At 43.6% G+C, this 72089-nt stretch overlaps 1 long non-coding RNA gene across 1 annotated transcript; it reads left to right on the top strand.

Annotated features, from left to right (window-relative positions):
- The first annotated feature begins 4366 nt into the window (after positions 1 to 4366).
- Positions 4367 to 29806, top strand: LOC128835980 (uncharacterized). Its single transcript, XR_008444720.1, has 3 exons — positions 4367 to 4490; positions 18334 to 18418; positions 29613 to 29806. It is a non-coding gene; the product is annotated as an uncharacterized LOC128835980 (long non-coding RNA).
- The last annotated feature ends 42283 nt before the right edge of the window (positions 29807 to 72089 follow it).

The following is a 72089-nucleotide window of genomic DNA, read 5'->3' on the forward strand; positions in this document are numbered from 1 at the left end:
GCAATTTCTGGGGATTAATGACAATTTAGGAGGAGTTGATGATCCAGATCAGCCTATTAACTCCACTCAGTCATTAGTCCCTAAAACATAGCACTGAAGTCATTATTGCTTGTTATAAGATGAAATGAAGGGGAAGGGAAAGGAAGGCAAAATAGGCATACAGATATGTTTAATGAGATCATTTTAGTTTCAGTGGAATTTAGGGCTCAACTCAGCAAAGAACTTAAACATATCCTTATATTAAGCACGAATAAGTTCATCTCTATTCAGCTAAGCATTTTGGGCCTGAGCCATAGCCCATTGAAGTCATTGGAAAGACTCTAATTCACCTTAATGGGCTTTAGAGCAAGCCCCTTTAAACAGGTGAGTAGTTCCAGTAACATCAATGGGACTTACTCATGTGCTGAATCACAGGGCCTCAGTGATTGAATGTTCTGTGCATTACACTAATTTATCAGATTACTTGACCCTCTCAATGCCTCTCAGCATTCAGCTGAATTTACAGTGGTCCTATACTAGCTTTTACAGTACTCTAGGTAGCCTAGATCTTCATTTCCTTTCCATGTAAAAGTGTCACTCATTTTAGTTCCATGAAGTCAGTATAGCACACTTTCTTGAAATTGTTTTGCATTTCTTGCTGCGGAATGAGAGCCGAGTTTGCCATTCTTGTTCAAAACTACTGTTCAAAATGAGAAAATGATGGGGACTGTCTCACAAGGTTACATGTATTTTAGCAAAACCCTCACTTTTTAAAAACCTTGGTATTTGTATATAAATTAAAACTAACAGGCATTAGCAGGAGTCATACTTCCACAGAGATTAATGGCTTTGAAACAATTTTCCCAGATAAATTGTGCACAAATTTCCCATTAAGATCAGTCATAATTATTTCTTTTCCACGGTGTTTGGACTTGGATGAAGAAAACATGCCTATGATGGTATCACTACCCTAACAATCCCAGTCTCTATAAATATCGACATGTCTCTTTGTTCCCCTTATACAGCATCACATGGGAGTGATTGTGTAAGAGGAACTTGTTTATAGCCCTAATGTCTTGTGTTGGAAAAACTCCCTACAAGACACCAGTGATAAGTAACAGTCAGTAGGATTATTGTTGTACAACATTATTTCTGTGTTTTGGGGAAATTGAGATTTATATTCCTTTTTGTATGGAAAAATTCAGGCCAGCCCTTGAGAAATAAGATGCTACAGGCCTGCTAAGTACCCTGCATTACAGACAACTTCTGAAAATGTGGGCCTCCATTTTCTCATATCCCTTGCACACACTGATACTTGCTCTAGAAGATGAGATAACCATAGCCTTTCTGACTTCAGAAATGACAGCATTCATTGAAGGGCAGGAGTAGGAGTAGTTTCTGGATCATTAATTTAGTCTGAATTCTAACTATTTTTCTGCTTACTCATGGGGGCCAGCCACCTGTTTGTTTCTGACATCACATAATCTGTTCCCCAATAAATAAGAACATAAGAATGGCCCTACTGGGTCAGACCAAAGGTCCATCTAGCCCAGTATCCTGTCTTCCAACAGTGGCCCGTGCCAGGTGCCCCAGAGAGAATGAACAGAACAGGTAGTCATCAAGTGATCCAGCCCCTGTCACTCATTCCCAGCTTCTGGCAAACAGAGGCTAGGGCCACCATTCCTGCCCATCCTGGCTAATAGCCATTGATGGACCTATCCTCCATGAATTTACCTAGTTCTTTTTTGAACCCTGTTATGGTCCTGGCCTTCACAACATCCTCTGGCAAGGAGTTCCACAGCAGCAAAAAGGGAGTCCCCTTATTTAAAATCCATACAATGTGCCATTAGTCTAGCCTAGCCAAAGACTAGAGAGGAGAGGCTTATTTTGAGATTAGTACAGTGCAATCATTGTATCTATCCTAATATGCAGAAGATCCATGGGGAATGGTCCAGTCTTTTAAGTTGGGGGTGCGGTGTGAGTGGAAAGGCAGACAAGAACTGTTGAAATGCAAATAGGCAGCACACTACAGGTAAAATTTTCAAAAGTACCTAAGTCCCATTCCCAAAAGTGACTTGGGCCAAATTTTTCAAAGGTGCCTAAAGATGCAGATAGGTGCTTAATGGGATTTTCAAAAGCACCTAGGTACCTAAATCAGACACCTAAATCAGACATCTAAAGAACGTTGTTTCAAAACCAGAACCCAAATCCTTCGTTCATATCTGACCCTTTCTCTGTATAATGGGATGAACTCTCGGTCTGAACACCCTCAAACTTTGGGTACTTCAAAATCTAAACCCATTTCTAGTTACATAGACTGTTACCATAGAAGAATGGGTTCATGTTCCCACAGCCCACAGATGCAGAGATATTTATTTCCAGAGCTAGAGACCATGAAAAAAATTCTTGTCTTATCAGACATAGTGAGTCGACGGAGTGGAGAGTAGAAGGGAATGGAGCAAAGCAATCCCTCACAAAAATATTCCAATTGTACAGAGATAAGTTGGGGAATCCCATACCTGAGCAGTACGATAAGCAAGTTTTTCTTAGTATATTAGTGACTGTTTGGTGAGCACATTGCCTGCTGTAGCTGGCTCCCAGCATTAGGCTTTCACAGTCCTGAAGTTTTAAAATTCCACCTGGTCTTCAGGAAAGAAATGTTTTGCAGTTTTTTGTTTGTTTTTTGTTCTGTTCTGTTTCCTTTTTAAAAAAAGGAACTCAGTGTTATCCAGAGAAATTCACTCTAAAAGGTGGAATTTTCAGGCTCCCGGAGTATATACATGGGTGTGAGGTTTCTCTCCTACTCTCAAACAACAAACTGATGACTGAAATCTGAGGGAGGAGCAGAGAGAGCAACAGTTAAACCTGAAGCACATTTAAGGAGAGGGCAAAGGGCATTAGCAGATCATAAACTCATCAACACACCAACTGCAACTAAGTAACCGGGTCTTGCACAGAGATCGCTTTCTCAAGGACATTCAGTGCCAGAATGCACACAAATTTAATGTATGAAAGAAATGGCTGAGGTGAGCTTAAAAAAAACAATCTTGTTTTCCAGCTTGTTTTCCTCAGATGCCTTAATTAGCTTTCCTTCTGCCAAATTCTCTCCATCTCTATACTAATTCTTTGTAAAGCTTCCTGACTGTGGTGAGAACATTAGCTCCTAAATGAGACCAACCTTAGGCCATTTGTCTTTTTATCAAGAGCCCCAGCAAGGTGGACAAACATTCCCAGGTACTCACAGGTGGAAAGCAGAACAGAGTTGTGTGGAATGAATTCCCTCCATGATGGCTTTACTACATGCCCTACTCACTCTGCTATAAACCTCTTGTCTTCCACATGACCCTGTCATTAACTGTACTGCATAAAGTAACAGTTAACTGAATCGGGGGTGGAGGGAGGACTTAAACTAAACAGAAACCACACCATCTTCCCCCCACACAATAGTCCTAAATAAATCATCTTGGTGAAGTAATCAGTCTAAGCACATTGTAACAGTATATCTCGATAATATAATGCTTTATATATACTGAAACAATCCCAAAAGGGTTCCTCTTATCTGTGAAAAGGGTTTCTCTATTTCTCATCTGATATAGAAATACAGTCCAAATGGAAAGAAAGACATGGTTATAACAAAAATTACTAAACATGTCCATAAGTTGCAAAGCAAAACAGGTAAAGGAATCATTTTTTAAAAATATCTGACCCACTATAATGAATATAAAATTTATTGTCACCTGATTTTTCCATATGTACAAAAAGCTTTAAAGACCGATCATAACAAATCTTTTTGTTTGCTATAGCAAAACGGTTCATCTTGTCGTCTTTCTCATTACATACTGAGTCATATGCCCCAGAGGAAGTAAAAGGAAGCATACCATCATTAATATATGTTATAAATTATACCTCAGGACATGTTCCACTTCCAGAGATGGAGCTATAAAAAACAGTTTCTCTGAATAAAAGTGCCTGCCCTGCGATCCACTGTCACTTGGTTTTAGAGCCTCAGCATTTTGAAAAACGATACAGTTTGGGATAGTGCTGAAACATAAAGGGCGACATGCATAGTAAAAGGGTATAAAATTCAAAGGGTATAAATTAACTGATCCACCAGTCTGTATCCACCTCCCCACAAAATGTGAACTTGGTATTGGTAGCTGACTTGATATTGGGAGTTAAGTCCAAGGTCTTAAATTCAGGAAGCCTGTGGCAGAATCAAGGATAGAATCCAGAACAGAACCCAGGTCTGCTGGCGCTTTAGCAACAAAGATGTCCTTTCCCTGGTGGAGAAGGCGGGGAGTAATGACTAGGTGTTGAAGTGAGCAAGGTTTGTCTTTTAGCTTTGGCACCAAATTTATATGAAGACAACTATCTTCCACACAGGAGCGGCAATGTAAAGCTCAAGCTGCAGCTTGCACCAGAAGGGATCCTGCCCTCTGTCTGAGGTGCCAGCATCCTGGAAGAGGAATCTGCCACATAGAAGGACCTACCAAAGCTGGTTTGTAAAGGAGGTGTGCTATTTTATTTTTTTACTGCACAAATTTATGGGGCAAACATTAAGCAGGAGTATGGTAGGCCAGATCCAAGGCCACCAAAGTCAGTCAAGAGCCTAACACTGACGTCAGTAGGGTTTAGATAGCAAAGGGGAAAGAAAAGTAATCTATGGCACAGAGCAAATAGCATATGAGTTTCTAATTACAGGTCAAAGTCAAAAGACAACTTCCTATGGTAATCTTGTACAACGTTATCATTATTATTAATTTGTATTACTGTAGCTAGAGACTTCGACTCGGATCAGGACTCCATTGTACTAGGAACTGTACAAATACTCATTGGGAGATCATCCCTTTTTCAAAAAGTTCACAATCTAAATAGAAAAGATAGACAAAGGATGGAAGGGGAAACAGAAGAGCATAGGTTAAGTGATTTGCCCAAGGTCACATGGTAGATCAGTAGCAAAGCAGGTCTCCCGACTTCCAGTCTGATGCCTCCTACCATTGGGCCATACTACCCTAGTTACACAGCCTAATTATGAAATCCTCACTAGATTTCTTATCTTTATTTAAAAAACACAAAGACAGTTTCTGATATCTACCAAAAATCATCTGAATATTCTAATTAACTGCTGGGATTGTTTTTAAATTAATTTTTCCTAAATAAGAAAGATCTGTGGGTTTTTGAACTGTAGGCCCAGACTTTGTTCTGCCGCGTTTTGATTTTCCATGCACGTGTGTCTTCCTTGAGGCCATTGCTGCATTTTTATATAGCATAGCACAAAATAGAATTTGGTTTAATATAGCACTTTACCTATTCAAGGTATCCCAAAGTGCTTTGCAATAGTGAATTACTAATTAGCAGTGCAATACCTTTGCAGGCAAATTTGGCACCTGATACATGCTCAGCAATCGATCACATACAACATTAGAACCTGTTGTATTGTGAGGGAATGTGGGCCAAACACTAGGTTTATCCCCCTGCTCTTTATTTTTAATAACCTGGGATATTTTATATCTGAACAACCACCAGGGTTGGGCTGTAAGGTTTAGTAATGATTTGAAAGACAAATTTTCAAATTATGTAGCAGTCCATTATTGCACTGTGTATGGTATAAACCACAGGCAGCCTGTGTCTCCCCTCATGCAAGGGTTTAGATTATATCCCCCAGCATTTCAATGTGAGATATAAAATGACCCCCCAAAAAGCATGATTATGCATAAGACTTACCTTTACATAGTACATTTCAGCCACAAACATCCCAAAATACTTTATAAAATGCTCAGTGCACTGAATGAGGCAGGAGTTCTGTGGAAAAAGTACTATGTGATCATGTAATTACTGTATCATAATGCATATGAACAAAGGGGCCTAAGGACGGTTGCACAGATAATAGGTCCCTGGTGTCTGGCACAAAGAACGATATGGAGATGGGATCCAGTGCTAGGGGTTTTATCTGTAGGTCATATTTAATATTTGAGTTTACATTTTCGTTGATATAATTGAACATATTGTGACATTCCATTCCATATTCCTTAAGAAAATATGCTTATGATATGAATATAACATAACTGAGATGTACTTTGTGATTTACTGAATATGATTATCCAATTGGTATGCCTGTATCATTTCTGTATCTGAAGTTAGGAATATTAACTATGGCCTTGGCTACACTTGCGGATTCACAGCGCTGCCTCTCCGAGGGGAATAGCTTGCAGCGCTGCAGGCGCTGATTACACTGGCGCTTTACAGCGCTGCACTCGCTGCGCTCAGGGGGGATGTTTTTTCACACCCCTGAGCGCAGCAAGTGCAGCGCTGTGAATTGCCAGTGTAGCCAAGGCCTAAATATCTGTATTAGGAATGTGTTACTTTGGGTGTCAACCCCAACCAGCCCTTCAGGTACAACAATGGAAAAGCCAGACAGGGCTAATGGGCCATTAGCAGAAACAATGGATTGTGAAAGAGCTTAGTCTTCTTGTGGACGCTGGAGACAGCCTATGAGCAACAGCTGCCACAGCCATGCAGAGACATGAGTCCGAGTCACCTGGTGCTGGATACTCCTCCTCCCCTTTCGGAATGCCAGTGGTTTTCCGCTAGAAGACAAAGGGTTCCCACCTTACACAAAAGCTATATAAGGCAGGGGAGTGACATCATCATGGTTCTCCTCTGCCTCCCCACCCACAGAGACACTAAAAAGACCTGGAAGCAAAAACTGAACTGAGGGAAGAAGGGTTGAACCCAAGCTGGAAGGGTGTCTAGCTTGTGAGTAATAATACCTGAGGTCTCATGAGGAAGACCAGTGCAGCAGCCTTTCAAGACTTTCTGTCATCTGCCTGCAACAATATCTAGGCTGAGAAATACTATTTGTAACCAATTTCTTTAGTGAAACTAGCTTAGTTTGTATGTTAGGTTTCATTTGCTTAGTAATCAGCTTTGTTCTGTTTGCTACCCCTTTTACCACTTAAAATCTGCCTTTTGTAGTTAATAAAATTTGTTTTGTTTATAATATAACCCAGTTTCTGTAATTTCTAACTGGGGGCGGGTGGGGTGGTGGAGGGGAGAAGTTGTGCATACCTTCCTCCACGTTAAGGGTGGAGGCAGATTTCATAATATACCTCTGGGCCTTCACTCCAAGGGAGGTGGACACTTGAGTGCTGGAGCAAGTCCCTTAAACTGAGTCTTCCCAAAGCTGATCTGCAGCTGGGTGTGGCCTTGCTTGTGTGTGTGTTAGAAGAAGCTGTAATATCCTGGCTCAGCAAGACAGGTTAAAGGGGGCCCATGCTGGCAGAACAGGTAGACTCAGTGGTATCTCAGCACATCAAGTGGCTTCCTAAGGGGCGTAACCCATCACACATATTTAATTGGAAAACATGGTTCTATTTTCTGAATAAGTTTCCTTGAAAAGATTATTTGTTTTAAACTGGCATTGAAGTCAGGATTTGTTGTAAATCACAGTGGAGAATGTGTATCATTCATGATTCATCATGCACAATTGAATTCTAAATTATTCCTTCCTTTATAATTTCACTTGCATGTTTCTATGGAAGCAAGAATCAATACACTCAGAAATAAAGGCATAGTACATTACTTTTATTGCATTTCTTTGGAAGATGTCATATATAACGACAGCTTTAGCTCCCAGCAGCATATAAAACTGCCCCAAATAAAACATGAATCAATCAAACTGGAAAAACAAATACATATTAGACCCATGACATACATCCAGATTCAGGATTGCACATTAGTGCTAGATTTGCTTTGGCTAAATCTTATTAAGGGCTCAGTCGTGCAAGGGGTTGAGTACTCTGGCCTCCTCCAGCAAAGCACTTAAACACATGCTTAACTTTAAGTTTGATAGTAGTCGCATTCATTTCCCACTTTGGGACATTAAGTAAATGGGGGTACTCACATGCTCAAATTTAAACGTGTGCTGAAGTGTTTTGCTCAGCACCCTGCAGGTTTGCGCTCAGAATAAAGTGATGAAGATTAAAAACATTTGGGGTTGAAGTCATTAAGTGCTACTGCATACCTGCAGTTCGTTTTAACCTAGCTAGCACAGTTCAAACTAGCACTGAATACATGGCTGTGCAGACTTCAGTGTGGGCTAACAATGTACCCTGGTGCTGTACAGCCCATACTGTCGCCTGTGCTGCCATGTCATCACTGCAACTTTGAGCCGTGCTAATCAGATTAAAGCTAGTGTGGTTACGCGAGCTGTAACCACACCTTCCATTGCAGTGTAGACATACCCTGAAAGGCGTCACCTGTCAGGACCAATTTTTCAAAGATATATTAAGGTCCATCATTTTGAAAATCCCACTAGGCACCTATCTTCACTTTTAGGTGCCTAAATACCTGTAAAAATCTGGCCCTCAGAGCATAACTAAGGAGTGAAGTTCTCCATACCAGTGCAGAGGTGTGTGTGTGTGATGGTTCTCTGGGCACTCAGGACTGCGAGTCAATTTATTACTCTGCAATGTGATGTTGACCCCACAATAGCCTGGAAAGCGTTAATGAGGCTGAGATGGGGCCAATTAACTGGATAGAAGGCCTAAGCAACCCCAATTGATGGAGCCCAGCTGAGAAGGAACAGGAGGGGCTGGTATAAAACCAGGAAGTTGGCAACACAAAATGGCTGCATGTTAACTAGAAACATGTTCTTAGAATGTGTTCTGGTGGCTGTGCATAAATCAAGCCAGCCCTAGATAAAGGAATATGGATTCCCCTGTCCGACTGGCAGGTAGAGGACAATTAAAGGACATTTATGTATGAGGTAAACAAAGCCATCAAGCTAATAAGCAGGAGAGGAAACAGCTTAGTAGAATCTGCACCCCCAGGAAGCTTTCCTGGCTCTTTGGGCAGAGACAGTGGACTTTGGGTAACATAAGGGGTGCAAAACATCATGAATTATCCATTACTTAAAAGACAAAGAGGCCAGATCTCTTGGAATGTGTGAAAGGCGGATCCTTCAGCCATTTGGGTTGAAGTATCTGGGTGAGAAATTGCCTGGGACCAGAACTGCAATCTGTTAACCTTTAGACCCTAGAAAACTGTGTATTTTTGTTTTGTTTGTAACCATACCTGTCTCTTTCTCTTGCTTAGTATCACTTAAATCTCTGCTCTTTATTAATAAACATATTCTCTTTTTATTTCAAAACCACCTCTGCGCTATGTATTAATGAGAGGTGTGAATCTTCAGCTCACCTAAGAGGCTGCTGTGTGCACTGTCTCTTTGGAGGCTGCAAATTTAATCATTTCTGAGAGTGTTACAGTGAGAGAGCCTGGGCACCACAGAGAGATGTGTCTGGGGAACTCAGAAACTGGGGTTCACTGATTGTTACCTGCAAGGCAAGGCTTACGCTGGCAGCATCTCAAGGAGTTTGCTGGTGAGGAAGAGCAAGTAATTATGGCAGGGAGCTGACACACAGCCTAACCTCCAGTAAAGCTCACTCTCTCTGAGGCAGAGAGATCACATTGGCTTACAGATCTGGGCTGCCCTGAACAGAATGTCACAGCATTCCCCTGGGCTAACCAACCCCGATACTGACTACTCACAGAAATTTCAGATACTCTGTACCCAAGGGCACAGTGTGCCCTAATTTACCAGCTTTATCGTAAACCACCACTCCTGTAATCCACACAGCACTTGTGAGCACTTATAATAAAATGAAAGGTTTACTTAAAAAATAAAGATTTCTCTAGAAATGGTGGAAACAAGGGGTTATAACGCAACAATCATAACATGCAAATGTGGGTGTAAACTTCTCAATAGTTACCTTTCCTATCTAATAAAGGAGATTCTTTTCCTTCCACCACCACCCCTCCCCACCCCAAAAGAGTTCAGTCTATTGCAAAGCAGGCTGGCTTTTCAAGAACCAGGATCTGAATGTTCATGAAAGACCCTCTCTGTCCCACCAGAGGTTTTCCTGTGTGAATGGCTCCAGAGTACCTTTCCCTATATTGTTATACTGCAGGCAGTCTTTCTGTTCACAGGCAGGGTGAATCCCTGCCTTATTGCAGAGTTTCTTTTCTACCTTTAAGTGGTTTGGATTGTCATTGTCTCTGATGGTTTTCCATTGACTGTGGTGAGGGTAGACCGTACCTTGCATTACCTTGCTGGCTGACTAGGGAGGGGTGATAACTCCCTCTTACTTTGAATGGGTCATCATCAAGCCATCTTACCTACCGTTGACTAATTTCTATTTCAAGTCTATAAAGCAAACTTTCAATATAAATAGATTACTCCTTAAATATTACCCCAACATACATCTCCCAATGACTGCGTCTTGACAAGTGATGAGCCTTCTGTACATAGCTTACATGTTACTCTTTATGGACAAATATCCTGTAAGATGTTTGGAGTAATGAGTTTTTCAGGTCTGAGGTCCGAGTTGATTGCAAAGAACAGGGGATCCTTTCCCCAAGACGTCCCTATCACAGGGCCCTCTTCAGAATCTAAGGTTGGATGAAGTTCGTAAGATGCTGTTATACCTGCTTTTTTCCCCTTGGCTTGCTCCTTCATTGTTCTTGGCCTATGATGTGTGGAGATGATGTAAAGAGATAGCTGTGTGCCATTAACTTGTTCATCTGAGGATTTTTTAGTTTTCTAACTGAGAAAGGAAACTTGTTAACTGACTTCCCAGTGGGAAATTGGCTGAAGTGTCTGTATACTACAGACTAGTGTAAAAGCCAACTACAGAGAAATAATTCAGCACTGAACATATGTTAAAAATTGATTTTTAATTTAGCCATAACTGGGGATTAACTATTATCACTGAAAATGAGTTCTAATGTCTTTAAAGATGGTGCAGGGACTTTAATCAGAGAATTTACTCGTGTAGAGTCTTAGGATTTGTCTACACTTGAAACACCACAGTGGCATTGCTGCAGCTGCGCCGCTGGAGCGCTTCACTGTAGACACTACCTATGCCAACAGAAGGGGCACTTTCCTTGGCATAGGTAATTCACCTCCCGAGAGGCAGTAGCTAGATCAATGGAAGAATCTGTTGGGGGTAGGTCAGTTTAGCTACATCATTTGGAGGAGGGGTGTGTGTGTGTGTATTTTTCACACCCTGAGTGATGTAGCTATGCCACTGTAAGTTCCTAGTGTAGACCAGCCCTTAGTAGCTCATGCAAAACCAACCTCCCCCCACCCCACAAAAAAACCAACAACTCATCTTAAACTCTTGCATATGTCCCTAAGTGCCCCTGGCAGTTGAACGAGGACTTGATTAAAAAAAACTCCTTTCCTTATGATTGTAGCTTCCTCTGTCTTGCAAAATAAGCAATGTAATAATCTCAAACTTCCTCTATTTTTATTTTCCATGGACTCAGTTAAACTTAGTTTCTAATTTTGTTCTTATAAACTGAAAGTACACAATGAAACTAAAATTGCATTGTATTAGATACAGGTGGTCTTAAAATAGAATATTAGTATCTTTCTTGAGTGGATTTATGTACAGTAGCTTATTTCCTGTAGGAACCTCTGCAGGTAGCAGTGCATTGACCTGTTACTGAATTGATTCAATAAACAGCTCAGGACTCCAACACTCAATGAGTCTCTGTTCAGTCCTTCTACAGTAGCACACTTTGACCCTTCACAAAGAGAACTGAGGCTGGCCACACAGTGGAAGGCAACACATTATGGGTGAGATTTTCAAATGAGCCTTCTGGAGTTAGATGTCCAAATCCTGCTGAAGTTCAAGGGGAGCTGGGTGCCTCTGTCTTCTTTAGGCTCCTGTGAAAATCCCAGAAACTATCCAGAATTTTTCTTGTTATGAAATCAAGTAAAAATACACAAATTGCTATCTGTGATTATGTGGCTTAGTCTCACCAGGTCATCTGGGAGGTTTTAGGCCCAGATCCACAAAGATCTTTAGGCACCTAGATCCAAGATTTTGGCTCCACTGTAATCCACAAAACCCCTATTTGGCTGCTGCCTAACCCTGTAGGTGCCTAAATTCACTCAGGGCCAGTGGTCCCTCTAATTTTTCCCACCCATGTGTGGAATGAATTTTGTTATGTGCACCAATATGGAAGTAATGTGTGACACATCACCTCCATATTGGTATACATAACAAAATTCATGTAGTGGGCGTGGGGCCAATGGGTTCGGACTGTGGGAGGGGGCTCAGGGCTGGGGCAGAGGGTTGGGGTGCAGGGTGTGAGGGCTCCGGCTGGGGGTGCAGGCTCTGGGGTAGAGCTGGGAATGAGGGGTTTGGGGTGCAGAAGGGTGCTCCGGGGCTACGGTGGGGAGAGAGGACTCTCCCCAGCTCTCTCTCCCCACAGCAGCACCTGGGCTGGGGGAGAGAGGTGCCTCTCCCTGCCACAGCATGTCCAGGGCTGGGACTGCAGAATAGGCTGGGTTTGGGCCGGAGGAGGGGCGCAGCAGCAGGTCCGGGCCATGGCAGAATTTGGGCCAGGAGAGGGCCGCCCCGGCCGTGGCAAGTCTGGGCCGCCCCGGCCATGGCAGGTCCAAGCCGCAGCAGAGTTGGGGCTGGGGGCAGGGCGCCCTGGCTACAGCAGGTACGGGCTGGGGCTGGGTTCGGGCCACCCCTCCCCAAGCCACGGCAGGTTGGGAGCCAGGCTAGGTAGAGAGGTGCCTCTCCTCTGGCCACATCAGGTCCCCAAGTGGGTTCCCTGAGCACCTGTGCGGCGCTAAATAGGCTGCTGCACGGCCGCACAGCTTACAGGGAACTTAGCTCAGGGCCTAAATTTTCATTCTAAAAGCTCCCTTTGTTTCTGCCACTGGGCATGTGTTCTGCTGCCCCACTCTAGGCATCTGGAGTCCCAGTGCAATCCACAAATGAGGGGAAGATAGATGGAGGAGTGCCTGTTTTGCTTGCAGGGCCTGATCTGGTAGATGTGCTCAGAGCTTACCTCCCAGATCAGGCCCTATTCAATAGCTGAGAGTGGTGCTGGTGCTAGTGCTCATTTTATACTCTTAGCCCATAGGTTAGAGTGCTAACCTAGGATGTGGAAGACCCACGTTCAATCTTCCCCTCAACTTGATGAGGAAAGCATAGTAGAATGCTAAACTCTATTATCCTGTTCAGCCACTAGGTGGCACTGTGTGTAAAATACCTTATTTAAATGAACCTCAGCCATACCTGGCAGAGCATTAAAGCAGTGGTTCTCTACCGGGGCTAGGTATGCCCCTGGGGGTATGCAGAGGTCTTCCAGTGGATATTCAACTGATCTAGATCAGTGTTTCTCAACCTGGGGGCTGCAGCCCCCAGGCGGGTCAAGCACAGGTTATGGGGGATCGCAAGTGCAGGGCTGGCATTAGGGGGTGGCAAGCAGGGCAATTGCCCAGGGTCCACCACAAAGCTAAGTTAAATGCTTCAGCACCGCTGCCTGGGGCTCAGGCTTCAGACCAGGCTCACAAGTGAAAACTAGGCTCAACTATCACACTGAAACTTAAATGCAATATTTATATTCCAAGTGACTTATTTTAGAAGTATATGGTAAAAAGGAGAAAGTCAGCAATTTTTCAGGGGGAGTGGGGCTCAGTGTGGTGGTGATCCAGGTGCAGCTGGTTGGGGCTTGGTAGGGTGAGGATCCAGGTGCGGGTGGCTCCTTGGGGTGGTGCAGGGGGAGTGGGGCTTGTCGGGGATTCTGGGTGTGTGAGGCAGTGAGGCTCAGCGGGAGGGTCTGGTTATGAGGGGGTCTGAATGCACAATGCGTGGGCAGATGGGGGAGCAACTCCCTTACAGAGATCTCTCCCCCTTAAGCTGAAGAGCGATGGGTGCAGGAAACGGGGGCAGGGGGGAGGAGTTTTCAGAGCTTCCTACAGTCAGGGGAGAAATCTGGGTGTGGGTCTGACACTGCCCCGGATGCCATGCAGGGAAAGAGGAAGTCCTGTCCTCCCCAGCCCAACTGGGACTAGCAGCTGAGCTCGGCGCAGGGTAGGAGTCACCAGCCAGGTCTTGCCCAGTCCTGCCCCTTGCCCCACAGTGATTTACCTCTCTGCCGGCTGCCCTGGGGCACGTGAAACATACTGCTGAGGAGGGTCTAATGGCCGCTCTTGTGGCTTCCCTTTGCTTCCCCGTCAGAAAGTCATTTTTCTGTGGGGAAGCAAAGAAATCTGTGGGGGACATACATTCTGTGCATGCTCAGTGGCACAGAATTCCCCCAGGAGTAAATACCTAAATCCTTTTGTGGGTTCCATCCTTAGTTACTGGAGAACAGGTCTGCCTGTTTTAGGGCTTGTCTAAACTGGAGCTTTGCAGTTTTAGCTGTCTTCTAGTGGCTACTGCACATGAGAGGATAAGAATCTACTAAAGCGACTAGTTGCAGGAGTTGCTCTTTTAGTTCAAGCCATAGAGGCTCATGCTGTTTAGCTTTGATAGTCCTAGGTTCAAACCAAGCAAGAGGAGACTACATTGGTAATTTTGTTGTAGTAAACCTGTATGACTTCCTAAAAAAGATAGGAAATCACAACAAATGCTCCCAAACTAGACTCACTTACATTTTTTTCTTCAAAAAATCAGAGCTGGAAGAACTGCTCAAAGTTTCCCCCTCCCTCCATTGAAATCTGAAATGGCATCCCTTCTAACATCCCAATGTAAGGTCTTAGTCAGTGGGCTCAAATTCAGGCAGCTGGGCAATATGTATTTGAGGGGATAGTCTCTTGAATAACTTTCTGTTATACCAAGGAACCCACCATAGTATATTCCCCGTGAAAGTGGGGGAGGCTTCCTCTGAAGACATACTTTCTATACCTCATAATATATGGCAAAAAAAAAATTGCAGCACTCATCAACCGGGTATCTCGGGCAAAGATTAGAACTCAGCATAATCCTAGCACTTATAATACTTGCAAATTTGCCCTAGTGGAAGTGTGATCAAGTAGAGGTGTTAAAAGTTGCCAACCATGCTCCATAGTGCTTAGCGGTCAAAAAGTCCAAATTGGTAGAGTATTAATCTATTGAGGTAATCTATCAACTCTGTGCCCATGATTACCAACTCTTACTGTAAGCAGTAAAATACCAGTTCTAAATGTATTCCTCTGCTCTTCTATGCATGCCAACAAAGAGAATGAAATATTAAAACAAAGGTAACACCTGACATCCTGCATGAACTTACTCATTATGTAGGTTGAAATGCGAAAGGTTTATAGTCTCTATTATATTTAAATATAATAAAAGTTAAACAGGCTTTTTGTTCAAGCTATTGTATGACCAATTGTTGTCCAGTGGTAGCTGTTTCTATTCTTAGCAGAATAACTGATTGAACCCTCTAAAGACTTTTAATAGGTCAACTCCAATATGTTTCTTATTGTTCGAGTTCCCAAATGCACATGATGTGTGATCAAGTTCAAAGAAGACATTGAGCAGAATATGTAGATCACGCAGCAAATATGGTATCTTATATATAGTGCCACAGGCAGGTGTGTGCATGCACACGAGCGAGAAAGGAAGAAAGGGAGTCAAGCCAAGGAAATCAAACTGATTCTCAGGCTTCTGTGGGAGGCGGATTTCATTGTAGTATTTTCCATGTCTGCTAATACCCAGGGCCTCATGGTTTTTGGTAAGGGCAGAATCCTCAGCCCAGTGCAAGGCTTGAATAATGGGACTGTGGTGTTTCAGGGAGAAGTCCCCTCCCCAGGCTGTGGCATGAGAACCAGGCTGCTCCCCGGCTGAGTTTGTAGTCTCAGAACAGCAATAGCCTCTATGGTTCCTGCTCCATGGATAGGTGGGGGGAAAGGGCCAGTGAATCACAGACTGGTAATTCCTCTGGCCTTGTCCTCATGAAAATCTACCTGCAAATAGGGCATAATAAGTTCCTGGACAGCATGACTCTGCAGATTGCTGAGGGAGGGGAAATGGACACCTTGAACATGGCACTGGCAACCTGTCCACTTTCCACAGTGGAACCACATCAGTTCTGTGAAGTCAAGGCCCTTCATAGCTGTGGGAGGCATGTAGGGCAAGATTTGCTCCTAGATACACATTCTAGATATGGTGGAGGAGGCAAGTGCTGAAGCAAGCTATTACACTGTGACTTACCTGGCACTAGCCCCTGCATGTATTTTTTGCACAGTGTGAACTCCGTGCCCTTTAGCTTGCTTAAGACACATCTTGAGTCAAAGCACAGAGGCATTTTAACAGCTTTCATTAGAGGACATTTATGTAATTATAAAGCATGGACACACCACTCATCAGTCACACCAGCAAAGGACACACATATTCTTAGCATCTCTTTCTTACTCAAAGGCTACATCTATCTACACTACATCTGGGACTATGCTTCCCAGCACAAGCAGACAGACACATGCTGTGCTCAAGCTAGGGCACTAAAAATAGCCCTGTCACTGGGGTAGCATGGACAGAAACTCAGGCTAGCTGCCCAAGTAGGTACCCAGGGGATCCAGGCAGGTTTGTACTCACGCAGCTGACCCCAGCTGCTGCCCATGCTAGCCCTGGCTATGCTGTTACTGTTAGCTCAGTAGATACTGTTGTCTTAACTTAGATGGCATATATGCACCAACGGTGTTAATGTAACCCAGTCACTGTCCAACATTAAATAGTGTTAAACAAGCTCCGGGGTTTGATATGCAGAGATGTCAGCCTGCCTAGAACCACGGCAAACATACCGCTTAAAATGCTTTTAATCCTTTCTTAAAGCTACAGAGAAGAAGGAAAAACACTGAAAGCATTTGAAATGTAAAGTATTAAGTAAGACTTTCACTTTAACGTTTCTTGTTCCCTTTCCCTTTAGCTGGGAAGAGTTTTTAGAAAGAACATTTTTCTTCTTTGACAGCCTCAAAGGTATCAAAGATGGTGGTACTTGTCCTTTTTGGTAACAGAAATTGAGATGAGCTGGAGCTGCTTCTGTTGTTGCTGTGAAAGTTTAATCCTGTTTCATGTTAGGTAGTGGTTGGGCTTCAGATGGAGCTGATAGGGAGTGCAATAGAGAACTGGAGGATAATGGAACAGTTCCTATTTCCTAGGATACTATTTCATTTACAGCCTTTATTCTGCTGCCTGATTGTGCTAGAGGAGAGTAAAGAAAATCTTCTGACTTGTATTTGGTCCTGAGTTCAGACTCATTTGGACATTTCTCTAGCCCTCCAAGGTACTGCCATTGCCTTCAAAGTTATTACATAGCACCCTCCAGAAATCTCTCTGCCACCTTCTACTTCATTTGCTGGCCAGCTTTGATCCTTCTCTGCTAGTCCATGTTTTCTTTGTTGTTCTCCCCTGCTCTCTTCAGCTACTCCACTGGCTGATATGTATAGTTGGCAGAATTTAATTTGTATTTGTGAATGAACTGGGGAGGCTGACAGACTGTGGGAGGCTGGCTTGGGTAAAGTTGGTTGGGAGGAGTAAACTGTGAGACCTATGCTATTTTAACCGATAGGTATTGCCCTTATCTGAGCACCCTGCTTTATTTTATTGATGCGTTTGATGTAAATCGTGTCATGTGCCCAAGTAAGAAAGACAGTCACTAGATACAAATAAATACATAGCCAAGCATCCAGGGATAGCACACTGTAGGCATGCCAAAATTCCCCCAACTCTGTTTCCTGGGTCCTTTCTGTCCCTACCGCTTACCTAGTCAACTTCCCAGCTGTGCTGTAAGCTCAGCGGCACGACCTGTTCTATTCAACAGCAGCTGCTGCTTCTCTTGCTCCTAGGATGCAGCTGCGTCACAGTAGTGCATCTGGTGAAGATGTGCTATGCCAACAGGAGAGCGCTTTCCTATGGGCATAATTACTCCATCAAATGGAGAAGTGTCAGCTATATCAGCGGGAGAGCGTCTCCTGCCAACATAGTGCCGGCGTGAACCGCCCAAAACTTGAGTCACTCAGGTGTGGGGGCTTCACACCCCAAGTGATATAAGTTAGATTGCCCTGCAGCCTGGCTCTCTGCAAGAGCAGAAGGAAGCAGACTGCCTCTGGTTGCTTTTAAGAACTTGCACTCATCAGAGATCAGCCTGACTTTATACCACATGGAGCTTTCTGCCTTATGCTGGGAGGACCTTTGGGAAACTTGGAGTCCATGTGTACAAAAGCCCCAGGTCAGCTAGGGCACACTGGCAGGTTCCCTCCCCCTTGCACGAGGAGAGATATGGGACTACCAAAAAAAGAGAGAGAGGCGAAGGAAACAAATGTAGAGACAGATAAAAAGAGGGGAAAAGGAAGCAGGGAGGGGAGAGAAAGAAACGAGAATAAAAAATGGAAAGGAAAAGCAAAGCACAACAAAAAAGTGCCCACTAAAGGTAAATTGTACTTACGTTTTCACCCCTGTTCTTTGCAACCTGAGTTAGGGGCAGCTCTCAGCATGTGATCTATTAGAGTTGTGGTCTGTAACATTCAGTAGCACTTAAACATTGCTGACCTCTTTTGTTTTCCAGGAGAGGGGGCACTGAACAACTCTTCACCAGGGGCACCACTGTCCCTAATGTCTGGCCTGAACTGTGATGCAGCTACGTATGCAAGGTAGGGGAGTGGGCAAAAGTGGAAGAAAAAATGTTGTGAGAAGCTTGGGTTGCAAATGGTCCGTGTTTTGGTTCAGGTTATTCCATGCCCCTGGAGGTTTGCTTTTGCCATCATCTGTTTGGACAATAGGGTTGGACAATAGTCCAAACATATGTGCAGGCGCGGTTGTGTTTATGTTTTTGTTTTACTTTGGAACTTGAGAAAATGACACATTGCTCTAAATTGTTTGCCTGAGCAGGACTGGGATTCCCTCCTCACCAAGTTAAACAGAAGCCTGTGAGGAAGCAGGGGCTGAGCTGGATTCCTCAAGGGAAGAGGATGTGGGGGTTTCTTGTAGGTTCAAGTTTTGTATAATGTGCACTTCCAAAAGCACTTACAAGGGTTGATCCACTGAGATCCCCTGTGAAAGGAGCCTGAAGGACTTGCTCAGACCCAGCAGTGAGGAACACGCTGAATATTATCGGGATGTTAGACTCAGGTCACAACCCAGGATGGAGGTGAGGGGCAAGAGGGAGGACACGTGGCAAAGTTGGCTGAGGAACTTGCCCTTCATTGTAAATGAGACTCTGATTTGAAATGAAAATGTGAAGCACATCGCCAGAGAACTGCTGCTTCGTTATGGAATATGGAGAAGAGGAATATTCTGCTCTACCAAGTCTCAGGTTTTGGCTGTCACACAATGTCTAAGACCCTGTCAGAGGAGATTACTTATGTCATATGGTAATCAGCACTAGCATCCTAATAGATTAAAAATGTATTTTTTTTGATGAGCGTGACTTGCACTGAAATAACTCAGGGTAGAACATTCTCAAGGCATTTGCTTTACTCCCTCACAGCATGTTCTTTCAGGGGCAAAACTGGCCTGCACTTCCCCCTCCCTCACAATGCAAAAAAGGTTCTTTAAGGGAGAGAACTGGCAAACTGGAGCAGTTTGTCAAGATGGAAATCTGCCAGTCTAGGAGTGTTTTTTCTTCGAAACTGACCTCTCCAGAAGAGTGTGGATCAGATAACAGGCTCAGTAATTACAGAACCCTAATTCATTCACTGAGCACCATCCCTCCTGTGCAGTGAATAAGTCCGGGGTCCTGTGGGAAACAATTGGATATGATCAAGTAATCAAAGACTAGCATAAGGCATAGGCACAGGGGAGCCAAACTAAGGTTTCATGGGCAACCTTAATTCTGGCATTTCTTAACTTTTCAGTACTTTTCCCTGCAGTCTTTACATTCCTTTAACCTAGTTCTTTTGCATGTGGTTTCAAAGGCTTTTAAAATCAACGTGAAAAATGAAATTCCATTATGTGGAACCGCGCAGGCACCAGTACGGTTCCATTCCAGAGCAGCAATGATAGAAACATTAGATGCACAGCACAGACCTCTGCTACTTGAGCCACCAGAGTAACTAATAATAGCAATATGGTGTCATTCTGAGTCAGCCACTAGAGGGAGATGAGGCAAACATACTGCCAGTGGGTTTCACAGCTATTTGCTATCAGCAAAGGAATGGTAAGACTCAGGAATCCTGGGTATTGTCCAGGGTCTGAAAGGGGGGCCATAGGTTACCCTTCTTCCCCTCACTCCCTCTAGCCTATCTTGTTCCCAGTGTCCCTCCCCATCCCTCACCCCCCAGCTCCTTGTTCCACTCCCACTTGCCAGCCCCTTACCATCACCCATCAGCTTCACATCCTAATTCCCTAGCCCCATCCCAGCTCCTCAACCCCACTTCTTGTCCCCTTCACCAAGCTGCTTGTCCCAGTCTCCACTGAAACATTCCCAGTTCTTTGGCCCCATCTCTCTCCAGGCCCAGCTCCACTCTTCTGCATTCCAGCCAGGCTCCTTCCTCCTCCTCACTGCCTGGGCACTAGCAAGGGGAGCATTGAGACAGTCTCCCTGCTTCCTGTGCATAGTGGCCCTGGTTTCCAGGAGAACAAATGGCAAGGGAAAGTCCTGGTCAGCCTGTGGAGCCCCCAGAGGAAGCGAGCTCAGTGCAGACAAAATCTTTAGAAAATTTAGCTGCCTAACTCCAACAGGTCTGTACTGAGTATATGCTAATAGATTTCCAGAGACTCATAACTTGAGCAAACGTCTTTGATTTTCATGGGGATGGCAAAAGACACACCCCTGATATTAGGGTGACCCCCTGCCAATTTCAAGTACCTGCTCCAAAGCATGGAGGCTCTAACGATTCTCAATGAAATGGCTGTAAGATTTTTTTTTTGTTTGTTAACTTGAGCAAAATATTTTTCCTTAACCTTATTCTGAGAAATGGTTGAACTGTATTTGCTGAAACTTTCCAAAGAAGTTCAGCCCGCGGCAGATAACTGGCATGGAAAACTTCAACCCAACAAGTTAGTTTGGCAAAGTTATAAGCAACTGAAAATAAGGTCTTTATAATGGAAAGTGTTGGGCAATCTTAATTGGGCATCACTCCCTAGCACTAGCTGCACCCTTCCTATCTGTTCAGGCATTTGACTCAAGCTCTGTGTCTGATAACTCTTCTTCAACTCTGAAACTCAGCCCTAGCACATTAAGGTTGCAGTGTCAAAGTTCAAATACAGACTTGCTGCTTTAATCCTGTTTCATGTGAATATAATTGTAGGTGTGTGATGTTATTGACATGAACTGTGACCATATAGATCATTGTTGCAACCAAGGTCCTATAGTTGTACCAAATCTTGTACAAAGGAGGACAAGTAAGGTGTCTATGAAAAGGTTGTAATTTGCTGGTTATAATTATGCTGTCTGTATGTATGTGTCATTTTTGTATGTGAAGTTATAAATATGTTATAAACATCTCAATGTGTTTGTAGCATTAGTGAAGCATTTGGTCAGCTTCTTGAGAAAGAATTCTTCAGATTAAGTGCCCAATCAAGAAACACTTAACTGACAATGGATCTTGGGAGACTCCAATCCACATATGAAGAGCCTTTCCGGAAACATTCAAGGTAGCATGTGAGCAATGGCTGCCACCTGCAAACTGAGTCATGCATGGACATGTGACTTGTCCATGTGACTCCAAACTCCATCTTGCTGCTGTGATTTTCCACAGTAATAACAAAGAGGTCCTTCCATATGGCAGAGGATATAAAAGGCCCTGGAAGCCCCTCCATTTTGTCTTCAATCCTGCTTCTGACCTCTGGAGGAACTGTGCTTGAAACTGAAGCTCTGAACAAAGGACTGAATGACCCATCCAAGCTGGGATGTACACCAGAGACTTGATTGGTTTAAATCAGCAGTAATCCAAACAAGCCTGAACTAAGGACTTTGCAATTGTTGTATGTATTTGATTCCATTTAACCAATTTTAACTCTCATCTATATTTCTTTCTTTTTATGAATAAACCTTTAGATTTTAGATTCTAAAGGATTGGCAACAATGTGATTTGTGGGTAAGATCTGACTGGTATATTGACCTGGGTCTGGGGCTTGGTCCTTTGGGATCAGAAGAACCCTTTTTGTTCTACTGGGGTATTGGTTTTCATAACCATTCATCCCCATAAGGAGTGGTGCTGGTAGTGATACAGGGAAACTGCAGTGTCTGACGGAACCTGCAGTGTCTGAGGGAACTGCTTGTATGACTTCGGGTTAGCCAGTGGGGTAAAACCAAAGTCCTCTCTGTTTGGCTGGCTTGGTGAGCCTTAGTAAAAGACCCCCAGCCTTGGGCTGTGACTGCCCTGCTCTAAGCAATTTGTCCTGAATTGATACTCTCAGTAGTGTCCCACCAAAGGCCGCTTTGTTACAAGGTGTTATGTATAATGTGGCCTTAGACTACAGTATGGAGGATTTTAGATGAATGCAAGTGTGTACCAACTGAAGGAAAACGAGGCATGATATAGGTCAAACAATTACTCTTGCATGTAGTTCCACTGATTGCAGGACAGGGGCTATAACTTTTTTTTTTTAACGAAGGAAAAGTTAGTAGTTATTTTAGCAATATAAAGTGAATGCTGATAGGTTATATTTATGGATTTAACATTTCCTTTAGGAAGATGGGGTTATTTTTTAAATTGTTAGTGGACTTGCTTTATTAGCTGAAATTTCCTTCTTGTTGGCTTCTTGATTTCTTCTTGGCTTCAGGTGAAATTAGGAAGTGGGTAATTTGTCATTACTCACTACTATATTATACCTCTGACTAGAAGGAATCCTGGAACCACCTTTATCCTACAGCTTATCTTTATAATCCTCTAGATAATGCATAGGGCTGGAAGTCAGAAGATCTGTGCCCTATTTCCAGCTCTGCACAGACTTCATGTGTGACCTGGAACACATTATTCAACTTTTCTGTCCCTCTGTTTCCCCATCTATAAAATGGAAATGATACTTTACCACTTACCTCCCACACAGGTGTACTGTACATTCATTAATATCTCTACAGTGTCTTGAGACCCTCCTATGGAATGTGACATAATTTTCAATTGAACAGATTTATCACTTTAATAAACATATGTCAAATTCTCATGTAAGTGCAGAATACTATTGTACAAACAATGCAGTTGAAATTAACAAGCTAAAGTTTATGCTAGCTAAAGAATGAAAAACTTAGAGGTGTTATTCCTTTCTTATTTATACCAACAAATTTCCATTGGCTTTGTTTTTGTTTAGATTTTAGTTTGTTCAGATTATTGGAAGTGTTTACTTCATCCTAATATATAGGGACGAAATTCTTTGGTACTGTAAATTGATGCTGCTCCATGGATTTCAATGGAACTGCATCATTTTACACCAGCAAAGACTTTGGCCTAGGATATAGGTCTTGGAACACCTGCCATAAGTTTTCATTGTGCCCAAAAGAGTGAGGTGCAGGAGAGAGAAAGAAGTAAGTTATTTGTATTCTCTTCTTTTACTGTCTTGACATCTTGGGAAAAGAAAATAAAGCTGCCCCAGGTAACTGTAATTTACTATGTCCATTACTTACTCTGCAACTCATCATACCATAGGTTTCACTAAGCTTGGCAGCATTACAGGGTTATATTTTCACACCCAGCTGCTTAATGGCATGTCACCTAGGTAATAGTGGCCAAGGATTCACACTCTCAAGCTTCCATTCTCCATTATTTATTCAGATGGTCTTCCTGTCTGGAGATCAGGGTTCAGTGTCTGAATCTCACCTAGAAATGCTGCCCCTCCCAGTCTCAGGCTCTAACTTTGTCTAACAGGTTATAGGATATCTTCCAATATTCTGACACCTTTCATTGTAGCGTCCCTTCTTCTAGCACCCTACAAAACTAACTTTTGATTAAGTTGCATATGCAACTCCAGACTTTGAGCTGGATTCACTAGTACGTGGAGGCTCCTTTGCAGTGCTTCAACAAATAACTTGGAGAACTGGGCTATAGACAACAAAACGAAATCAACAAAGACAAATGTAAGATGCTACACTTAGGAAAGAAAAACCAAATGGACAAATACAAAATGGAGGGTAATTGGCTTGGCAGCAGCACTTCTGACAAGGATGTGGGAGTTGTGGTGGATCACAACCTCAACATGAGTCAGCAATGCAATGCTGTTGCAAAAAAAAGCAAATGCAATTTTAGGTTGCATTAAAAGAGTCATAGCATGCAAGTCACAGGAGGTGATAGTATCGCTCTGCTGGGTTCTGGTTAGGCCTCAGCTGACTACTTTGTCCAGAATTCATCATATATAATTATGATGCATTTTGTACAAGATGGGTCATGTGAGGTGTCATTGGAAAAGTTATGATTTGCTGAATATAATTATCCTATTTGTGTGCATGTATCATTTTTGTATCTGAAGTTATGAATATAGACTATGTATCTGTATTTCAAATGTACTTACTCGTGGTAACACCCACAACTAGCCTTTCAGGTACAACAGTGAAGAAGTTAGACAGTGCTAATGGCTTAGCAACAAAGGCAATGGACCATGGAAGAGCTTAGCCTTCATGTGAACGTTTCAGCCAGCCTATGAGTAATGGCTGCTATGACTCAGCAAGGCAAGCAGGGGCATGTGACCGGACCACATGACACTCCATTTGGGTATCTGTATTTTTCCAGAAACTGGGCTGGGAGCTTAGCTTGGAGCAAAGGGTTCCCGCCATATGGAAATACTATATAAAGTGGAGAGTTGCATCATCTTGGGGCCTCACTCCTCACACAAGAGAACTCCTGGAAACACCTGAGGAACAAAGACTAAGCTGGTCCCAGGCTAATGGGATTTCTAGCTTGTATATGGAAACTTGGTGGGCTGTTTGTATCATCAGTCAGGGTGAGAAATAGATAGGATTTGAATTAGCAATCTAGTATGTTAGGCTTAGTTTGCATTTTTGTTTATTTGCTCAGTAATCTGGTTTGATCTATTTCTAATCACTTAAAATCAATCTTTCTATAGTTAATAAACTTGTTTTATGTTTTATCTTAATCAGTGTATTTTGAGTGAAGTGTCTGGGAAAATCTCCACTCTATAAACAAAGGCTGTTGCATATATTTCCCACATCAAGGGGAAAGTGAACTGTATTAATGAGCTTGCACTGTACAAACCCCTGTGCAGTACAAGATGGTATAATACTGGGTTTATACTCCATCAAGGGTGCAAGGCTGGGGAGCTGAGAAATTGGCTGTTGTCTTCTGTCTGCCCTTGTGTGGCTTAGGTAAAGCACTCAGGTAGCTCAGTTGGGTGTGTGTGGTGCCACCTGCTGTCACGTTGGGTGATAACATGTCTGAATCACCAGAGAACAGTGTGAGAGAGACCAACCCAACTGTATGGTTACGGGGCAAAGCGGTTCCCCTGGCTCCCAGACTGAACCACAGGGGTGACAACCCCTCACACCTGGGTACTGTTAAGGTTACTTTGTAATGCTAGAGTGGCACAAAATGACCTTAAAGATGCTCTGAAAGGGCAGCTGATGCTTAGCCCAGTGCAGCTGAACCCAGGGCCAGCCCATTTACTGCTGGGCTGTTCTGGAGCAGTGAGTGGGTATGATAGAAACCAGGGAAGATGGGGACAGAGATCAACACTAACAGTAAAAAGTTCCTATGGGGAATATGCTAGCTGGCATAAACTAGAGCAGCCCTGTAGGTGCTCTAACTTGTGGCAAGGGTCAGGTCTCCTCCTAGCTGGTTCAGGATCAGGGGAGACATGAAGGTGGCTTATAACCCCCTCTGCTTCACTCCTTCTGCCTGCATTAAGACTGAGCTCTACTCGTTTACTTTAAAAACATACAGTACATATACAAAAACTACTACCTTTGCAAAGTCAGCTGCAGATTTTGCAATTAATACAGAAGAGCTTCCACTAAACTGATTACTTAATATGGGAGCTTGCTTTATTTCTGTTATAATACAGAATGGCTTGTGCAATTGTGTATTTGTAATTTGAGGAGACCTGCATTCGACACTTGCAATATAATCTCTTGATGGGTCTTTAAATCAGAAAAAAATGAAACACAGATGGCTGTATAGTCTGTCTGTCTGGGTTGCACAACCCGGTAACATTTCATCGAGGATCCATATGCATGACTGTGAGACACTCTTGGAGCCCAAAAGCAGTGCTGAAATGTCGTGCTTGTTCTCCATTAGGGAAAGATGCCCTATTTGCTGCTCTTGAAACACAATCCTGGGACGATTAGTAGAGCAGGATTAATAGTAGCCAGGAGAAAATCATGTTGATGGTACACTGCAACAGGAGTAATGCAAAGCAAACACTCCAGTGCTCTTTCCACTGGACCAGACTGATGGAGTAATGCCAGATTTATACTGGTATTTAGTTCAGTCCAGGTCTCAGTGGACAGGTGTCTACATCACAAAAATCATAGCTAATTTGTCACCCTTGTTTTCAGTAGTGGAAGAAAAACCAAGGAGTGAATGAGCATTTGAAACACCATTGCTCTTATTCACAGAAGTCTCTCTAGGTCAGAGAAGAAAGATACCAGCAGGGCAGAGTGGAGAATCTTGCACTGCTTTTTCCATTGCCCTATCTGTTCTGTGGGGAAGAAGTTCACCCAGATGCTATTAGCCAGGACGGGTAAGGAATGGTGTCCCTAGCCTCTGTCTGTCAGAGGGTGGAGATTGATGGTAGGAGAGAGATCATTTGATCATTGCCTGTTAGGTTCACTCCCTCTTGGGCACCTGGAATTGGCCACTGTCGGTAGACAGGATACTGGGCTAGATGGACCTTTGGTCTGACCCGGTATGGCCTTTCTTATGTTCTTATGATAACGTTTAAGTCCAAAGTACTTCATAGACCTTATGTTCACCCTGTACAGAGGGCCAATACAGTATGCCCTAGATGACTATAGTATGAACTCTCTAGGGTTCTCAGTCCTTCACAAGCACTAAATTCATTTGCAGCCATGTTCTGACACCCTTACATATCCTCATGTCAATGGGACTGCTTGGAGAGTAAGCTGCCACTGACCAGGAGTGACAGGCCAGAGGACTCTTTTAAATAATCAAAGCAGAATGAGAAGATCCAGAGTCTTTCCAGCATTGGTCGGAAATATCTGGAAATCCCCAATAGAGAATGTGATATTTCTAGGTCTACCGTGTGTGGAACAGATTTAGCCAACTGCTATTTCTCAACATTTGGGAAGGAATGATCAGTTGATTAAGCTGATGGGGAAATTCAGAGTCCCAACATTCCAGAGGTGAGAGGGGAGGCATCGGAAAGTCCTTGCATGTGGTGCGGTGTTGAAGGGCGTTCTTTACTCTACTGACCGTTGTGAGAAATTAAAGATACATTAGGCAGAAGTGGCATGCTGCAAAATAAAGGCCCTAAATAAATGAATCTGGAGGTTAACAAATAAGGCAGAGAGAACAGTTTTTGGCTCAGGTGACTGTAGTACCCTTTCCCATCACCACTGCAGAGCTGGCAGCTGCACTGGACCAGCTTATGTAGGGCTCAGCAGACAGTTGGTGCTGTAAGCTTACCAAGATGTGACCACCTCACCCATTCCCACGGAGATGAACTTGGAAGAGTTTTTGACTAAGCAGCGATAACTTGAATCTAACCTTTATTATGAGAGATTTGGGGATGGAAGGTAAGGTAAGGTGGCTAAACTGACCAATTAACCATTGAGGAATTAAACCTGGGAGCATCTGATACCTACGAGCCAGGAACAGATCTGGACCTATTTGAAAGCAAGTATCTTATCTTCATAGTATTCTGAGCAAGAGAACTATTCGTTTACTTGCAGGAGAACGACACACATTTTATACTTTTCATCCACCGCCAAGCAAAATGTAATGGGGAGAAATAAAGCCCTTTCAAGTTCCTGTGAGGGTGGAGGTACTCTCTGTCCTGAGAGGAATATTATATCTGTTTAATAACTGGTCCTTCCCTGATTAGCTATTAGTGTTTCCAAAGTGGATCTGTTTGAGTCCAATTACAGTGTCTCTCAGCTTTTCCCCTTTTCTGAGCCTGTTTCATCAAAGGGGTCAGAATTTATCTTGCTCTTCTTTGCATCCTTCAGGGTTCTCTAAGAGCAGGATTAGGAGTTGAGCAAAATGATTCTATACCTTCTGTCTATAGGGAATGGTTTGATACCTCTGTAAAAAAAAAAAAAAAAAAAAAAAAAAGGGGGGGGGGGGGGGGCAAAAGGTCTCAGAACTATTCTCTAAAGCCATTCAATTCAAAATCCTCCACAGGCTACACAGTAGTAGAGCCGTCCTTTGGGAGCATGTGGATGGAGGCAGGAGAGGAATTCAAGGTCTCACTAGTTCATGTGGTTTGCTGATACACAAAGTTCATCCCTTTTAATCAAACATAGTTATTAGAACAAATTTGGTTCTTGCCTCCAATCCACCATTTATTCTGAGAAAACACCATGAACCTGTCTAGCCTGAGTCCCTATGAGCAGTTATTGCTCCAGAGTGTCATCAAAGCTGCCAAAAGCTGATCTAAAGTGACAGAACTAGTTCAAATGAAAGAACAACCCACCTGAACTGTCCCTGCTTCCTGGAGAGAAGCTGACCCATTTACGTGGTTCAGAAGACATCAGATAACATCCTGTGCAAGTCCTTGTTCCTTTTGCTGCTAGAGTTGTGCGGTTTAACAGCCTCAGAGCCCTGAGCATACATTTTTCACTTTTGATAAAAAGACCAGTATAGCGCTTGTTCTTCCTTCAGTCTGGGGATGATCTACTATGTCTTTCCTGTAGCTATTTATATACTGTGACATGCTGCAGAACTAACAAATGACATCCTAAGAGTAAGGCTGGAACACATTGTATGAATGCACTGTTACACAAAAAATGGTATTCCCATGCTATTACATGCCAATTCTTCTGAGTCAGAAGAGGGCCTGAAATCTATTGCTTTCTGTTTTCCAGTGCTGACCACTTCATTGATTTCACAGATCTGGGGTCTCTGTGGGATCTCTATGCGACTGTCGAGAAACAAAAATTATGCGAAATATTCCTGAAACACAGTGGATGTTCAGTGCTTTGTATTCTGGTGAAACTGATCAGGACCTTTCAGTTGATGTTAGAAATCTGTAGAATTTTTGGTTTAAGTTTTATGTGTGTAGTGGAAGCAGAAACAGAAGAACTGTGGAATAAATCACATTGATATCACATTCTTTCATAGTTTAATATTCCAGCATTTCTCAAGTCCTCTGCTGTTTACACAGCAAACAGAAGACACTTTAAAAGCCCTTTACCCTAAAAAAGAAAAGTGTATGTATCAATCACCATATGCTCCTTGTGGGCCAGATTCTCATGTCTTGCTGAGTTGTTCTGGGCATGAGGCCAGAGATAGGACAAAGATGGCTTTAGGCCACCTTCACATGGGGCCAGCTGGGGCTGGTCCATTCCCTAGCATAAGAGCAACTTTGCGGCATCTCTAACTTACAATCATCTACCCAGGGTCCTAATGGGCTATTTTGATAGCAAGTGGTCATGGTGTAGTAGGGACACCCTAGCCAAACCTCCTTTTTTTCCATGCCTAGACCCTATGCTGGGCATAAGAGCATCCTGAAAACCTACAAACATTCGCATTTCCAGTGACCGGTAATGAAGGAATCGAAATAGCAGGGACATAAGTAAAATGGAAAGGATTTAAATCAAATACAATTGGTGTCAGTCAAAGTGATTATTCTTAGTGGCTGCCCTTTTCTCTTATATAAATGTTCTAAGAATGTAAATCTGTAATTACTCAGAAAATGGTATATTTATCAGTTTGATATAGGTTTTTTAAAATAAAAAAATGTCTAATAACCCTTTTTTTTTTTTTTTTTTTACAGATCAGCTGATTTTTAACACACCAGTCAGAATGCATACTTTAAATTGTGGTACACTATGCAACTCTTGCTTCACCACCACCATGTACCTCTGTCAAATAGAACAAGAGCAGCTGCATCATAAATCATTTGGTACAACATTAGTAAAGTCTTTGTATCAGGCCACAGTTACAGAATAAATGTTTCCCCCTTTGAAAATAGATTTCTTGCCTTGGCTTTGATGTTCAGTTTGATAAATGATTCGACTTTGCCTTAGGATTTCTGTGGTAGTGGGAAACAATTATTCCACAACAACATTTAATTTCATTGATATTATCTATTAATTTAATTGTATTTGAGGCTCGTGACAATCCTGAATTTGGAGGGGGGAGGGCAGGGGCAGCTCTATGGTTTTTGCCGCCCCAAGCACAGCAGTCAGGCGGCTTTCGGCGGCAAGCCTGTGGGCTGGCCACACGGATTCGGTGGCATGCCTGCAGGAGGTCCGCCGGTGCCACGCCTTCAGCATCCCCACCGCCGAATTACTGCCGAAGCCGTGGGACCGGCGGACCTCCCGCAGGCATGCCGCTGATGGCAGCCTGACGGCCGCCCTCACAACAACTGGCAGGCTGCCCCCCGCGGCTTGCCGCCCCAGGCAGGTGCTTGCTGTGCTGGTGCCTGGAGCCACCCCTGCGGGAGGGGAAGATGCTAAATTAACCTGTTACACATCAGGCTCACAATACCAGCAGCTCATTAACCTTAGGAAACACATTTCTACCTAAAGTAATATTTTTGCTCTTTGCTATTCTTCAATATTATTTTGATCATCTCAAGCGCTACTGGTAATGGGGAATGGGGCACCACAAGCAAATATACTGGGGAGTGTGCTAATGCAAATAAAAACACATTCCATGCTGGCATGCTTCCTGTGCACAGGAAGGCCCTGTGACCTTGTAGATAGGTAAATCAGGGGACAAAGGTACAAGCCAAAATTTCAAACAAGGCCTCTGAATCTTAGGGTATATTGGGCCAGATTTTCAGAGGTGTGACCACCTGCAGCTCCCAATGACTTCATTTGGAATGATGCGTGCTCAGCACTTTGGAAAATTAGGCACTAGGTATTTTAAGTTGGGAGCCCAAAGTCACAGGCCACTTTTGAGAGTTTTGGCTTAAATTGCTTAGAATCACACAGTAAGTCAGTGGCAGAACAGTAACAGAAGGCAAGTGTCCTGATCAGCAATCCAATGCCCTATACATTATTATACCAGTCTGCCTACTAGTTTCCTATCTTCCACAGGCTACCTCCCGAGCTCTTTGCTTATCTTTTGCTGCTGAGGTGAATGATTCTGTGCAGGCAGCATCTTGCTTTGCGTGTGAAATGTCCAACGTGCCCTCAGTCACAGAGTTTTTAATAGTGCTAATGAGATTAATGCCCAGAATTTACTTATTAATATTTAATGCTGAATTCTACTAGGGTGACCAGACAGCAAGTGTGAAAAATCGGGACGGGGGTGGGGGGTAACAGGAGCCTATATAAGAAAAAGCCCCAAATATCGGGACTGTCCCTATAAAACACTGGTCTACAATTTTTGAGAAGTCGTCTGCTTCAGAGATAAAATGTGCTATTTATTATGTATTTTGATGTGCTGAATTCAAATATGACAATTAAAACAACTGATTGGCTACTGTTTCTAAGATATTTAAGTTTTTACATTTTATGTCTATGTATATTGTGTAGATAGTAGAGTTTTAATCATAAATTGTAAACCTAGGTCTTTTCATGTGTTTATGGTTGCTTTACATGATAATATTTCACCTGTCCTGTTTATGTAACACTTTAAAAATCAGCAGAAGGGTTATATAAATAAAATTTATTATGAAACAAAAGGCAAAAAACTATTATGTACATAGTTTAGTCCTATTCAGTGTCTACTCAGCGCTTCTTGGCTTGTCTCTTGTATTCATTAAATGGAGCATCTCTTGTCACTGTCCAGCAATAATCTGCAAGCATTGATGGGCTCCATTTGCCCTGATAGCGTTTCTCCATTGTTGCAATGTCCTGGTGAAATCGCTTGCCGTGCTCGTCGCTCACTGCTCCGCAGTTCGGTGGAAAAAAATCTAGATGAGAGTGCAAAAAATGTATCTTTAGTGACATGTTGCAACCCAGGCTTTTGTATGCCTTGAGGTTTTCCACCAACAACCTGTAGTTGTCTGCCTTGTTGTTTCCGAGAAAATTTATTGCCACTACCTGGAAGGCTTTCCATGCTGTCTTTTTCTTGCCATGCAGTGCATGGTCAAATGCATCATCTCGAAGAAGTTCACGAATCTGAGGACCAACAAAAACACCTTCCTTTATCTTAGCTTCACTTAACCTTGGAAATTTTCCACGCAGGTACTTGAAAGCTGCTTGTGTTTTGTCAATGGCCTTGACAAAGTTCTTCATCAGACCCAGCTTGATGTGTAAGGGTGGTAACAAAATATTCCTTGATTCAACAAGTGGTGGATGCTGAACACTTTTCCTCCCAGGCTCCAATGACTGTTGGAGTGGCCAATCTTTCTTGATGTAGTGGGAATCTCTTGCACGACTATCCCATTCGCAGAGAAAACAGCAGTACTTTGTGTATCCAGTCTGCAGACCAAGCAAGAGAGCAACAACCTTCAAATTGCCACAAAGCTGCCACTGATGTTGGTCATAGTTTATGCACCTCAAAAGTTGTTTCATGTTGTCATAGGTTTCCTTCATATGGACTGCATGACCAACTGGAATTGATGGCAAAACATTGCCATTATGTAGTAAAACAGCTTTAAGACTTGTCTTCGATGAATCAATGAACAGTCTCCACTCATCTGGATCGTAAACGATGTTGAGGGCTGCCATCACACCATCGATGTTGTTGCAGGCTACAAGATCACCTTCCATGAAGAAGAATGGGACAGGCTCCTTTTGATGGTCACAGAACATGGAAACCTTAACATCACCTGCCAGGAGATTCCACTGCTGTAGTCTGGAGCCCAACAGTTCTGCCTTACTCTTGGGTAGTTCCAAATTTCTGATAAGGTCATTCAGTTCACCTTGTGTTATGAGGTGTGGTTCAGAGGAGGAGGATGGGAGAAAATGTGCATCCTGTGACATTGATGGTTCAGGACCAGAAGTTTCATCCTCTTCCTCTTCCTCGTCTGACTCAAGAGAGAATGATTCTGGTGCATCAGGAACCGGCAGTCCTTCTCCATGGGGTACTGAGCGTATAGCTGATGGAATGTTTGGATAATGCACAGTCCACTTTTTCTTCTTTGACACACCTTTCCCAACTGGAGGCACCAGGCAGAAGTAACAATTGCTGGTATGATCTGTTGGCTCTCTCCAAAGCATTAGCACTGCAAAAGGCATAGATTTCCTTTTCCTGTTCAACCACTGGCGAAGATTTGTTGCACAAGTGTTGCAGCATATGTGTGGGGCCCACCTCTTGTCTTGATCTCCAGTTTTGCAGCCAAAATAAAGGTGATAGGCTTGCTTAACCATAGTGGTTATACTGCACTTTTGTGATGCAAAAGTCACTTCACCACAAACATAGCAGAAGTTATCTGCACTGTTCACACAAGTACGAGGCATCTCTGCTCACTTTGGCTAAACAGAAATGTGTCCCTTTGCAAAATCAAACACTGACAAATAAGAGAGCACGACACTGTATGATTTCTAGAGCTGATATAGGGCAATTTGTTCAGCAGAGTGATGTAAGCTTCGTTATGATTGCATCATCCATGACTTCTAGGAATAACATGATGCAATTCATATCATGTATGACGCAATACCAGCTTCAGATTGCATCATTCATTGTTTTGCCTAAAAAGCAAGTACTGTCCAAACCCAGTCATAGATTTATTCATAGATCCAGTCAAAGATGTATTTTAGTCATTTCTGGTTTAAATTGAGATCCCTTCCCTTTATAACTCACTTATCCTCTGCCATTCCCAAGTCAAGGGTCGTATATACTGACCCAATAGCATATCTTGAAAACTAGAGCCAATCAACAATTTTAAGCATCATTTTCGTTCTCAGTGACCCAGAATTAGTAAAGTTTGACTACATTTATTTCAGAAGCATTTTGGCTGTAGAGCAGTGAAATCAGGACATCTGATCACTCTAAATTCTACTATAGCTATGTGATGCACAGGGATCCCAAACAAGGAAGGCTTTCTTATCAGATACTTAAAATAACTCAGCAGAGCTTTCACACATATTTTAACAGTAACAGAAAAGTGCAGATGATGATGAAGAAGGAATGGAATACCGGACGCTTGCTGTTGGCATGAAAAATAGATACAGCAAAAATAATAATGTAATGCAAATATATCTTTACAAAACGCATGGATTCAAAAACCTACATCTAGTAGAACGTTTTACTTAGTGAGTTAACTAAATGGTAATAAATAATTAGAAAATGTGATTTACTTTTTTGCAAAATTAAATTCAAGTTTAAAGCAGTATGAAGGGACAGCCATTGGGAAAACATGCAGTACCCAATGCTGAGTATTATATTTAACTTCCAGCCATAATAAAATGTTTGCATTGTAACATCTATATTTCATTCTTTGAGACTGCAGCATAAACTATAAAAATAGATTACTCTAACATATGGTACATGATTTGCATTATTTTGTGCATGGTAGCCATACAAATATAAATACACAAGCCTGAACATACCAAAATAGTATAGCAGACAGGGAGGAGGAAAGATTAAAATTAGCTTTAAAATTGACCAGGTTGTGATAACTTGAGACACTTCAATGGCACCGGCCACTTTTAAGATAGTGTTTGAATTTATGTTTATGAATTTATTGGGGCCAGGATCATGTTTCTTATCAAAGTAGTGGGCTTTAGGAAACAAGCATGCAAAGGGAAAATGTGTTCTTTGGAGATCTTTCTAGTCAGATCAAAGAAAGAACTGAAGATAAGCAGCATGGCTTCATTGTTAGGGCTATATGAAATGTTTGCATGAAAACCAGGAACTGCATGAAATGTTCCTGGCTTACAAACTGAAAAGAACAGCCCTAGTTTATCAAGAGATTTGCTAAATTTCTTTAAATTTAAGAGAACTTGGACCAATTAATGATTTTTCATCCAAACTAAGGAAAGCTCATCATCTTGACATTAAACCAGGTGATGACTTCAAGTGGATTGAGTTTTTGTGTGTGTTTGCACCAAAATTTGAAGTGAAATTTACTGGATACAAAGTCAGATGAACAGAAACCCGAAAACTTTATTTGCCCAGTTTTTCATTAAGCTAGGGCCATGTCGTAGATGCCTTTGCTATGTGGGGGCTTCCAGTGTTGATTCACCTGTCCAGATGAGTTTGGATGCACAGTGAACCACTTCCATTGTTCCTTCCGAAATCCAGGAGTAGAATGAATAATGGATTTGGTTTTGTCTCACTGGTAATTCCAAAACATTTTGGGGAAAATCATTTTAGGTTACACCAAAACCTTTTAATTTTTTATTATTATTTTTTTTTAATTTGGTGAATCAAAAAAGTGGGGAAAAAATGGTTTTGATTTTCTCTGCATTTTTTTAGTCTTTTTTTTTTTTTTTAACAAAACAATTCAGTGAAACTAGTACAAATTTGTGAAATGTTTTGGTGTCACTGAATCTTCATTTTCACTGATGAAAATTTCATCCCGTTCTATCCAGGAATAGTAATTGCCAAACCTGACTACACAGGAACACTGGGCACTTTTTGTGAATTGCAATAGAATTCAATCCTTCCTGCCCCTGGGATTTCACTACACAAAGCATTTTACTCCGCCTGTACGCTGGGGACCAGGATTTATTCCAATATCTTCTACTGATGCTCCACTAACAGAAAAAATTGTATTTGGCTTTTTTCCAAATTTGTTTAAAAAAAAATCACAAAAAACTGTGTGTGTAAGCAGTTTCTGCCCAAAATTTGCTTTTCAGAAAGACAATCTGCAAACAAGGACTTTAATAAAAAGTTCCTTGTCAGTCTTCATTCTATCAGCTCTACCTACCTACCATAGTCCTCTAATTCTGAGCTGCAGATGGACCATAATGTTCTTTTATTCTGATGGAATTTCATGAGTTCAAGCACGATGGTTTGCCTGGGGTGAATCAGGAGACTTTATAAGCTTTCCTTGTCCATCTAGGACTCTTAGCACACAGTGCTATCCAAAGTAGATCATCTCAGGTGTCCATTTGCCAGCCTCAGTGATGTTTCAGATCATCCCAGTGATTACATATCACAATGAAATGGGAAGAAAAGAAACCATTGTCATTTCTGTAGTGGCCTCTCACGGTAATTTAGGGCTATTAATGAATAACTAAAGGTAAAAACTTTTCATCCTACCTAATTCCATACTGGGTGAAATTTGCTCCTTCAGACAGATCTGAACAACTGATTTAACTACGGTGCCTGAGGAAATCTGGGCACCATCAGAATAACTGAATTTGGCATGTCTCTGACAGCTTAAGTTCTGCTTATCTTTACTCTTCACTTTTAACCAGATATAAAATGGAAAGATTAAAATATTGGGCTAAAAGATGAACAGGATAAAATAGATCAGCAGTCAAAGTGTAAGAGAGCTTGACACGAGCATCTACTTTTGACATTTTCTAAACTAAGGTATTTTATTTTGACCAGGCATACAAACAGTTAATGTTCTTTATGCATTTCCCATTTAAAATCAGTATATCTAGGTTTTATCTACACAGTAATCCTACCTCTTAGGTGCTGTGTATCAGTTGCATAATCCTGGGGAAAGGCACTGTTGGCGTCAGACCAAACGCTCTGCCAGCCAAAGTAACAGGATTTTTGCTTACTTCTGACATCACTTAGTCATTGTTTGCCTCCGATTTTTATGGGTCTGATCTTGCGTTCATTGGGCCCAATTCTGCTATTTTTATACTGAGTAGCACTGCATTTCAATGCAAATACTCATAATTTAAGCTATAGGGGGCAATGACGTTTTGCACAGCATAACATGCTTTGCATTTTTTGCTCAGGAGAGATTCATGATTCTGGAGCAACAGAAAAGATGCTGGTCACAAAGGAAGGGCTCTAGCATTGCTGTGTAGGAACTTGCATAACACCTGTGAGCACCATGACTGGAATTCTGGGCCATAAAAACAAGGTAGATTTAATCTATGAAATGTTAGGTTGGGTGATTCTTTAATAAGGATTTAAAAAATACATAAAAATACAAGATACAATAATGATCAACTAGAATCTCAGGGTTAACCAAAATTTCCTTGATAACATTACTCTGTTTAACATTATTTTAATTAAATGTACTATAGTACAGATGCAGCTACACTGAGAGAAAGAGAGGCAGTGTTCTTTCTCCATAAATATATACAGTTAATACAGAGGCAGGGTTGTCACAGTCAGAAGGCAAAGGGACATTAAGACCAAATTCTGTAATAGAATTGGAGGGTCCTATGCAGGAATATTTCAGCATTGCCCTTAGGAAAGACGGTGATTGACTTCCAAACTACCACATTTAATATGTGTTCTCCTGCAACTATAAAAATCTTTCAGGCCTTTTGCCAACAAGTTTACTGCGAGGGATCAGGTCGCAGAAGCTATGGGTCCCATGCAGGATTATTCTTGCGCAGCTAAATTCAATATTCCAGAATAAACTTTTACATTTTAACTATATAGGATTCAAAGTCTCTGCATCAAGAACCACAAATGCTCCAAATTAAATAGGAGCATCTTCAGTTACTTGGGAATCAGACAGGGAAAATCCATATTAACAAAAACAAGAGGTGCACTCTTAATAACTCCGGCCGGCACCATCCTGAACGTGTATCCCAAAGGGTTAACTCTTTCAGGAGTGCGGTTGTGTTTCCTGCTCACAGACCTGTCCATGCACATAATAATTCATGTGGAGACTGGGTAACTGCTTGTGGAACTACCCTATTTTCATGTGCAAGTCTACAGGACAATTTGAGGCTGGCAGAAAATGTGGCCTTGAATGTTTAAAAACTAAGGGCATAATATAGAGAGGAGAATACAGTATACTTTTAAAAATGTTATACAACTGGACTGGGAATACTTACAGTTTAACTAGGTTATGAATTAATACTTAACTGCATTAGTGCAGCAAAGCCATGACCCTCATCTGGCCTTGGGACACACTGTACAGTCTCCTTTAGCTGCCATTCTACTGAAAATAATGGGGACATGCATAAAAATACAGTCCAGGAGTGCAAGGAGGATGGCTTCCAGGAATTAACAGACTGTTCTCTTCCTGCTGTAGTGGTGTAATATGGCAAAACCCTGTGTCGGTCCCATGATATTAGAGAGACAAGGTTGGTGAGGTAATATCTTCTATTGGACCAACTTCTGTTGGTGAGAGAGACAACAAGCTTTCAAACTACATATCCAAAGCTTGTAGGGACTGGATTCGGATACCTCAACAGTACTTTACACCACAGATATGGGAAAGGTACTCAGAATGTCACAGCTAAATACAAGGTCAAACAGATAGCATAAGTAGTTAGGTCCCTTACAATATGTGCTAACTACTTATGCTAAACTATCTGTTCAATCTTGCATTTAGCTGTGATACGTACAGTTCCCAGACCTGAGGAAGAGCTCTGTGTATGTAGCTTGAAAGCTTGTCTCTCTCACCAACAGAAGTTGGTCCAATGAAAAATATTACCTCACTCACTGTTTCTCTATAAGGTGTATCGGGCATCTGCTGTCCTCTGCCACTGTCTTGCCACACCCTGCCCAAATGTGACCTTTTGGGAGAAAGGAACAGCAAATTTAGACCTCCAGGAGTTATACCAACAAAATTTGTCCTCCAGCACCTAGAAGACTCAGGAGTGGGTAGAAGCCAATCCGGGCACAGCAGGCAAGATTAAAAAATCTGACTTCTTCCTCCAGGAATAGGATTAACAAATAGAGGTTAGACAAGGATGTGTAGCCTTTAACATATGGTAAGGAGCATCTTAGAAGGAAGACATGGGGGCGGGATAGCTCAGTGGTTTGAGCATTGGCCTGCTAAACCCAGAGTTGTGAGTTCAATCTTTGACGGGGCCACTTAGGGATCTGGGGCAAAATCAGTACTTGGTCCTGCTAGTGAAGGCAGGGGGCTGGACTCAATGACCTTTCAAGGTCCCTTCCAGTTCTAGGTGATAGGATATCTCCATTAATTTAATTTATAGTGAGCAATCAGCTATTGTGATCTGCTCAGAATGTGCCATGTTTGTCTTTTTCCCAGAGGACAGAAGCGACTTCATCTGTATGAAGTGCAAGCTGGTTTGCATATTGGAAGAGAAGGCTAAAGAACTAGAAAACCAAGTATCAACCCTGTGTTGCATCAGAGAATATGAAGATTTTCTGGATAGAAGTCAGTGTTTGGTGCTAGAAGCACAACTTGCTGAAGAGACTGCAGTGCAGAACGGGGAAGAATACTGGCAGCATGTGGCCTCCAGAAGAAGAAAGAGGAGAACCTATGTACCCCCAATGCAGATAGAGATGCAAAACCGTTTTCAGGCTCTCTGCTCAAGCACTACTGCAGAGAAGGATTTGGAAGAGCCCTCTGAGGAAAGGGATCAGAAGGAGACCCCATCGGCTGCATTGTCCTAGGGATGGGGGTTCCATGACCACCACTCCCAAGAGGAGGAGACGAGTGGTGGTGGTCAGGGACTCCCTCCTAAAGGGGATGGAGTCATCTATCTGCCGACCAGACCAGGAGACTCAAGAAGTGTGCTGTTTGCCTGGAGCTAGAATCCAGGATGTGATGGGGTGTTTGCCGAGACTGTCAAGACCTCAGACTGCTACCCCTTCCTACTTCTCCACGTGGGCACCAATGATACTGCCAAGAATGACCTTGAGCAGATCACTGAAGACTACGTGGCTCTGGGAAGAAGGATAAAGGAGTTTGAGGCACAAGTCGTGTTTTCGTCCATGCTCCCTGTTGAAGGAAAAGGCCCATGTCAAATTGTGGAGGTGAATGCGTGGTAATGCAGGTGGTGTCAGAGAGAGGGCTTTGGATTCTTCGACCATGGGATGTTGTTCCAGGAAGAAGGATTGCTAGGAAGAGAGGGGATCCACCTAACAAAGAGAGGGAAGAGCATCTTCGCAGGCAGGCTTGCTAACCTAGTGAGGAAGGCATTAAACTAGGTTAGCCGGGGGATGGTGACTTAAGCCTAGAGGTAAAGGGGAAGTGGGATACCTGGAGAAAACACAAGGAGGAGGGTACAAGACAGGAAGCCTCCTGATTCATATTGAGAAAGTAGGGCAATCGGCTAGTTATCTTAGGTGCATGTACACGAATGCAAGAAGCCTGGGAAACAAGCAGGAAGAATTGGAGGTCCTGGCACAGTCAAGGAACTATGATATGACTGGAATAACAGAAACTTGGTGGGGCAGTTCACATGACTGGAGCACTGTCATGGATGGGTATAAACTGTTCAGGAAGGACAGGTACGGGAGGAAAGATGGAGGAGTTGCATTGTATGTAAGAGAGCAATATGATTGCTCAGAGCTCCAGTATGAAACTGAAGAAAAGCCTGGTTGAGAGACTTTGGGTTAAATTTAGAGGCAAGAGCAACAAGGGTGATGTCATGGTGGGCATGTGCTAGGGTGACCATATGTCCCGATTTTATAGGGACAGTCCCGATTTTTGGGTCTTTTTCTTTTATAGGCTTCTATTACTCCCCACTCCCTGTCCCGATTTTTCACATTTGCTGTCTGATCACTCTAGCATGTGCTATAGACCACCGGATCAGAAGGATGAGGTAGATGAGGCATTCTTCAGACAATCAACTGAAGTTTCCAGTTCACAGGCCCTTGTTCTAATGAGGGACTTCAATAACCCTGACATCTGCTGGGAAAGCAATACAGAAATGCACAGACAATCCAGGAAGTTTTTGGAGAGTGTTGGGGACAACTTCCCGGTTCAAATGATGGAGGAACCAAATAGGGGCCATGCTCCTCTTGACCTGATGCTTACAAACAGGGAAGAATTGGTAGGGGAAGTAGAAGTGGGTGGCAACCTAGGCAGCAGTGACCATGAGATGGATGAATTCAGGATCCTGACAAAAGGAAGAAAGGAGAGTAGCAAAATACGGACCCTGGACTTCAGAAAAGCAGACTTAGACTCCCTTAGGGAACTGATGGGCAGGATCCCCTGGGAGACTAATATGAGAGGGAAAGGAGTCCAGGAGAGCTGGCTGTATTTTAAAGAAGCCTTATTGAGGGCACAAGGACAACCATCACGATATGCAGAATGAATAGCAAATATGGCAGACAACCAGCTTGGCTTAACAGTGAAACCTTCAGTGAGCTTAAACTCAAAAAGGAAGCTTACAAGAAGTGGAAATGTGGACAGATGACTGAGGGGAGTATAAAAATATTGCTAGAGCATGCAGGGGTGTAATCAGGAAGATCAAGGCACAATTGGAGTTGCAGCTAGCAAGGGATGTGAAGAGTAACAAGAAGGGTTTCTACAGGAATGTTAGCAACAAGAAGAACATCAGGGAAAGTGTGGGACTGTAGTAGGTCCTAGCCGGGGCTCGACCCTTCCGGGCAGGAGGGGAGCCACACCGACTCACTACTCTGGGAATAAGCAGTCAGTTAGTCCTGAAACTCCGGCTCTTTGGTGCAGAGTCGGAGCAACCACAGTTAAAGCTCAGGAGCCCAGGCCCTGGATCAGGGCGGGGCAAACACAGTTAGCTCAGACCCTTGCTTGCTGGGCTGAGCGGGCAAATAGTTCAGAGCCCAGGCCCTGGATCAGGGCGGGGCAAACACAGTTAGGCTCAGGTCCTTATGGCAGGGGCTGAGCGGGTAAATAGTTCAAAGCCCAGGCCCTGGATCAGGGCGGGGCAAACACAGTTAAGCTCAGGCCCTTGTTTGCAGGGGCTGAGCGAGCAAATAGTTCAGAGGCCAGGCCCTGGATCAGGGCGGGGCAAACACAGTTAAGCTCAGGCCCTTGTTTGCAGGGGCTGAGCGAGCAAATAGTTCAGAGGCCAGGCCCTGGATCAGGGCGGGGCAAACACAGTTAAGCTCAGGCCCTTGTTGCAGGGAGCTGAGCGAGCAAATAGTTCAGAGCCCAGGCCCTGGATCAGGGCGGGGCAAACACAGTTAGCTCAGGCCCTTGTTGCAGGGGCTGAGCGAGCAAATAGTTCAGAGGCCAGGCCCTGGATCAGGGCGGGGCAAACACAGTTAGGCTCAGGCCCTTGTTGCAGGGGCTGAGCAGGCAAATAGTTCAAGGCCCAGGCTTCTGTAGCCGAGCGTTGGGTGAGGGGGAAGCCTGCCACCCGTACGGAGGGTGGCAGGGGGGAACGCAGGCCCACCCACTCCACTGCGTTCCAGCCCGGGGCCCTAACAGCGGTTGCTGCCGCTGCTGGTCAGTGGGGTATCCAGACCGCAACACACTGACATAGGCTCACACTCAGTTGCAGCCGGACCGGGGTCGGCTACCCCCGGGCTACTTCCGTGATCCCCCTCACAGCCTACCTCGGTCGTTGCGCCGGGATCGGGCCAGTCCACCTGCATGGGCTCCTCTCTGCCCGGGCTCGGCGGCAAGTCTGGTAGCTCTGCCGGGAAGTCCGGCCAATGGTCCTCAGGCGGCTCCTCTGGATAGCAGCAGGGGCTGAGGGGTTCGGGTCCAGTCTCACCCTCAGGGTTAGCGGGGTTCGGTTCCCAGGGGTTCTCCCAGTGGCGGGCGTGAACGGGCTCCGGCGGCTCCTCCTCGTAGCGGGCCCGGGGTAGCTCAGGCCAGCTAGGGTCTTCGACGGTCTCCTGGCCGGGAGCTCCCGGCCGCACGTCTGCTCCCTGTGGTGGCTGGCCGCCAACTGAGCTCTGGCGGCCGGCCTTTATACTTCCTGTCCCGCCCCTTGACTTCCGGGGGGCGGGGACAGGCGGTGGTGGTCCCACCCACTCTGGTGCCGGCACGTGGGCTCCCTCTTCTGGGCAGGAGGGGAGCCACACCGACTCACTACAGGGACCCTTACTGAACGTGGGAGGCAACATAGTGACAGATGATGTGGAAAAAGCTGAAGTACTCAATGCTTTTTTTGCCTCGATCTTTACAGACAAGGTTAGCTCCCAGACTGCTGCACTGGGCAACACAGTATGGGGAGGAGGTGAGCAGCCCTCAGTGGTGAAAGAACAGGTTAAGTACTATTTAGAAAAGCTGGATATGCACAAATCCATGGGTCCAGATCTAATGCATCCAAGGGTGCTGAGGGAGTTGGCTGATGTGGTTGCGGAGCCATTGGCCATTATCTTTGAAAATTTGTGGCGATCGGGGGAGGTCCCGGATGATTGGAAAAAGGCAAATATAGTACCCATATTTTAAAAAGGGAAGAAAGAGAACCCAGGGAACTACAGACCAGTCAGCCTTACTTCAGTCCCTGGCAAAATCATGGAGCAGGTCCTCAAGTAATCCATTTTGAAGCACTTGGAGGAAAGGAAGGTGACAAGGAACAGTCAACATGGATTTACCAAGGGCAAGTCATGCCTGACCAACCTGATTGCCTTCTATTATGAGATAACTGGCTCTGTGGATATGGGAAAAGTGGTGGATGTGATATATCTTGACTTTAGCAAAGCTTTTGATACCGTCTCCCACAGTATTCTTGCCAGCAAGTTAAAGAAGTATGGATTGGATGAATGGACTATAAGGTGGATAGATAGTTGGCTAGATCATCAGGCTCAACGGGTAGTGATCAACGTCTCGATGTCTAGTTGGCAGGTGATATCAAGTGGAGTGCCCCAGGGGTCAGTCCTGGGGCTGGTTTTGTTCAACATCTTTATTAATGATCTGGATGATGGGATGGATTGCACCCTCAGCAAGTTTGCAGATGACACCAAGCTGTGAGGAGAGAGAGATATGCTGGAAGGTAGGGATAGGGTCCAGAGTGACTTAGACAAATTGGAGGATTGGGCTAAAAGAATCTGATGAGGTTCAACAAGGAAAAGTGCAGAGTCCTGCACTTAGGAAGGAAGAATCCCATGCACCTCTACAGGCTGGGGACTGATTGGCTAAGCAGCAGTTCTGCAGAAAAGGACCTGAGGATTACAGTGGACAAGAAGCTGGATATGAATCAGCAGTGTGCCCTGGTTGCTAAGAAGGCCAATGGCATATTGGGATGTATTAGTAGAAGCATTGCCAGCAGATTGAGGGAAGTGATTATTCCCCTCTATTCGGACTGGTGAGGCCACACCTGGAGTATTGTGTCCAGTTTTGGTCCCCCCACTACTGAAGGGATGTGGATAAATTTGAGAGAGTCCAGTGGAGGGCAACAAAAATGATTAGGGGGCTGGGGCACATGACTTACAAGGAGAGGCTGAGGGAACTGGGGTTATTTAGTCTGCAGAAGAGAAGCATGAGAGGGGATTTGATAGCAGCCTTCAACTATCTGAAGGGGGGTTCCAAAGAGGATGGAGCTAGGCTGTTCTCAGTGGTGGCAGATGACATAACAAGGAGCAATGGTCTCAAGTTGCAATGGGGGAGGTCTAAGTTGGATATTAGGAAACACTATTTCACTAGGAGGGTGATGAAGCACTAGGGAGGTGGTGGAATCTCCATCTTTAGAGGTTTTTAAGGCCTGGCTTGACAAAGCCCTGACCGGGATGATTTAGTTGGTGTTGGTCCTGCTTTGAGCAGGGGATTGGACTAGATGACCCCCCTGAGGTCTCTTCCAACCCTAATATTCTATGATTCTAAGCTGTGTTAAAGCCCAGGGGAACCTAGACTTGAATTCAACCAGCTTAGCATTTTTTAAAGTCTATGCTTCTTTGTCTGTATTAGACAGTACAATAGGTTAGCCAATCATTTCCAGCAACACACCTGTGGGCCATGAATGCTTTTGACTTTAAGCCTGTGCTTAAGTCCCATTGGGACCTAAGCACATGCTTCAGTGTATTGCTGAACTTGGACCTTCAATTGTAAATTCATTGGGGCAGGGCCATGATCTTTGTGTGTAAGTGTCCTTTGGTGTTATAGAAATTATTAATAATACATAATACAAAAAGGAATGACACCAAAACAGCATACATAGGGAGCATTCTGGTACTACAGTATCAATCCCAGCAATAAAGCTGCACCGTAGGCCAAAATGATGAGAGAAACATGGCAGAACCTATGGCAGAGAGGTTGTGGCACCTAACTGCAACAATTTACCCCTCTTGCCAACCTCCTATGATGGGGTTTTTAAAGTTATTCAGATCAGTTTGGCCCCTCTTTACTGCTTCCAATGTTATGCTTATAAGAAGCACATGGGATCTTTTTTAGGGAAAAAGGCAATCCACCACATTTATTGAGAATACAGCAGTTAGCATATGCTTTTCAATCACACACATACACACACCATGCACACAGTCCTGCCAGTTGATGTTTATAGTTACCAGTCCAGAGTCTGGATCAATCTAGTGGCCACCCAGATTGGTTGCAGAGGGGAGCCGGGCTCTGTCGGTCGCGATCCGATGCTCCTGGAGTTGTGGCAAGATGAACCCAAAGTCCCATGGCCAACCACCCTGTTCTTATAGTCTTTTTTCTCTGTTGAAGTCTATGGATTTTGCTGTGTCAGTTTGTGACCCGTTACTCCTTAATTGGTGTTAACATTCCAAAACACCTCCGAGAGGGTCATCTTGTCCTGGTTTTGATTTAATCAATTGTCTTGTCTTTAGGGGTGCCAGCCTCCACCTCAGGTTCATCAATCTGCCCTTCCTTCATTATGGATATGCGTTGATGGTGTTGTTAAGTCTCTTCACTCCTTCTTCTTTGACCATCTGGCTATAACAATGGCCTTCACACCTTATCTTTTCCTGATGCATACATTCGTCATTCACACAAACAATCTTTTACAGAGACCTTCAAAGGTATACAGCAGTTTTTATGTTGAGCAAGAAAAGACATTGTAAATTAAACCTTACTAAATCTTGTAATCAAAACAGTTCAGATTGTGGCCCGGGCCTTCAACATTCCTCTAATCTCCTTAACATAGACACAATACAAGATCCTGTCTCTTACTTACTAAATCTTAAAACAAATAAATGTATATTTAACTAGAATGCTTAATTTGTAATACATATAGGAAACCACAGTAAACATTATAACTTATCCTAAAACAAAAGGGTGACCATAATCAATCATAAGGATTGTTCTGGTCTGTCCCTGATTTACCATCAGTACAGACACTGGCAGTCTGTCGGATGCATTTCTACCAATGTCCTAGAGGGTCATTTCTTTCTGCTATTCAAAAAGGGTGGCTGGCAGGATGTTCAAATCATACATTCATTCTTATAGTACAAATATAAAATCCCAGGCAGGGTTTCAGTGCCAGCTATGCAGATTTTCCAGTTGCTGGCATATTTCTGGAAGTGCTACAGTTCAAGATAATTACAGTGCAGTCAGGGACATGGCTTGCCCCTCGCAGGGAGGTGGCAGCTTTGCCTGTGGGTTTGCATTCGTGGCCAAATCTTTGCTAGGAGACAGAGAAGAGTCCTGTGACATCTGTATTTGGACCATCTGGTTCAAAACTAAGGGCCTAATTCCAAGCTCATTTTCACAATGGAGTTACCTCAGTGTAAGGGAGCGGAGAATCACACCCTACCAGTGTAGACAAAATTTGTCATGGAGAAGCAGCAAGTAATTTCTGCATTGGCCTGCCACATGAGATTAACACTGTTCATTGCAGTTCGCCAAGGGCTAAACACTCACACTGAGACATATCTTACTCCACTAGTCGTCAGTGGGACAACTTGCAATGTAAAGTACTGTTGAGCATGCGTAAAGGTATCCAAATCCAGTCCTAAAAGCTGAGTGTTTCTCATCACAGTTCATAAAGGAAGGGAGAGTGTCCTCTTAATGACAACTGTTGCCTCATAGAAAGACATCTCCTTTCCCAAAGCTGAAGTATCTCCAGTGCATTCAGGCAGCAATATCCTCCAGCGCATAAGGACTAAATTAGCAGGGCCTGTGGGAAAAGATAGATACTGTTAAAGAATTGTACTTGTTTATATTTGGGTTTGATACTTGGACACTTAATTAATCCAGTGTTGAATGCATAACACAGGAAGATGAAAATTATAACGACTTTGAGACAATATGCAAAATCACAGGTGCTTCACTGCAAATTAATGAAATATTTTATTTCTGTTTGAAGACAGACCTTCTTGAACAAGTGACACTCATGCAGTTATCTAATTAAAAGAGGTCACAAACAGATCTCTGTTGAAATAGCATGTAATTACTAATTAAGTAAACTAATTGCGGTTTTAAACCACTGTTTCATTAAATTCTAATACTGAGCTGGATAAAGCATTCTGCACACCAAGCAAACTCAATGAATTCTGGTTTTGCAGTGCTGTGCAAAGGTGCAATTTATAAAACTGGCACCAAGTGAAAAACAATAATATTTTAAATGCTAAAAGCCTGTGTTGTCCCTGTGCAGAATCCTCACTGCAACTGCTGTACACAGAATAACTCCAGTTTTTTATGGAGTGACCATACTGGCTTAGGTGATCTACCCAATGATGAGCCTCATCAGGTTCAGACAGGCTCCTTCCAAACACCGAGGACATAGAGCTTTCACTTGGGCATTGAACAAAATTCTGAAAAAGCAAAGGAAGCCACAACAAATAGTTGTTTCTTTCTTTGTTCCCTGTGTTTTCATGTGTGTGTGACTCTATACGTTCAGAGATTTTTTGAAATGATGTTTTTTTTTTATTCATTATGGCCGTAGAACCTGTTGAAAAGGCTTTATTGGAAAAATGTGTTTTGTTTATCTGAGCTGGGTCTCACTCCGCTATCTTAGGGCAAATGTTGTGTAGCTGGGTTCCCAGCATTGAGAATAGCCAGGCAGGTGCTCAGGTTATGACAATGTGTAGATGATTATCTGAGTTGCATTTACTTCACTCATCCAGAAAGGAGGCTGAAAATCCTGTGAGAAAAGACATTTGTCTGGACAGGAGTTTGCAATTCAGGTCATGCTTGAAGAAAAGATTTGGCTTGAAATAAAGGAGTTGCCATGCCAGAACAGACACATTAGTCCAGTCTCCCTGGCTCTGAAGAGAGCATTTGGTCCTAAGAAAGAAAGAAAATGTGTCAATGAGAATGACGAGAAACATTCTTTTGAGCCAGGAATGACTAAGCTCCTTTAGAAAGTAGTTTTGCAAATTCATGTCTCTCTAGTTTCATATTCTATGGCTGCACCCTATGATGTCTTCAGTAAAATGGATAATTATGCTGTAGGACTTCATTTAGGCAATATAACCTTAAATTTTAGCTCAGAGAATATTAGTTTTCACTTGCTTTATGTTCAGTCTGGATTATAATTAGATTATCTAGTGACACCTAGTGACGGAGACCGGAACACAGATACATCCAAGAGATGTTTGCATTAGAGAGGCTGATGCTGCGTAAAATATGAAATGGAAGCATGCTGCTTGCCAGAGATTCTAGCTGGGGAGAAAAACTCTCGCCATTCTCTCCTAGTAAAATAATAATAATTAAAAATAATTGTCCAGGCTCTAAGCTCACCGCATAATAAAGTCCATTGTGGTTGTGAATGTCATCCCCTTGATTAGGTTCCATGAGATAGTCAAAGACCTTCAAGCATGAGGCCACTGGGACGGAAAGAGAGACTGAACATGGAAGTGGGGTGTGAAAGAGCCATAGGGAGGGAGGTGAGACAAGTTGATGTTCCTGGCCCAGTGGCAAGGCCTGTATGAAATCATCCGTCAGATGGGTCCTGTCACCTACGAGGTTCACCAGCCTGACCGGAGAAAGAAGATACAGGTGTACCATGTGAACTTCTGGAAACCCTGGCATGCCCAGGAAGGATTGCTAATCTCCCCCTACCCGTCCAAACCAGCCCTAGGGCCCCAAGTGCCTGAGTTGGACAAGATGGAGGAGCCTCAATTGGGCGACACGCTGTCGACTGATCAATGGAAACAAGCTCAGTGCCTCCTGGAAGCCTTCCAGAAGACTTTCACCACATGCCCTCGCCAGACCACCATCGTATGGCACACGATCCAGACGACCCCGGGACACGTGATCCAAGAAGTGACCAGCCCCCTCCCATGGCAGATGCGAGAGATCGTGGAAAAGGAAATCCAAATGATGGCAGATTTGGGAGTCATTGAGCAGTTGCAAAGCGAATGGCGCAGCCCCATTGTACTGGTCCTGAAACCTTCTGAGTCCTCATATCACCTACGTGGCCTCTTACCTAGACGATGTTGTTATCCATTCTCACCATTGGGAAGAACACTTACTCTGGGAAGCGGTGGTCCTGCAGACCATTCAGAAAGCTTCGTTTCCCATGGCGGCTGACATATCAGTGACGTAGTGAGGTGGGGTGACCTCCCGAGGACCCAGAGTGGGAGGGTCCCCGCACTGAACCACTACACAGGAATTCTCACCTTGCTCTGAAATCCATTTAAACTCCCTCCAGTAACACAAGGTCTGTCTAAAATAGTTTTTAAAAGAACTTAAAATCAATGTTATAGATTTACCCTTTGACCACCGACATCTGCACATACATCCTATGTGTATCTTAGGGCTCATCTAAATGAATAGTTAGTGCACAGCAAGCAGGGGAGTAAATCTAAAATGCACTAGCGTGCCGCGCACTAACTGTCCGTGTGGACCTTAGAGTCATAGAATCATAGAACTGGAAGGGACCTCAAGAGGTCATCTAGTACAGTCCCCTGCACTCTAGGCAGGACTAAGTGTTATCTAGACCATCCCTGGCACGTGTTTGTCCAACCTGCTCTTAAAAATCCCCAATGATGGAGATTCCACAACCTCCCTAGGCAACTTATTCCAGTGCTTAACCACTCTGAGAGCTAGGAAGTTTTTTCTAATGTCCAACCTAGACCTCCCTTGCTGCAGTTTAAGCCCATTGCTTCTTGTCCTATTCTCAGAGGTGAAGAAAAACAATTTTTCTCCCTCCTCCTTGTAACAACCTTGTATATACTTGAAAATTGTTATCATGTCCCCTCTCAGTCTTCTCTTCTCCAGACTAAACAAACCCCATTTTTTCAATCTTCCCTCATAGATCATGGTTTCTAGACTTTTAATCATTTTTATTGCTCTTCTCTGGACTTTTTCCAATTTGTCCACATCTTTCCTGAAATGTGGCACCCGGAACTGGACTTTGCTGCCATACAATAAAATTTCTCTAGAGTGCACTGACCTATTCTAGTTTCGAAGCAGAGTAGAGCAAAGCGCACGATGGAACTTTCAGTGTGCAGTAGCAAGGTCCACACGGGCAGTTAGTGCGCGGCAGGCTAGTACATTTTAGATTTACACCCCCGCTTGCTGTGCACTAACTGTTCATCTAGACAAGCGCTTAGAACTCAGCTCACTGTTCTGGTAGGTGAAGCCACCTTAAAATATCCTGTTGTAGCTTCATAGATCTTCCAGATGTGACCATTCTTGGTGGAAGTGGTTGGGTTGTAGTCTTTGTTCTACAAACTGGATGTTTTGCAAAGTGCTGTGACAGTTCAGACTGCACTGCTGCCAGGTGCAAACAGTTGATAAATGGGGAAAAGATACAGAGCAACTGAGCAAAAACCAAGTTAACTTAGTGCTTGAGGTGAAAGACCAAGTGCATCATGTCCAGAAATTCTATCCTTATGGGAGGGAGCAGTGTCTAATCTCTTTGCTGTCTATAGAATTTGTCGCTGCTTTGCAATAATTGCCCATTTCTGAAAATCACAGGAAAAGCTATGTTCCTGATCCAGAGGGTGCTCCATGCACAGAAATGTGTGTATGCTGCCATCCGCTGCACCCTTAACATGAGCAACGTATGCGGGCTGAAAGGAGCAATAAAGAGCACTCATGGCATGGTAAGAGAGCCCACTGGAATCCTCCCCTGCACTGGCAGGATTCCTTCTAATCAAAAGCCATCTGTGTCCTTGGTCTAAGTCTCTCCATGCAGCCCTTTGTGCACATAGGTACGGCTAGTTTGGAAAATCTGACTAACCCTTCTGTTGCAGGTGGCTCCCAGAGCTTGAGGTCCCACTGCTGCTAACATGATGTGTAGTGGTGCTTCCATTCCAAGCTGCTTCTTGCTGACTGGGAAGCCTGTACTGCTAATAATCTGAGTGGCCCCCTCACCCGAGGAGTCAGGAGGTCTCTCGTTTCATTGTAGCCCTGCACAGAGCATGAGACAAATTCTCCCTGCTTCTCCTATTTATCAGGAAATCTCCTTCCATTGCTCCCCTAACTCAATCCATAAGGGACCAACTAGTCCTGGAGACACTGGAGCAGTTTCTACCATGCGCTGAGCTCCACTCGTCAGTCAGGGGATGTCAGGGAGCCAGGCAGCACTAGCCTTGGCATAAGTTAGAGAAGCCTGGAGGCTGCCCTAACTTATGCCATCAGTGTATGAGCTCTAAGGGGCCACATGCTAGCTGAAAATCAGTCTAGCATAGCTCCACCCCAATACACCCCCATGCTGGCTTGTGGGGAAGATGGTCAGGAGAAGACTGTTGGTGGCATCCTGGACCTTGTAGGTGGTCCAACCAAATGACTTTGCACAGGGCTCCAGATTTTCCTGAGTCAACCTTCTACTCAGGTAGGATTTGGCTTTAATAGCTCTTATTTTAATGTATTTAAATGGCATTTCTTGAGTGTCAGTCGTCGACAGGAAATGGAAGTTTTTTCCTGTGGTTAACAATGATTTTACTGCTGATACTGCAGCTTAAAATGTGATTCTATTAGCACAGATGGCTTTGTACAGGGGCTGTCGCACTATTTAAAAAATTGCCATTAATCACAGTTTTAATTGCACTATTAATAAGAGAATACAGTTTATTTAAATATTTGTGGATGTTGGGGGGAAGTGTGTGTGTGTGTGTGTGTGTGTCTGTATTGGGGGGAAGTGTGTGTGAGAGAGACTCTGTGTGTATTGGGGGAGTGTGTGAGAGAAACAGAGTATGTGAGACAGAGTGTGTGTGTGAGAGAGAGAGACAGTGTGCGTGTGGAAGTGAGGGAGACAAGAGTGTGTGTTGGGGTTGGGTAAGAGACAGTGCGCTGTCTCTTTAAGCAGAGCACTCACCAGCCTCAAGGCTTGTTCAGACAGCAGCAGCACAGACAGGCTCCCTGTCCCTCCACCCCAGCTCAGTGGAGATCCTGTACATGGGTGGGGGTGGGGGGGGGGAGGGAATGGGGCACACTGATATCAGTTTCCACCCCTCCCCCCACCCCGGTCTGCACAGCAGACAAATTCCAGGGTTCCAGGTCCCCAGCACCTTGGCCAGGGGCAGCTTCAAGATATGTGTGTGGGAGCGGTGGGGGCGATAGGAGCAGTGGCAGCTGCAAAGGGCAACAGAGCAGCAGGGGGAGGAGGGGCTCCCCTGTTCCGGAGGCACCCCCTGAGCATGGCACACTGGGCTGTGTGGCCCAGTCCACCCACACCCCTCCTGTGCCAGCAGCAGACAGGCTCTCCCTGTTCCCCGACCAGGGGCGGCTCTATGTTTTTTGCTGCCCCAAGCATGGCAGGCAGGCGGCTTTTGGCGGCATGCCTGTGGGCGGTCCATTGGTCACGCGGATTCGGCGACATGCCTGCGGGAGGTCCACCAGTGCCATGCCATCGGTGTCCCCGCTGCTGAATTGCCACCGAAGCTGTGGGACTGGCGGACCTCCCGCAGGTACGCTGCCGAAAGCTGCCTGCCTGCCGCCCTCACAGCGACCAGCAGGCCGCCCCCCGCGGCTTGCCGCCCCAGGCATGCGCTTGGTGCGCTGGTGCCTGGAGCCACCCCTGTCCCCAACCCCAGCTCAGCGGTGACCAGGTACATGATCGGAGGGAAGGGAACATGAGGGCATCAGCCCCACCCCAGCTCTGCACAGTCCCGGTCTGGAGCAGCTTGGCTGGGGCAGCTAGAGGGGAAGGGGGCACCTCTGCCCCAGAGGAACGCGGTGGTGCCCCTCTCTGAGCACGGCACCCTGCTGTGCAGTCAAGTGCCTCCCTCCTGGGCAGGAAAACTCTATTGGATTCACACAGTCAGGGCTTCCAGCTGGTGGCTGCTCCTAGCACCCTCATCCTGACCACGGAGAGGGTCCATGGTAAGATGATACAGCCAAAGGCTGTATCCACAGGACTGGTGGGAGGATAGTGTGAGTCCTGTTCAAGGCCACCAAACCTGCCCCCAAACCTGGTCCCTCCATTCCTGCAGCTCCTTGGAGTTCTTTGAGGCTGATCCTCCATTTCACACAGGATGGGAGATCTCTGTGCAGAGGGTATTCTCCATACACCAGTCTTGGAAGCATGGTTGGACCTTTAGTTATTACTAAGTCCTTACCCCAGACAAACACTGCTCACTTACTTCAGTACAATCCCATTGATTATTGTCCCATTGCATTTCTTCCTCACGTATGTGCAAAGTGCCTCAGGTGACCATGATTCATCCACCGCTGGTTGGGTCATTAGCTTCCCTGACCCAGTGCTGATGGGGAGTGCAACATGAACACTGACCCATGCCCTCCCCTACTGTTGCACTGAAGTACCAGGGCAGGAGAATTTGGCTGAACAAGAGTTTTAGCAAAGAAAAGGCCGAGTAAGAATTTGGTACATTCTGATTAAGGAATCTGATTTAAAATGAAGTTCTCACAAAATTTCAGCCCCTTCTGATCTGGGAACAGAAACTAGGCTATTTCCGTTTTAAATCAAAGCAAACATCATAGGGTGGGCATAAATATGGGGATTTGAATTTGAACCCCCACCGGCTCCCAAAATTCCAAAGGGTTCAGATTTGAGATTTCATTTTTGACTTGCGTAATGCAGGCTGAAGTAAGCATCCTGTTGCTGCTGTGAAGGGCCTGGCCATTACTGCAGTTCTTGTGCTCACCTGAGTGGGGCTAGCAGTGCTGGCCACCCCAAAGGGGGCAGGGAAGAGTGAGGAGGTGGGGCAATGGACCTGCACCCTCTGTGCTGGTCAATGGAGATGAGTGCATGCTTTAGAGATGAAGCAATAGGCACATGCCCCCTGCACATCAGGGATCCCTAAGAGGCACTGGGGAAGCATGATGCCTGCTCTACACTTAAAATGTAGGTCAACATAGCTACAGCACTCAGGACTGTGAAAAATACACACCCTTGAGAGCCAGAGCTGTGTTGACCTAACCCTCATTGTAGACACAGCTAGAAAGTTAGGTTGATGTAAGTCCATTTGCATTGACTTAGTTATGTATGTGTCTACACTTAAATGTTTCTCCCACCAGTATAAGTGGCATACTATACTTCCCTGAGCAGTGCAGAACCAGGGTAAACCTACAGAGGTCAATATAGTGCAAGTGTAGATACTATATTAGTTGTGTAAACTCTAACCATCCTCCAACACCTATCCATAATGCTCCTGTTCCCATGACAGTGACTGCTCTGGGCACAATTTTGAAACTCCACTGCCCAGGGGTCACAGAGACCACAAGCCCTCCTCCCCCTTTAAAACCGCTGTGTGTTTTTTTTTAAATGCCTTTTCCTGATTGCCCAACTTGGCAAGCTGTCATGACTGGGATGTGGGCAGTCTGACCTAGTAATCAAAGCAGGCGTCAGAAGCCAGGCCAGGTCAGATATCAGGTGACCAGAGTCTTAGATATGCCAGAGGGAAGACCGAGAATCAGGTGTCAGGAGGCCAGTAGGGTCAGGTTACTAGGAGATGAGAGTCAGGCAGTAGGAGCAGGAGGGAGGCAGTCTTAAGCAGGGGGAAACCCAGTTGCATAGACAACTTCCTGTTCCTTTGCTTGGTTTCAATAGAGACAAGGAGCGTGAGGTAATATTTTTTTTATTGGACCAACTTCTGTTGGGGAAAAGACAAGTTTTCAAACTTACACAGACCTCTTTGTCAGGTATGGTTTAAATAGAAGCAGGGAAACACTCAGCACTTCCAGAGTTCCACCAATCAGATCCCAGGACTGGAGTCATATGTCAGAGTTGAGGTTCTAGTTCTGGTGACTGTTAGGAGGTCACTGGTTAGCAGGTTGGAACTTACTGGTTTGTAAGAGCCCTGTGGACCAGGGCTTGAGACTGTGGTCCTAGACACAAGTGCATGTAGCAACTCACCTTTGTAGTGTGCATCCAACTGCCAAACCGACCATGCTGGCTCAATGCACACAGAGAGCTACTAGAGGCAATCCTGCTTGGATAGGCAAGCAGTACTGGATTTCCTTGACCTGTGGAGAGAAGAGTCTCTGTAAGCACAGCTATGGATAGGGCCCTACCAAATTCACGGTCCATTTTGGTCAATTTCACGGTCGTAGGATTTTAAAAATAGTAAATTTCATGATTTCAGCTATTTAAATCTAAAATTTCACAGTGTTGTAATTGTAGGGGTCCTGACCCAAAAGGGAGTTGGGGGGGGGTCCACAAGGTTATTGTAGGGGGGGTTGCGGTACTACTTCTCTTACTTCTGCGGTGCTGCTGGCAGCTGTGCTGCCTTCAGAGCTGGGCAGCTGGAGAGCGGTGGCTGCTGGCCGGGAGCCCAGCTCTGAAGGCAATGCCACTGCCAGCAGCAGTGCAGAAGTAAGGATGGCATGGTATGGAATTGCCACCCTTGCTTCTGTGCTGCTGCCTGCAGAGCTGGGCCCTCAGTCAGCAGCCGCCACTCTCCGGTTGCCCAATACTGAAGGCAGCAGCACAGAAGTAAGGGTGGCATGGCATGGTATTGTCACCCTTACTTCTGCGCTGCTGCTGGCAGGGCGCTGCCTTCAGAGCTGGACACCTGGCCAACAGCCACTGCTCTCCAGACGCCCAGCTCTGAAGGCAGCACAGAAGTACAGGTGGCAATACAGTGACCCCTCTAAAGTAACCTTTTGACCCCCCCTGCAACTCCCTTTTTGGGTCAGGACCCCCAATATGAGAAACACTGGCCTCCCTCATGAAATCTGTATAGTATAGGGTAAAAGCATACAAAAGACCAGATTTCACAGGGGGAGACCCAGATTTCACAGTCCGTGATGCGTTTTTCATGGCCATGAATTTGATAAGGCCCTAGCTATGGACCACAGAACCATTGACATCTACAAGCCGATTGCGCTGGCAAAGGGGCATGACAGGGATCAGCAACAATGACACGTGAAAGTGAAGGAACTACATGTAAGTGGGGGAATGGCCCTGCTATCTTGGGGAATTTTCCTGGCTACTATATTACCCTGGTGAAATCAGATGGTAAAAGGATCTGAGTCCTCACCCCAACTCCCTTTACCCGGATGCCTGCCTGACCTCAAGGACTCCTCTTTCTCTCTCCCATGTGGCAAAGTGCTCATAACCGCACTAAGGCTCAGCCCAGAATTCCTGGGGGCTTAACCCCCAGTCTCATTGTGGTTTGCTCAGGACAGGGGCTGGAGTGTCCCCACTCTGGGGTACTCTCTCCTCACTGAACACTTCCCTGACCCAGTGATCACTACATTGAGTTTAAACCACACAAAAATTTTTAAACAGCAGTTGTAAACAAATAGGGAAAATAGGCCTTCCACTATCCCGGTTCTGGTCCCGTGGATCTCCACTGTAGCTCAGTTCCAGCTCACCATCAATGTATCTGGTCTCCACTGCTCCTCGGTTCTGAGTTGCTGCTCCAGCTCCCCTGGCTTGGCTCTACTCTGGTCCTGGCAGCCCCAGCTCACATGGAGGAGGGGCCCTGGGCTCTCAACTCCCTCATTGGCTTGCTAACCCTGTTAAAGGATCAAGGAACTCCACACTACAGGCACGGAGACACTGTGAACAATAGTCTCTGGAACTCAAGAAAATTCACAGTCTATTCCTTACACACCCCAGCCTCCTTCCCAGGCCTGGATGTGCTGCAGTGATACCATGGGTAAGACACCTGCTCTGGTGTGGCCACATGCTCTCAGGTTCTCGGTGGCAGTGACCCTACTCTCCAGTATCAACCCTTCCATTGGGTTCACATCCTCCCTCTGAGTCCAGTCTTCAAGGCCCTCTTCCCTGGCCATATCTCCCTCTGTTGGGCCCTCTGTGCCCAGAATCCCCATCTCCTTCTTCCAAGCTGCTCACTGCACTTGGTTCCAGTTTACTTGCTGCATGGTGGCCTTCCACTATCCCGGTTCTGGTCCCGTGGATCTCCACTGTAGCTCAGTTCCAGCTCACCATCAATGTATCTGGTCTCCACTGCTCCTCGGTTCTGAGCTGCTGCTCCAGCTCCCCTGGCTTGGCTCTACTCTGGTCCTGGCAGCCCCAGCTCACATGGAGGAGGGGCCCTGGGCTCTCAACTCCCTCATTGGCTTGCTAACCCTGTCAATCTGGCTAACTTGGAGTGCTGGTCTCTCTCTGTTAGCCCTGGGGACCAGTCAGTCCCAGGATCCTGGCTCCTCTTTGACCCTTTGTCTTTCTCCTGGAATTTGGAGATGCCCATCCAAAAAACCCACTAAGTTTCAGTAAGGGGCCAACAGAACCATTATGTATGCGAGGCGCACCACAGAGTGAGAGAGGGCAACAAGAGAGCTGGTGCTCCTGCTGCTTTTACAGTGATCCCACCAACACCCCACAGACCACTGGAGGAGCCCAAGATGGAGACCCCTGCTGTGAACAGTGAGAAGGAGGAAAAGGGGGGAGATGCAGCAGAGAACTCAAACCATGCCAAGAGCCAGGCACTGTTTGAAACTTCACAGGAGTCTAGCCGGTGCCCCCAGGTGAGCATAGAGGAGCCTGCTGATGAAAGGGAAGGGAGCATGGGTAAGTGTGTACATGCATTATTCCTGGCAATTATTTTGTTGCTTTTCCTCCCTCAAACTTCACCATCCTTCCTACCTCCCCCCTCACCTTTGTTCCCCATTTAGAAATGCTGTGCCAAACCTCCCGACCTCTCTGTGATAAATACTGGTGCTGGTAGATGTCCTAAGGCAGCAAGCTTCCACCTATTCCTTTCTGGATTGGGCATTTGCTTACATGGGTCCAGAAACTTCTGACTCAAGAGGAGTTTTGTATCCATTTATATACACGATTATTAGGCAAGGGAACTGGTACAGACCAATGGGGTGGAATGGAGCTGGGAAATTTAAGGGAGTTCCACAACAACAGTGAAACAATAATGCAATCCCTTCCCCCACCTCCAGATGTGCCTAAAACTGTTACCCACCTCCCAAGGCCCAACTCCACTGGTGGTGCACATCAAGCTGAGATGGGCAGTTGGGATCTAGACCACCCATTATATAATCCATTTACTCAAGGGAAAATACTCTAGTGAAGACCAACCCTACAAGGCATGATAGAGCCATGGAAAAGCCAACATAGTGAACATTATTTAGTTAATAAATAAACTCAACAGTACAGGAAGGCTTCTTTGTGTATTCACAAAGTACTGGAACATCAGTTTCCAACAAGAGAGCACTGCTGGCATTAGTGGGAGACTGTAGAATTAATTCTGATGCTCCTGCAGCCTTTCAGGCAGGGGCAGTGAATCAAGCCATTTAGCTCTCACTACATTCATTTAAAAAATAGTCTAGGGCTCCCACGTTCTTGGCCTCCTTCCCCAGCATGCTTCATTTGAGGTGAAGTTCTTTCACACATGGAAAATATTAGGTTTATCTAAGATATGAAAGGCATGGGCAGTTTTAAGCCAGCTCCAGTATGAGGCGAATGTGGTTGGCTTTTTTCTGTATTGGTTGTCAGTGATTCATGTCTATTTAGGGACTTTGAACAGATGGAGTAATTGTGGCTATGTCAGGGTGGACTGATTTAAATCAAAGTGATTTAAGGCAACAATTTTAATCATGATTTAAATTAGCAAGTAGGAAGTCTTGATTTAAATTATCAAATTTAATCATCTTTTGCATCTGTACTTTTTAGTTGTTCTCCTTCAGAAAGGTTGATTTTCATTGGTTGGTAACCATTAAAGCATGTTGATTTACAAATAAGCATTGCCTTTATATAACCCACACACCTCCTGGTGGTGGTGTTCTGTCCCCTGGAGTGGCACTGAGATCACTTAGAGATTAATGAGTCTGCTACAACTTTTGCTAAGAGCCATGTGGCTTTTAGCTCATGCAGTAGAAGCTCATATACTAAACTCCAGAGGTCCCAAGTTCAAGCCCACCTGCTAACAACCAGGGTTTGTTCGTGTTACATTTACACTAAATTTGGTGCTGCTTTTTGCTAACCTGGAAGATACACTATCTATATCACATGTATTTAAGACTTATTTAAAATAGCTTAACTTTTATTTATTCAGAGTCTTAATTTTTACCTTTTTTTATTATGTTTTAGAAGATGGTAAATGATGGATTTTTTATTCACTAGATGATTAATTTTTTTATTGTGATTTGTATCACCTTTTATTGGGATAGAAATTCAAATTCAATTAAAATGCAGAAAAACAGCATTTTAATTTTTATATTTAATAAAACTACCTTAGAAGTGCTTGATGCATAAGAAAAAAAGTTTATCAAAGCTTGTTTTGCATTTAAAATTATCCAATTTATTAAATAAAGGAAGTGTTATATATGTTTATTGAATTGAAATGATTGTTTCTGGTCACCATGTCCTTGAAGATTTTAGAACTAGTAGATCTCACCCTCTCATCTAGTTTTTTTTATCCATAGATTGGAAGAGGAAAACAAGCTCTCCTGCTTTTTCAATTCCTGATCGGTGTCTCAACTTTGAATTCACTAGACATTGAACTGAACTAGTTGAATAAACTGAAATAAATAAAATATTCTTGCTGAAGGAGCTACTGCTGTCAAAAGCTGGTTTTGCACTTAACAAACTCTGCTTCCAAGTGGTTAGCCAGTGACTTCCATCAGTTAAGTGGTTTGATTTTCTTTAAAACTGAGCAGCAAGCATGTACTGCTTAATATTATTTTCTGTATTAAATTTAAATGATTTTAATAGATTAGAATAAGTTTAGGTCTATCCTTAAGTTAATTTTAAATAGGTTTATTTAAAAAACAACCTGTATTTAAATTAAATAAAAAAAAATCCAATTAAGTAAAATAAAAATGATTCTTTGTTTAAATCATTGATTTTTATCCACTTTAGTTTGTATGGGCTTCTCAGGACCTTGAAGAATCAAACTGGACCTCAAAGCTGTGTTGTTTTAGCCATGTCAGTCCTAGGATACTAGGGAAACAAAGTGGGTGAGGTAATATCTTATCTGTTCAGAAGTTGGTCCAATAAAAAATATTGCCTCACCCACCTTGTCTCTCGAAACTGAGTAATACTTTAACCTCCAGTGGGTGAAATGCTTTAAATGATGGTCAAAGCAATATTTTCAGGTAGTTCATCCAAATGCTTTCCCTAATGCCAACATTACTTTCCTTTTGCATGGATTAAGCTTTAAGCCACTGCTTTTTATCCATGTTTCCACTTCATTCAAGCAATGTGTCAGGAAGGGACTCACCATTTCCATGTACTTTCAGGTGGTGGTAAAGCTGGGTGTCATCTGTAAATTGCTGGCATGTAAGCCTGTATTATCTCCCTATCTCCTCTAAGGGCAGATCTTCACTACGGGGGGGGGGGGGGTGTCGATTTAAGATACGCAAATTTGCGTAGCTGAATTCGACGTATCGCAGCCGACTTACCCCGCTGTAGGGACGGCGGCATAAACGACCTCTGTGGCTTCCCGTCGACAGCGCTTACTCCCACCTCCGCTGGTGGAGTAAGAGCGTCGATTCGGGGATCGATTGTCGCGTCCTGACGAGATGCGATAAATCGATCCCCGAGAGGTCGATTTCTACCCGCTGATTCAGGCGGGTAGTGTAGACCTAGCCTAAGTCTTTATGTAGATCTTGAATAAGAGCGATGATATGCTAATTCCCTGTGTGACTCTGCATATATGGGTCCTTGTAGAAGCAAAGTTGTCTTTTGGGGTCTTCCAACAAGAAATGAGCAGAGTCTGTTTAATGCAACTCCATCTAAACTTGCCAGCGGCAGTAAAAGAGTGAGCATTATATCATGGTCCCTGGTGTCAAAGGCTGCTGAAAGATCCAGCAGAACGAGTATTGACATTTGACGTGAGGCCGTTATCCATCATTGCTGTGAGTGCTGTCTCTTGATTGGAAGGGATACAAATTACTGTGCAGACCTGACTGGTGGCAACTTGCCACTTTCATTTCTAGGAAGAGAGAACTCAATAAAAATGAATGTCTTGCTGAGACTTTTGAACTGTCTCCAAATCCCTCCATCATGCATACTTTATGCTGTTTTTTAAAATATAACAGGATATTTTACATGACTTTATATGACAGGGAAAGGAACTCAGGATGAGTTAGACTATCTATGTCCAAATAACTGACGAGCATCCAAATGAAACAATTGGTTTCAAAAGCATATGACTGAAGCAGCCTATTGTGTATAGTTTTACATGCAACTGTCCACTCTTGAAAGTTTTTGAAGTAACTGGGAACTATAAGTGCTCAACCCCTTTGCAAATCTGGCCGCTCAGTTAGATGCTTCTGTGGATCAAGGCCTCTATTACAAACAAATGCAACACCAACCAACCAGATAAAACACAACTTTCAAGAGTGGACAGTTGCATGTACAACTATAAGCAATAGGCTGTTTCAGCCATATGCTTTTGTAACCAGTTGTTTCAATTGGATACTTATCAGTTTCAGTAATTGGTGGTGGTTGCTATCTGCCTTGTCCATTTCACATGCTTGGCCAAGTTCTCTGCCAGATCTGATCCAAACTCAGGAATTTTCATTCTGACAGTAATTCCAACAGTGTGAAATTTTCTTTTAGCTCACATTGAAATGAAAAATCAAAATTTCCCCAAAGATGAAAATTCCCCAAATTTTTGTTGTAGAAATAGCAAACTTTGTTCCAATAAGTCAAAATACTTTGTTTTGACCTTATCAAAATGAAGCACTTCCATAATTTTTCATCAGCAATTTTGACAAAATTGATACATTCCTGTGAAACATTTCAAGTTAGTTGGATTGGCATTTTTTGGATGGAAAACTGTTCAGCTGGAAAATAGTTGACCAGCTCTCTTCTGTGCATCTGCCTCTTCTGCACACAGGGACTGAGGGAACCAAGGAACAGGTATGGCTCCTTGATTCTCTGCCAGGCCTAAAATTAGGGCAGCTGTGGGGCTATTTTGGGCTGTAGCAGCTAGCTTTAATCCCCCAAAGGGAGCCAATTTGGAAACAGCCAATGTATGTCTGCATGTCTGTCCAGCAGAAGCAAAGGGAAGAAACAGTGAAAAGCTTCCTGAATAATGTCAGAGAGAAAAACCAAGATAGCTGACAAAATACATTTAAAGGGATTTTACTTTGCAATGGAACTGACTACACCTGACTAAATGATTTCACTGGGGAGGGCAAAATCAAAGATAGGGATGCATGTGGTGTTGTCACAACCCAGTGGCCTCCTCCCTCAGGGGGGGCCCCTGGGGAGCCAGATCAACATTGTATGTTGCTAATGCTGTTGTAAGCATCGCAAGGCATTTTGGGAAGGGTTAAACGGGTTAACGCGATGACTCAGCTCAGCCCAAAGATAAGACACCGGCTCCAGTCCAAGGTCACTGCGCTCGAACATACTCTATACAGCCAAGAAGCTTGAAGCTGTACCTGGATCTTACTCAGCCCCAGAAAAATAGGGAGATGGTGAAGGACAGTGAGGGAAAAAACAACTGTCTCACGTCCTTGAAGCCAGTGTGTTTTGGGAACGCTGAGGAGGCCACAGAAAGCCAGTTTAGACTGGTACAAAGAGTATGGGGGACAGAGGTCCCTGAACAAAATGCCCCCAAAAGACCCCAGGACTTAAAACCTTCCTGAGAGCTGAAGCAAATCAGAGATCAACAGCGGACCCCGGACGACCTGTGCACAGGACAGAACTCCCGTCCACCTCTTCCCCCCCGTCTTTGTACATTACACCCAGGCTTGGCCAGCCCCAGATAGTGCATGTATGAGTATGAAAGTGGGTTAGGGTTTGGGGCACTAATGCTTTCTTCCTTCCTCTGAGTGATGTGGGGAACCCCCAGCACTCTCTGCTGTTATTTTATTCTTTTATTAATAAAGCTTTAAAACTTAGACCTTTGGTGTGCTCCTTCATCTCCTCCCCTAATGATCCTGCGGCCTCAGCCTGATCACCTGACACCTCAGGCAGATTGGTAACAGAAATCTGTCACTGTTTCTGATCCAAAATCTTGAACAGCATGTAGTTGGCAGTTTTGAGCTTAATTATCATGAAAGACATCTTATGGATCAAAAAATACTGAAACAACTTGCTTAGTCACATAGCTTAAATACATTATAAGCAATTTGGATCATCTATGACAGCTTTCATCTCGCCTCCACCGTTCACTTCCTATATTATTTAGTTTCAAGGAATCTGCGGAACAAAACAAGGAAAACAATTCTCTTATGGAGCTAAAATCCGGATGAGCTCTCATTGTTCTTTTCAAATCTTGTACAGACTATGGTACGAGAACCACCAAATCTTAGAACATTTCATGGAAAGATACATAGTCATATCAGGGAATGGACACAACTCTAGGTTTCAGTATATCGGAGACTGGCATGCTCACAAGAATAATTTCAATCTTCCCTCCATGTAGCTTGCCCCCTCTTTGTCCTTCCACAATCTGGCCCATTGTTTTCTTCCTCTGAATGTTTTCACACACAAATAGATGATCTCAAAGTAATTGTACTGGAAACATGCAGCTTCCCAAGAATGCAGCTGTAATGTCTGGTGATGGTCAACCTTGTGGTAAAGCTGCTTTTAAGAAGTTCAAGCCAGGAATCCATGGCAGAGAATCTCACAGAAAAACAAATCAAGGGCATGGTTAAAAAAGCCTAATGGACTAAGTATGTCTCTAGTGTAGTTCCATGGAAGTGAATGGAGTGACATCAGGGATGAATGTGGTCAAATAGCTGGAGTTAACATTTTGATATGGTTTTTTTTTTTTTTTTTTTGAATGAATGAATGAGAGATGTGTCCATTTAGTTCATCTGGGATATTAATAAGGAAATACAGGCCCAGGACCAGCATATAATAAAAAAAATAAAATTAGCATTCTCCTAGTTATTCATCTGAAATGCCTTGTAAAGAAAAGTGCCTATAAATCTGTTTAGCACATTCATATAAAAAAGGAAGTAATAACCATACCATATGTGCAATAAAAATATATTTTCCTGGTAAAAAAGATTAATTCTTAGATGAACATCCATCTGCCTAGCAAAGTTTGATTCTTTTTAGAGACATATTAACTACCCTCAAAAACTGGAATCTCAAGGAGGGTACAGTTCTGCCCTTAATTAAAACTCATTAAACTCAAAGGGGTTATACATGTGTAAAGGAGGGCAAAATACAACTATGAATGTTTGTAACAAATGCACGTGTAAACGTTCCTTCAAAGATTTTTAAATTCCTTAAAATATGCCTTGCAAATTGTGGCGTTGCACTCTATGTGATTTTATGAAAATATGCTAATGAGTGTGAATATAATGTAACTGGAATTTGCTTCATGCAAAAGGTCTCTTGTAAGGTATCATTACAAAGCTTATAATCTATTGAGTGTGGGCATCCTATTTGTATAAATGATCACTCTTGTATCTGAAACTAGAAATATGAAATATAACTCTGAGGGCCTATTGTAGTTATGCAAAGTGTGGGCCATTAATGGTGGTTTGGAATCTTGATGGCTCCCATCAACCAGGACAATTGACTGTGGATGGCTCTGTTTGCTTGCAGGCCTTCCTGTGACTCAGGCTGGGAGGAAGGAGGGCTTGAAGACTTACAGTGACATGTGATCATGTCACCTGAACTGGAATCCATCTCTAACCTGGTGCTTTTCCATTTAGAAGGAGGGGTGGGAACCCAGAGAGGGACAAAGGATTCCCGCCTTGTGCAAAAGCTATATAAGAGGATGGAACAGAACAAAGGGGGCTGCAGTCATGAGAAATCCCCTAGCCACCGCTGAGCTGGAACAAGGACTGAACCAGGGGAAAGGATTGGGCCCAGACAAGGAAGGTGTCCAGTCTGTGATAGAAGCTTATTGAAACATCTGAGGGTGGGGTTTTATCTGTATTCAGTTTTCTTACTGTACTAGGCTTAGACTTGTGTGTTTATTTTATTTTGCTTGGTAATTCACTTTGTTCTGTCTGTTATTACTTGGAACCACTTAAATCCTACTTTTTGTATTTAATAAAATCACTTTTTACTTATTAATTAACCCAGAGTATGTATTAATACCTGGCAGGGGAGGCAAACAGCTGTGCATATCTCTCTATTAGTGTTATAGAGGGTTAACAATTTATGAGTTTATCCTGTATAAGCTTTATACAGGGTAAAACGGATTTATTTGGGGTTTGGACCCCATTGGGAGCTGGACATCTGAGTACTGGAGACAGGAACAATTCTTAAGATGTTTTCAGTTAAGCCTGAAGTTTTTGGGGGCATGGGTCAGACCTGGGTCTGTGTTTGTAGCAGGCAAGCATGTCTGGCTCAAACAAGGCAAGGTTTTGAAGTCCCAAGCAGCCAGGGAAAACAGGCTCAGAGGTAGTCTCAGCACAACAGTTGGCAGTTCCAAGGGGGTTTCTGTGATCCAACCCATCACACAAATATTACCATATTTACCGAACTGAGGTGTGTTTTTAAATAAATACATGCAAATAGAAGGTTCACATCCTACTTTTTTCTGTCAGGCACAAGTGAGCCTTTTTGCAGATTTTGTCAGGAGTCCTTTTTCCTAGTCCCAAACTTGGGTTGACTCTAGCGTCTTAAGCACTTTTCAGTTACAACAGTTGCAAATAAACACCATGTACATTTTTTATGCCATCCACCCCCAAATTAATTGTGTTCACATTTTTGTTTTAAACTCAGGGCTTTCTAAGTGTTTTGATTAATTGTTTCTGGCAGATTAATCTGGATGCATGGATAGACTGGCTACTAGATTATTAACATTCTTACAGTCCTAAGGTTGGGAGCACTTTATAGGTGAGACAGTTTTTTTTGTCCTACTTAACCTCAACAATGTCCTTTTATATGAATACAAGCAGTGGCATTTTTTGATGAAGATAGTTAATTAATTAAGCATTAGTTAATAATTGAATCCTGATTTCTTTATTAGTTTTCACATATTGTGCTTTTCAATGGGAATCACAAATTATGATAACAAGTGCCAAGAGAAATATCTCCATCTTGTAGGCTGCAGAACACGTGCTACCATTCAGTTAATTCATGACAATAATTTGGAAGGAGTCTAAGATGGACACAGCTGGTGTGTAATCAGTGCCTCATTATTAACTGAGCAAAATATGACAGTAATCCCAAATTAATTTCTGAGAACTATCCATGCAAATTGCTTTGCAATAACCCATAATAATAATGTAAAAAGGAATTGCTACTAAGATACATATTTGTAATCTTTCCTGTATTGTCGTGCATATTGAATTTAATAAATATGTACAAAATATTATAGACATGTACAATAGAAGTAGAAATTCACATTGGAAAAGTGGCAGGTCTTATAGATTGTGATTGGAGCTGTGCAAATATTAGGATTCATTTCTCTATTCACAGGGCCCAATCATGCAAAGATTCATATAAGTGCTTAACTTTAAGCATGTGCATAGTCCTGTTGAGTTCAATAGAACTTCTCCCATGTGTTATGTTCACACCATACGCACAGAGAAGTTCAATAAAAACATAAATCCTCTTGCTGCAAGATTACAACATAACTCTATTTTATTTCTTAGAATTCACAATGATAACACAGAAGAACCCAAACACAGAGAGAGGAAAAACAGGTTGCTCCCCAAGGCAGTGAGGCACAACTCACCCACCCTTGTTTTAAGCTGGCTTTTTCTAGACAGGCTATCTGCTGACTCACTCAGATGACCCAGATCACATGTATTCTCTAAGAGCCCTTTAGCCTGCAAGCAGGACCAGGAAATCTATCACACTTAAAATGATAGCTCATTAACTTGTCAATTTTTAACCAGTTTCCAGTATACCACAATGGGCTTAAAGTTTAAGCATATGCTTAAACCTTTGCAGGATTGGAGCAGTAGGGTGTGATCCAAAGCCCACTGAAATCAATGGCAAGCCTTCCATCGACTTTGATAGTCATTGGATTGGATTATGCCCTTAATGAGCATTCTGTTGGATGGCTCCGAAATGATTCAAATAACTCAAATGAAAACAAGGCATTCCTTACTTCAGCATAGGCCCCACAACCTGTGTAGAGGAAGAAGAAGGCCTCAAAGGTAACAGACTGGTGCAAGAAGAACCCAGTTACCAATGACTGTTCAGATCAGGGTTTAACTACTGCTTCTGAAATGGAGCTTACCATAGTTTGTTCTGTCTTCATTTGAAGTTAAACTCTGCTCAGGACTAGTTCCGTTACAGCCATGTCAGACACTCATTATCAGCAATGGGTAATTTTCCTAACGCAAACAAGATCTTTGTGCACTGCAGAACAGTGAAGCACAGTGTCTCTGTCTCTCTACCTTCTCAAGAGTTGATGGGAGCAGGGATGCAGCTAGTGGAGCTGCAACCAGATGGATCCACTGCCCAAACCCCCATTAGGGAGGAAAGCAAAGGAGGTACAGATAATCTTGCATCTCAGAGACTGCAGGCACTCCCATGAAGCAGCAGAGGGGCCATTCCAAACCTATGAGAAGGATTCCTTTCCCAATTCCCCAGCTCCTGCATGGAATTTCTGCACTAAAACTCTTTATTCAGTCTTTTCACAGTGTTCAGGATTTGCTGCTCAGTCCTTAGTCACAACAAGCTTTCATTGAAATCAGATAATATTTAGAAGGCATTTTGAACAAGAAAAGTACAATATGAATATGATTATTAACTACAACTAAGATTTCTATTTGTAAAAGCAAATTTAAGGTAAGCTTGAAAGTATTATAGGTTTGTCCTCATTGTAAATGTACACTAGTATATAAGTGTAAAAGTATAATCAAGTGTAAAAATATAATTAGGCAGACCCAAAAAGAATTTGAAGAGCAACTAGCAAAAGCACAAAGACTCATGTAAGTACATCAGAAGCCGGAAGCCTGCCAGATGATCTGGAAAAGAGGGTAAACAGTGAGGTGGCAAAATTTGCAGATAATAACTAACTTGAGTAATTTTGTAAGTCCAAAGTTGACTGCAAAGTGTTGCAAACGGATCTCACAAAACTGGGTGACTGGGCAACAAAATGGCAGATGAACTTCGGTGTTAATAAGTGCAAAATAATGACCACTAGGAAACATAATCCCAACTATGCATACAAAATGATGGGGTCAGATCTTGGAGTCATTGTGGATAGTTCTCTGAAACCATCCACTTCATGTGCAGCAGCAGTCAAAAAAGCAATGATAGAAGTCATTAGGAAAGGAATAGATCCATGATACTCAGACTGAGGCTTGCGAGCTGCAAGTGTGGTTTAATTATTAACTAATCTAAGTTATTAACCAATCAGAATGCTTTTACTGTGTTCTTAACCAATTGTAGTTGATAAAATAATAATACTTGATCAGTCATTTTGCTGTGAGAATAATATATACTATATATATATATAGTAAATGAAACAATGAATTCACACTACTGTGTCTCTTTCGGGTAATGTTGATTACTAATTTGGCTCCTGAACCACTGAGGTCTGAGTATCACTGGGATAGATAATAAGATAGTAAATATCATAATGCCATTATATGAATCCATGGTACACCCACATCTCAAATATTGCATACTGTTCTGGTCATTCTATCTCAGAAAAGATATATTAGAATTGGAAAAAATACAGAGAAGGACAACAAAAATTATTAGGGGTATGGAACAGCTTTCATATACAGAGAGATTAAAAAGACTGGGACTGTTCAATTTAGAAAAAATATAACTAGTAAAAGTCTATAAAATCATGAATGGTGTGGAGAAAGTGAATAAAAAAGTGTTCTTTACCCCTTCACATAATACAAGAACCAGGGATCACCCAATGAATTTCATAGGCAGCAGGTTTAAAACAAACATAAGGAAATACTTCTTCACACAATGCACAGTCAACCTGTGGAACTCATTGCCAGAGGATGTGTGAAGGCCAAAAGAATAACTGGATATAAAAAAGAATTAGATAAGTTTATGGAGGATAGGTCCTCAATGGCTATTAGCCAAGATGATCAGGGACACAACCCCATGCTCTGGGTGTCCCTAAACCTCTGACTGCAAGAAGCTGAGACTGGATGACAGAGCATGGATCACTCGATAATTGCCCTCTTCTGTTCATTCCCTCTGAAGTGTAGGGCACCAGCAACTGTCAGAAGTCAGGATACAGGACTAGATGGACCATTGGTCTGGTCCAGTATGGCCGTTCTGACATTCTTATAACCAAATGGTGCATATGCAAAGAACTTGGAAAAACCAACAAAACTTTCAATAGCAAATGTAAGTTCCAACAGCAAAATACTGTATTATGTGCTGTTAAGACTTATTCTGTCCTTAAGCCATGTCTTTGTACTGAGATTCACATCAGCATTCATGAGAACAACATGGACATTGAATAATAAATAATACTTATAAATAAACAACAATAACAATATATAATACATTTAATAATAAGTAATACCCATACTTAGCATTTTACATTTTCAAACCATTTAAATACTTGGGGTGAAATTCTTCACTGCTTTGTGCCTTGTATTATCGTTTACAGTTGTCTGCTCTCCTAAGATCTGGCACAGCAACTATACTCTGCCCTCTGTATCAGCGAGCTCTCTGGCCTTGTTTTCATTAGGAAAAAACCCCAACTTTCTGTAATGAGAAAAAAAAGGTTTGACAGGAAATTTTTGACTAGCCCTACTTAGAAGCACAAGACTCAGTGAAAGCCAATGTGACTTGTGCGCCTAAGTCTCTTAGGCTCTATTGAAAATTCTACCTAGTATCTCTTGTTTTTCCTACTGGTGTCACCCTCCCCAGGGTTCTGACTTTATGGCACAATCTCAATCTGAACCTAACTGGGATATGTTGACCTAAAGATTCCTTGGATGATCTCTGCAGGAGGATGAACCTCCTATGTGACAAGTGTTACTTTCTAATTTGAAAATGTATATACAACAAAACCACAGAAGTCTGTCCCCTGATACTGCTGTAATGTCCAGCTACTGTAAGTTAATTGGTTTCCCAGGGGCCAGTGGAAACCTACATTTGGCGAAACTTTCCTTTCCGGATATGCAATTTTCTCTCTTTGCTAAATATAATTCATGATGGCAAGAACATGAAAATAAAATGTTATTTATTCTGCAAGTGCTGTCTGAATAGTGTATACCTCGCATTGCTCTTAGGAAAATGCCACCATGCAATCTGATGTTAAAATGCCATTTTATTCGTAAGTGACCATAGGGTTGGCACCCTGATGTTCCATTTTCATTGTCTCACAATGATTTCCATGCACTCTGTGTACAGGTAAAAAGGTATTGTTTCTGACTGCCAGCCCTGCAAACTCAGTTTGGGATCTGACAGTGAAGCTGTTCTTTCCTTTTTGTCTACCATCACTGCTAATTGCACCCAGAGTTACCCCTGTGTGACTCTTTGGGTATGTCTATACTTGGAGCTGGGGTGTAATTCCGAGCTTGAGGAGACTTACTTGAGCTAGCTCTAGTCAAGTTAGCACACTAAAAATAGTAGTGTTGCCATGATAGCCTGGGCAGCAGGGAACCATGGGATGGGCTAGCCACCCCGAATACAAATCCGCCCAGATCCTACACGTAGTCGAGTGGCTAACCTGAGTCGCTGCCCATGCGACCACAGCCACGCTACTATTTTTAGCATGTTAGCTCAATGAGAGCAAGAACAAGTATGTCTCCTCAAGCTTGGAATCACACCCCCAGCTCGGAGTGTAGGCATACCCTTAGTCTTCAGATTCCACCCTCAGTGACATCTGGCAACCCCTGCCCTTCAGTGGGTTTGCCCAGCTGTGGCTGATTGAAAATTTACAAAATATTCTATTGATGAGGGAAGAAGGAAGAAAATCCAGCTCACTCCCTCTTATTTCTGTTGGTTCTGTTTGTAGTGCTTGTGCAGTTAAGAGAGAGCCCTATAATTGCTTTAGGTATATTGATACAGAGAGATAAAGATGGATCCAATTCCTCAGTTAGAGTTGACTGAATTATATAGAATAAATGATTAATTACCAATCAGTTGACCAGCTCTATAGAAGCTAGTTTGTGCCTTTAGGCCTAGCTTTGAGCAAAGGGTGGTGTGTAAATTACACCCCCACAAGGAATAGCCCCGGGACCATTGTACTTCAGAGACATCCCTCTGAGATACAATTCCCTTTCTGCTTTCCCCTTGCTGTGAGGGGGTAGAAATTTGCTGCTATCTTATACCAACAGCAAATTATGGACACCCCTCAGACCAAGCTCAGCTGCATTTGCTGGTGTGTTGGAGGAGGACCCAAAACTCAAGCAATTCCCTTCTTCTACTAACTACCTACATACTCCGGCGGGGTGACGACAAATATGCAGGTTCTCTTACTCCTGTGTGCCTGGCCCCAAGGTTCAAGAAGGCTGTGTGTCAGCCTAAGCTGGCTCCAACTTCCCCTTGCTCCCCGCTATACGCATGCAGACCAAGTCACAATCTATTATTTTTATGTATTATTTGTATTGCAGTAGTGCCTAGGGACCCCAGTCTTGACTCATGGATTCTCAAAGGTTATAAAGCCAGAGGCACCATCGTGATTATCTAGTCTGATCTCCTGTATAATACAGGCCAGAGAACTTCCCTGAATTAATTCCTCTTTGAACTAGATTAGAGCATATCTTTTAGAAAAACATCTAATCTTGATTTAAAAATAGACAAGGACCCTATTGTGTGAGGTGCTGTACAATCACACTGTTTGTGAAGTAAAGTACTTGAGTACTCTTCATGGTTTTATTACTGTGCATTGATTATTTATTTGTATAGTGCCACTAGGTACTAGGGTCCTTTCACTGAACAGTTTGACTGCGTCATCCTCCTTCAGTTACTCCACAGTGCTAGTAACAGAGAGAGAAAATAAATTATTGACAGCAATAACAAAGCTCTAATTCTGTCACAGTGCTGTTGTGCTCTCAGAAACAATAACAGCAAAGGAGTCTGTGGTGTCACCAGAGCCCAGTGATGGAGTAGTAGCTCCATAAAATCAAAATTCCTCTTAGTTTTTATTTTATCTAATATGTAGATCTGACAAAATCTAGCTGACAAAAACAATTAAATGGAAAAAACAGAAGGAAGTGCTGACACAAGGCCACAGCCTCCATGGTCGCTCAGGTGCACTTGATGCTTTTTATGTCTGGGGCTGCTCTGAGCTGGTCCATTCCCCAATACTGGTTAGAGAAGCTGGAAGGTTACTCTAATCTGCACTAGCTGACAATTTCCCCCAGAGGCTATTACAGCAGCTAGGGATTGCAGGAGTGCAGGACAGCTCCAGCCATGACCCCTTTGACCGATTGTGCCCCCTGTTCCAGCTATAGGTAGGGAGTGCATAGGTGGCTTTTCAACACAGAAGATTCTTTGCACACAGGAGAAATCCTCCAAGGGCTGGAACCACAGGGTTTAGGGCTGTTTCCTGCCTCTGCAGTGATGCAGAGTGACTAGAG

This window comes from Malaclemys terrapin, chromosome 1 (assembly GCF_027887155.1).
Source record: "Malaclemys terrapin pileata isolate rMalTer1 chromosome 1, rMalTer1.hap1, whole genome shotgun sequence".
NCBI classification, from domain to species: domain Eukaryota; kingdom Metazoa; phylum Chordata; order Testudines; family Emydidae; genus Malaclemys; species Malaclemys terrapin.